A 72,089-nucleotide genomic window follows, 5' to 3' on the forward strand; every position below is an offset into this window, starting at 1 on the left:
TTGGTTAGTCGAGAACCACGTGGAAGTTATTTGTCATGAGAAGCAGGTTCGGGTCCCACTGTTGAACGGAGAAACCTTGGTGATTCAAGGGGAAAGAAGGGGAGTTGCGACGAAACTGATTTCGTGCCTAAAGGCGCGCAAGTGCCTAAGGAAAGGGTGCTACGCCTTCCTGGCGCATGTAGTAGAGAAGAAAGGAGATGAGCGAAGAATTGAAGACTTACCTGTAGTGCGCGAATTTCCAGGAGTTTTTTCCTGAAGATTTGCCCGGATTACCGCCGCCGCGACAAGTCGAGTTTCGTATTGATTTAGTCCCAGGAGCTGCGCCAGTAGCTCGAGCGCCTTATCGACTAGCTCCATCTGAGATGCAAGAGCTATCCAATCAGTTACAGGAACTATTGGATAAGGGTTTCATACGCCCAAGCTTTTCACCTTGGGGAGCTCCAGTACTGTTTGTTAAGAAGAAGGATGGTTCGTTCAGAATGTGTATTGACTACAGGGAGCTGAATAAGCTGACAGTCAAGAATCGGTACCCCTTACCGAGGATTGACGACTTATTTGACCAGTTGCAGGGATCCAGTTATTATTCGAAGATAGATCTACGGTCAGGATACCACCAACTTAGGGTCCATGAGGAAGATGTGCCGAAAACAGCCTTCCGAACTAGATACGGCCATTATGAGTTCTTAGTGATGCCTTTCGGGCTAACAAATGCGCCGGCTGTATTCATGGATCTGATGAACCGCGTGTGCAAACCATACTTGGACAAGTTTGTGATTGTATTTATAGATGATATTCTGATTTACTCTCGGACCAAGGCCGAGCATGAGCAACATCTGAGATTGATTTTGGAATTGTTGAGGAAAGAAAAGTTGTATGCGAAGTTTTCCAAGTGTGAGTTTTGGCTTAGAGAAGTTCACTTTCTCGGTCACGTTGTAAACGAGAAAGGAATACACGTTGATCCTTCCAAAGTCAAGGCCATCGAAAACTGGGAAGCGCCAAAAACCCCAACTGAGGTGAGGCAATTCCTAGGACTAGCTGGCTACTATCGACGCTTCATTGAGAACTTCTCCAAGATAGCTCTACCTCTGACCGCGCTAACTCAGAAAGACAAGAAGTTTGTTTGGGGCGAAAATCAGGAAGCGGCATTTCAAATGTTGAAACAGAAGTTATGTAGTGCGCCAATCCTGTCTCTGCCCAAGGGGACGGATGACATCGTCGTTTACTGCGACGCTTCACATCAGGGACTCGGATGTGTCCTTATGCAGCGAGACAAAGTCATAGCGTATGCCTCGCGCCAACTCAAGACCAATGAAAAGAACTACACAACGCATGATCTGGAACTTGGAGCGGTTGTCTTCGCGCTAAAGATTTGGCGCCATTACCTCTATGGTACAAAGTGTATAATCTTTACGGATCACAAGAGCCTTCAACATATATTTGATCAAAAGGATTTAAACATGAGGCAACGAAGATGGGTTGAATTGTTGAATGATTATGATTGTGAAATAAAGTATCACCCTGGAAAGGCGAATGTGGTAGCAGACGCGCTAAGCAGGAAGGAGCGAATAAAAACGCTACGAGTCAAGGCTCTAAGGTTGACCATTCGCGCAGATCTCTCTACCCGCATCCGAGACGCTCAGCAAGAAGCTTTGAAACCAGAGTTTGTTAAAAACGAATCCCTTGGGGGTATGATTAAGAGTTTGGAACTTAAAGAGAACGGCAATCTATATTTTGCTAACCGCATATGGGTCCCTCTCAAGGGAGGATTGCGCGAGCAAGTATTAAACGAGGCTCACAAGACGCGGTATTCCGTACATCCTGGCGCAGACAAGATGTACCAAGATGTTAAAGCGCTGTATTGGTGGCCCAATCTGAAGGGCGCCATCGCGATGTATGTCAGTAAGTGCCTGACGTGTTCGAAGGTAAAGGCTGAATACCAGAAGCCGTCGGGGTTACTTCAGCAGCCAGAAATTCCCATGTGGAAGTGGGAACAAATCTCTATGGACTTCATTACCAAACTGCCAAGGACACCTGGGGGTTACAACACGATCTGGGTTATTGTAGATCGGCTAACTAAGTCAGCGCACTTCCTGCCGATCAAGGAAACCGATAAGATGGAAAAGTTAGCCCGATTGTATATTCGAGAAGTAGTTTCAAAACATGGAGTCCCAGTGTCCATCATTTCTGATAGAGATAGTCGGTTCACCTCAAGATTTTGGAGATCGTTACAAGGGGCTTTAGGTACTCGTCTTGACATGAGTACGGCATATCATCCCCAAACGGCGAACAATCCAGACATTGGAAGATATGCTGCGCGCGTGCGCAATCGATTTCGGAGGAAGCTGGGATACTCATCTCCCATTGGTTGAATTTTCTTACAACAACAGTTATCACACAAGCCTCAAGGCTGCGCCGTTTGAAGCTTTGTATGGGCGCAAGTGTAGATCCCCACTGTGCTGGGCTGAAGTGGGTGACAAGCAAATGACTGGTCCAGAATTGATCCAGGAAACAACAGACAAGATTTTTCAGATACGGGATCGCCTTAAGACAGCGCGTGACAGACAGAAGAGCTACGCAGATGTGCGAAGGAAACCGTTGGAGTTTCATGTAGGGGATAAAGTACTTTTGAAAGTCTCTCCATGGAAAGGAGTCCCCCGTTTCGGCAAGCGGGGAAAGTTAAATCCGCGCTACATTGGACCATTTGAGATCCTGGAAAGGATCGGTCCGGTTGCTTATAAACTCCGTTTACCCGCCGAACTCAGTGGAGTTCATGATACGTTTCATGTGTCCAACCTCAAAAAGTGTTTATCTGACGAAACGTTGATTTTACCGTTGGAAGAGATTCACATCGACAAACAACTGCACTTCGTAGAAGAGCCTATAGCCGTAACCGATTGGAAAGAACAAAAGTTGCGCAGAAGTCGAATCAAGTTAGTAAAGGTTCAATGGAACTCAAGGCGTGGGCCTGAATTCACTTGGGAAAGAGAAGATCAAATGCGCCAGAATTACCCACACCTCTTTCAGAGCATGGCTTCTGCCAGCGACGTCTCCTAAATTTCGGGACGAAATTCTCTTAACAGGGGGAGAATGTGACACCCGGTAATTTCCCAATCCTATAAACTAAGTAATCAACCAAATAATTAGGTGATTGTAAATATTAAGCGCGCCATGTTAGAATCAGCGCGGGCATTTGTTATATGCGCCGTGCGCGAGCGCGCCATGTTAGTCAGCGCGGGCATGTTATGTCCGCCCTGCGCGAGCGCACCATGTTAAGAACCTGCGTGGGCATATGTTATATGCGCCATGCGCGAGTGTATTGGTTTTATGTATCCATAATGTTGTCTATTGGGTTGACCGTCTCGCATGATGCTAAGGCGGGTGCATCCCAAATCGTTTATGCGCGTGCGGAAAGGGAACTAACCTCCCCGCATGGCGGGAACATTGAGAGCTAGTTTGTCTGAAGCTCCAAGATGGAATTGACTTCAACATAACTGATCACTATGTTGAAATACCAAGACCACCTGGAGAATCTACAAATGAAACTCAATGTCCCTGACTGCGAGAAGGTTACGCACCTACCCGCAGCAAAGAAATGTCCTTCACGCAGAAAGCTATGCGCACAAAGTTATACGCGCAGAACACTTGGTTTATTCTCCAGATGTAAGGAGATTATTCCCGCCCAAAAGGAAACAGTAGCGTGTTTCAGAGATTTCTACTTTTTACTGTACACTGACAAAAGTACCTGAAAAAGCACACTGTAACATGAAAAGTCAACTGTCAGCCACCCTACTCCCACCAACCACAGACCTGCATGTCCTGTCCAAATCAAATCAAAATCTTTTATCCACTACTCCACTTTTAAATAAATAATAATAAATTCCATACTTTACCATCATTGCACCTAGATATGAAAAGATTTCAATCCCCTAAAGCAAGGGATTGTGTTCCCTTGAGTTTGCCTATAAATATGTAACCTAGATTATCACCCAAAACACACTTCAAACTTTTCTCTTAAAGTTGCACGCACTAATCATCGCCCAAGCATCCGTTTGATTTTCAATTCCGTTCCTGTTACTAGGTAAGCCGAGATTATAACCTTGAGATCTACTTTCCAACCCTTATATTCTCCTATTTCTTATATACTTCTTGTTATTTAATCGTATTCTAGACCTTCAATTCAAAGGCCAACACCAAGAAAACCCGAATCTCGATTAATCCCTTAACAAGAACCACAGGTGAGTCTCACAGCCCCTATTTTCACTGTTTTCAAACTGTTTTCGGGGCGAGGGACACGTACGTAAATAATGTTTTATCATGGTATACTTACAAGCTATGCAAGCGATTATGTGTTTAAATTATGTTTCATGATGAGCAATGCGAACGGTTATCTATGGTTTTCGATGTATGTGCGCTAGAATTCGAGTAAGTGATCACTTTACCATTGGAACTCTAATGGTAGGGACTGCTGGTTTGATCCACCCACTCGTAGGGGTCGCACCTCTTTGCATGGACGAGTGCCTAGTATGGTCATGGGGCAGTACTATGGGTTTGAGCCCGCTCGTAGGGGTCGCGCCTCTTTGCATGGACGAGCGCCTTGTTTTCCAGCACAACGTCCGCGCGTAACCCGCGGGACGGAATTATTGATTAGGTCGTAGGGGCAACGCCTCTTTGCATAGACGAGCACGGTTTTTCAGAAATGTCCACGCGTAACCCGCGGGACGGCATTACATTATTTAGCTCGTAGTGGCAGCGCCACTTTGCATGGACGAGCACGTTTTCTAGACACGTTCGCGCGTAACCCGCGGGACGGTATTACTTATTTCGCTCGTAGTGGCAGCGCCACTTACACAGACGAGCACGGTTCCCAGTAATGTTCGCGCGTAGCCCGCGGAACGATTTTTATCAGAAATATGTGTCAGATCTATGTTTTCATACGGATTATCAAGTATATGTTTAGACATGAAATCAGAAATGTGTTTCAATATGATTTTTATCAAGACTATGATGCAATGCGATTTATCAAGTTACTAAAACTTGTGAACTCACTCAGTTTATACTGATTCAAATGTTTTTACGTGTCTTTCAGGAGATAACTAGGTAGCGCATGGAGTCACACTTAGAGCACCTCACGCTGAACATCTAAAACTAGCTTTTTGGAAGATTTTAGTTCTATCCCTTCGATGCGCGTGGTTGTTCCCGCCGCGCAAGGGGATATGGCGTGGAAATCTTCAACAGTTTTTATACTTGGATGTTTTTATGTAATTTTTAAACAATGTAATGTATTTGTATTAAACATTTCATGCGCAATGAAAATCTTACTTTGAATGTTTGCAATGGCCCGTGCTTAATTATCAATCCCCACTCGCGCGCGCCCGGCTGTTTCCGCCGCTCAGGGCCGGGTGTGACAAATTGCGAGCACAGGGAAGAATTATCCCACCAAAAATCTTTTCCAAAATAACGTACTTCCCCGTTTTCTTCTTTCATTCTAATAGAGAGGAATCAAATCATAATCACTCATATGATAAACAAATTTGATAATTACAGCCCACACCCCTTTTCCTTTAATAATTCTAGTCATCTAACAATAATCTAATTTATCCCCGTAGATGTTACGACATTCGAACTTATAACAAATTAGGATTATTGACAAACCTCCAATGTCATTTGTATAAAGAGACAAATTAAAGCTCATCAAGCTACCAGTCTCCAATGCCCATTTTCTTTTATCAGCTAAGATACTGACTCCAATTAAACCCAAGGAATTTTTCAAGACTTCCCTTACCCCCTACTGAAACACCCTGGGCAAGTTTCATACAAGTCGTGGACATAATATATTCTTGGTTGATAATTAATGTCTTGTATCTTGTCTCTTAAACCATTAACACATTTTGGGTTTAGTTGAGTACAGGGCAGAAGAAAACTTTACAATTAAGCGTGCTTAGGTGAGTGTATTTTATTAGGATGGTGACCTATTGAAAAATTCCCTGGACAACAAAATATCCATTGTAGGTAAAACGAACAATCTTGGTGGTTACCTTTACAAATTTCATTCTAACCGCCACTAGTAAAGGAAAAAGGAGACATAATAAAGACTATCATGCTAGATATATTGAGGTTTCCCGTCGAGTTTAAGTTCTTTTATATTCATAGTTTCTTACTATCAATTTCTCTTCGTATGAGAATAGATATTTAAAAAAATACAAAAAAATAAATGTTATTGGGTGAAACAAGTTGGGGTCTACCATTCATCTTTTTAGCCCTCGTTATCATACCACCGCCTCCATCTTGGCCCCACCCCCATAAGGTTGGGGCGCCGACATTAAGGGGTGACCACGTCACCCTTGGTATGAGTTTGCAACCCTACAACTAGAGTTGTAAATGAACTGAACGAACACGAACAGACCTTGTTCATTTCGTTTACTAAGAAAATAATGTGTTCATGAACGATTCACAAACACTTACCGAACGACATTTTTTGTTCTTGTTCGTTCATTAAGAAAATGAATGTGTTCACGAACACAAATAATATCGACAGAGCCTAAAGATTGAGACCAATGTACTCATCAATGTGAATAATAAAAGCCTGTAAACGAATCGAACGAACATGGTCTTGTTCATTTATGTACGCTTGTTTAAAATCTAAACAAACATAACTGAACAAACGTAAATGAACATCAACGAACACAAATGCAAACACTTAAATGAACACAAATTAACAAATATAAAACTTTTAAGTAGATGACTCATCCATATAATATTTAATTATTTTATATTAATATATAAACAACCATAAATAAATGAACGTTCATGAAAATAAAAGAACGAACGAAACATGTGTTCATGTTCGTTTGTTTAATTAAATGAACACGAATTTTTTGTTCATGTTCGTTCGGCTACTAAATAAACGAACATAAACGAACTTTCCGTCGAACAGTTTATAAACAGTTCACCGGACATTCGGTTAAGTTATAGACCTACCACAACAAGGTGTAAATTAGTAAGATCAAGTAAAACATAATAATCTTATGCTAGTGAAAGCATCCCCAAATAAAACGTACCCCAGTTGCTTGCTTCAATGATTATAATATCAAACCAAAAATGTTACTTACATTGTTCATGTGTCGGTCGGGTAGCTTGAGACCATACTCCTATTATTTTGATGAAACGTGACAAACTCGTTTGTCCTCGTACGGTAGTTGTTGGAACATAATTACACAAGCCAAGCCAAGCCAAGCCAAGCCGATATGAACTTAAACCGGCTCACCCAGCAACCGGAAACAGCCGGTGAAAGCAAGTAGAAAACAATGTTACCGTACAACATGTCTTATTCACTTGCAGGTCATTCCAATGGTAGTAACCCATTTACTTACTTCATCACTCTATACCCACATACTCTGTTTCTGCTCTGTTTAATTTTAATTTCACCATCAAAAACCCAAAACCCTTGATTCATCCATCAACTCAAATACCCAGCAAATTACTTACATTTTGTAACACAAATCCATTAATTTCACCCAATTTTTTATCTTTATTCCCCAAAACCCTATTCAACTCTGTTTTCACATTCTGACTATTGTTACAGGTAACTTTGATTAGATTGGCTTCAATGCATTCAAATTTATGCTTGATTAGTAATTTCTTAATTGATTTGATCATTTTTATTAATTTTTTTTTCAATAATAGATTGAATATTATTAAGCTCTAGTTTTAATTTTTATGATCAGAGGGACAGAATTTTAGGGCTCAAAATGCCATGCAATTACTTTTTCTATGATTTTGTTAAATGGGTACAGTTTTTTTTTATTATTATTATTGTTATTTTATTACAAAATATTGGTTAGTGATGAAATAGGGGTTCATTAATTGCTACCAAAGAGAGTCTGTGAGTTTTATGGGGATTTAATGAGAACTATGTATGGGTCATAATAATATTGCATTCAACATTCTCTTAAACTGAAACTTGTCAGATTTTTCAAGATTCAAAATTTTTTAGCATAAACAAGTAAAGAATACAACAAATCTTTCTCTCTCTCTCTCACACACACTGGCTTTATTTCAAAAATATGTTTCTTTATTAAGTACTATTTATTAAGAAGATGGTACAACACCCTAAAGCATGCTTGTATCACTCCCCCTAAACTAGAGTGTTGACTGTTTCAGATATTATTATTATTATTATTATTATTAATATTAATTCTTTATTGTAAATTAATCATTTTTTTTATAAAATATGTTGGGGAAAAAAAGTTAAAAACACATAGTTGGTGGTACCTTTTGTCCAGAGTCTGATCACTCTTGCAGGGTTTAGTATTCTTTTTACAATTTTAATTGATATATTTTTTTAAAGGTAAGTATGAATGTTTGAAAAATCAATCACCCTCCATACCCATATGGAATTAGGTTAAAAGATTAAATGTTTTTGACAAAGTTCATGATATTAGAGTACTTTAATTTGTTTTATATACAAATCTGATGGTGTGAAAATTTGATCTTGATGTTTAAATTTATACATTTTACTTATGTTATTTTCAGTTATGGGTAAAGTTTCAGATTCTTGATCAATGTGGTGTGGATAAAATAGCAGATTTTGTATTAAAAATATTATCTTTATTGGATTTTTGAAGATTTTTGATAAGCTGTTAAGAAGAATGCTGGAAACTGAGCTATATTCTTCTAGAATCTTCTCACACTTCCGTGAAGATTGCGGTGGTGACGAAGAGCTTTCGCTTCTTCCGAGGCATACGAAAGTTATTGTGACCGGAAATAATCGAACAAAGTCGGTTTTGGTTGGTCTTCAAGGCATTGTGAAGAAAGCTGTTGGTCTTGGTGGCTGGCATTGGCTGGTATTTTCGTTTACTTGTTAATATTATTATTATCATTATTTTAGTTCAGTTTTGACATACCTATGTTGGTTTGAAATTTGAATCTTTTAACAATATAAAATTTTAAGCACACACCATAATAATATTCTCTCTACATAAATAATATTAATATTATTATTATTGTTATTACTATTATTGTCTTCATTATTATTATTATTATTATTATTATTATTATTATTATTACTACTACTACTACTACTACTTGAACTCTGATTTCCTTTGTATTGCTTCATACATATGTATTTTAGAGCTGAGGGTCTTTCTGGAAGCCACCTCTCTATCCATGTGGATAAAGGTACGGTGTGCCTACATCCCACCCTCCCCAGACCCTACTTATAGCTATGCTATTGGTGGGACTTCACTGGGTATGATTGATTGATTTATTGATAACAATATAAAATTTTAAATATAAAAATGAACAAGAAAAAGAAAAACTTAGCAAGTTAGCATACTGAAATGATTTAAGAATAATATTATGTTTTTGAATTCTGTGTCTTGTTAACCCATTTTTTTACCATCCACCATCTCGATTAGCACGCTTACAACTTGATAGTCACCAGCCAGCCTGTTTGAGATGTTTAGATTGAACATGACCCGTTTACCACATTTTCTTACTACCCACCTAGCCGATTAATAAGTTTATAACTTGAATATCACATGCCAGCCCGTTTAACGTCTTTAGATAAATGGGTCAAACAGGTCGTGTTCGAGTTACATGATTTAAGTGTGTGCTGGTTAGGGACTTAGGGTTGATGTTTTTTGACACGAATAAAAATTCGCGTTGTTCGGGTCCAACAACTCAACACGCCAACCAGACTCAGTTGACACCCCTAATAAAACATGGTTATTGTTTTCAGGTTTTGAAGAATGGAGTGGAAGTGAAGCTACAAAGAAATGCTTTGAGTGTTCTTGAGCCCCCAACGGGCCAAGAAGACGATGGCGATTTTGAGCTTGCTGATAATTCTAGCTGTGGTTCAGATGATGGTGAAAAAGACAATATCTTTTGTAAGTTTTATACACAAATATTCCCCAAAAAGTCCTTGCATGAAGATAAATTTGCAAGTTTTAATTTTTTTTTATTTAATTTGTTGTGGCAGCTGCTGCTATGGAGTTTAGCAAACCAAGCAAGCCGAGGGTTCGGTACACAAGACCGTGGAGCCCACCCCGTTCAATGAAGCCTGTTAATTGTAGCGGTTGCAAAGAAAATCAATCCAATAACCATTTATGTCATTCGGTAAGTAGAAAAGAAAGCACTCTTTTTCTTGACATTAAACAAAATCATGATAAATGGGTCAAACAGGTCGTGTTCGAGTTACATGATTTAAGTGTGTGCTGGTTAGGGACTTAGGGTTGATGTTTTTTGACACGAATAAAAATTCGCGTTGTTCGGGTCCAACAACTCAACACGCCAACCAGACTCAGTTGACACCCCTAATAAAACATGGTTATTGTTTTCAGGTTTTGAAGAATGGAGTGGAAGTGAAGCTACAAAGAAATGCTTTGAGTGTTCTTGAGCCCCCAACGGGCCAAGAAGACGATGGCGATTTTGAGCTTGATGATAATTCTAGCTGTGGTTCAGATGATGGTGAAAAAGACAATATCTTTTGTAAGTTTTATACACAAATATTCCCCAAAAAGTCCTTGCATGAAGATAAATTTGCAAGTTTTAATTTTTTTTTATTTAATTTGTTGTGGCAGCTGCTGCTATGGAGTTTAGCAAACCAAGCAAGCCGAGGGTTCGGTACACAAGACCGTGGAGCCCACCCCGTTCAATGAAGCCTGTTAATCGTAGCGGTTGCAAAGAAAATCAATCCAATAACCATTTATGTCATTCGGTAAGTAGAAAAGAAAGCACTCTTTTTCTTGACATTAAACAAAATCATGATTTTCCTTTCAACTTTTATAGATTAAGGTGTATATATATTTTTAACTTCATTGTATGGTTGGTTATTTGAATTTTTTAGGTCAAAGTATCTGTATATGACTTTGACCTAAAAAGTCAAATACAAGAGTAGGAAGCATGAACACAGGGCGGAATTTGAAAATTAAACTACGTTAATTACGGGTTTTATGCATATGGTAAAAGTCAGTTGTCATATTGGAAATTACATCTGTTTTTCTCTAAATTTATCGTTCTTTCATGTGTTTGACCAGAAAGTCAACTTCGCAAAGCTTGGAAGCAACACGCTGGGGCGATATTATAGCACCTTCAACCTTGTAAGTCACACCCCACCTCCCCCCCCCCCACCCCCACACACACACACCAAAAAAAAACACACTCTCTTCTGATTACCTCATTTTGAAACTTATTTTATTAATCTCTTTAGGGAAATATTCATTCAAATCCTACAAAGGAACAGCTGGTTAATGCCATCCAAAAGCATTTTGCTTCACAGGTATCACAACACTCATACAAGAAAAATACACAATTTAAGGTTTATGGTGATATGAAACTGATTTGTGTCTTTTTCATATGACAGAAAGTGAGTGAAGTAGAAGTGATAATGGAGTTCATTCACGCTGCAAAAAGACAAAAATCTGAAAGAACGAAGAAGGATCAAAGTTGAGGGGATCTGATATAAGAACTGTGCAATCTAATCGTACGCTAACCGATTTAGCTCTTACTTAGGAACCAAATAACCCGAGAGATACGAAAGCATATTTGTCAATTGAGTTGGTACTCACTGCTTCATCTTTAACCATGTAATGTTCTTCGCGTCGGTTTATGAAGTCTAAATTCCTCTATAGCATATCCATGTTGATTGTGTTAAATTTATATTTAGGACTTTTATCATGTCTTTATAACTTTGGATGTGGTGCGACATACATAATTTTCAGTTAAGCGTTAACTAAAAGATAGATACTTCGTATTTTAACAAACATAAGCAACGGAAGTATGAGCTAGAATTGAGAGTTTTAGAGTTAACAATGAAATCGTAAATAGAACTCTGAGCGATAAAAGGCTGATAAAGTTTTGATTAGAATAAAGTTGGATTTTAAATTTGAAGTCTCTCACATTGGACAAGCTAAGGTTAGACATGTTAGAAAGAGAGTAAAAACTCATTGATGAATTTAAAGTTTTAGAGTTATCAAAAACATGACTACACTAGACCTACTGAAAACACCAGACCATGCTACCTTTGTGATTTTCTCTAGAAACAATACATCTCTTAAGAACAATCAGTGTCTCAAAAACTGCAAAATACATTAATAATTTTCCACAATGTGCTCAAAACCGGTTGATAGTTACGATTTGAATAATGTCTATAATGATCTTTACAATAATAATATTAAATTGTAGTAAAAAGGAAAAAGAAGGAAAACAACATCTTGGAAAATTAAATCACAAAGTCAAACTTTTACCACATTATTCTAGTCAAACTTTACCAACTCTCACGGAAATAATAACCGAGAAAACCGCAACATAAATACGATACAAATCACGCCCCGAGAAGAGTCTCAAGTGCTTCAAAGAATAACGGGGCCATTTCTGGGCTCGGAGATTTGATTGCACACTTGACGCCAGGAACACCAATGACTGCTGTAAGTTCAATCAAGAACGGGATTCCTTTCGGGATTTTAGCTGATAAATATAAGACCTCCTGATTCCCATTCCTACGTTTGGCAATAAAGAACATGTTGGAAGAACCCAACTGTTCGATAGTTGCCTCCACGTCGTTTATCACAATACCAGCAATATCCTTTGACACCTCGTTTGAATCCGGTAACGACTTCCATGTCTGCAATAAAATTCATCAATATTTCATACTTCTGAATTTGTTCAATGCATGTGAACGGGGTGTAAACAACTAAAAGCTCCAACCAGCGAGCTTAAATGAGCTCGAGTCTGCCAACAAGCCCATTTAATAAACGAGTCTGAACCAGTGCTTCATATATATATATATATAGAAAAGGGTTGAAATAAAAATACATAGTTTTGTAGGAAGAGTAGAAATAACACAAAATTTAGAGTTAAGAAACTATGTAGCATAAATCCTTAATCCTAGGAAACTATTTGGTAGTTTAAAAATTACCAATCTCAACCATTAGATCATAAATCCAATGGTCTAGATTGATTCTTACTCTTCCTAGAAAACTATTTCTTTTTTATTATAACCCACCCCTATATATATATATATATATTAACTTGCATTTGTTATACTCCCTCCGTCCCTCTACAAGTGTCATGTTTTGAAAAACACAAAATTTAAGAAAGTCTGAATGATTGCATTTGTGCAAGGGCAAACTTGGAAATTAGCTAATAATTTTGAAAGTGGACATTTGTAATGGGACCAACTAAAAAGGAAATGTGGGAACTTTCAAAGGGACGGAGGGAGTAATAAATAATACTACATACTAATATATTTATATAAGGGTGTGCTGTGTGCATGAAACCGAAATGAACGAACCCAGACGAAAACCAACGATTTGGTTTTCTGTTTTTGTAAAAATCAAATTTCTGGTTCGGTTTTGGCTTTGCGTGTAATAAAAACCAAAAGAACTGAACCGCATTTATGGGTTTTCATTTTTAATTTTGAATAAGTAATTTATAAGAACTTCATAAATAATGTAACCCAAATATTTTAGCCCAAATGTATACTAACACTTTATCATTAATTAACAAAAAAATTTACACCCAAATTCATTATTTTGGGCCAATGTCTGTTGACCAAAAAAATTCAAGCCAAAATGCTAAAACCAAAACCAAACTGAAACCGAACCAAAACCAAACTGAAACCGATAATACATAAGCCAAACAGTATCCAAAAACTCAAAACCCCCAAATTTTCTGTTTTAGTTCAAACCCAAACTGACCTATGCGCACCCCTAATTATATATAGAAGAAATATATAAAACAACTGTATAATACAAACTATATTAAGGGCATGTTTGGGATTGCTTCTTGAAATAGCTTATGGCTTTTTGGAGATACAAAAGTCCAAAATGCCCCTCCAAAAGCACCTAAAAGCATCAAGCTTGGTGCTTTTAGGTGCTTTTGGAGGGGCATTTTGGACATTTTGCCTCTCCAAAAAGCCATAAGCTATTTCAAGAAGCAATCCCAAACACCCCCTAAATATATATAGAAATCATATTATAAAATATATATAATAATACAGTTATGAACATATAAAAATAATTATATACGTATATAAAATAATTTTATAATTAACAAATAACAAATAACACATGAGCCAAGCCGAGCTTGAGCTTGAAAAATTCATTAGGCGAGCTTGGAGCTTTGAATATAAGCTCGAAACGAAACTGAGCTCGAGCTCAATCTCGGCTCAGCTCGGCTCAAATCATTGACAATCCGGGCCGGACCTACTGCCGCCGCAAGGGGGTCGGCCGACCCCTGTGTAAAAATAAATTTTAGTTGTATATATATGTTAAATTCTGATCGACGCTTGTGGAATTTGGACACCGACCCCTATAAGATACTGAAAAATAAGGAAAAGCATAGCTGGAGCAAGATGAGAAAAGAAAAGTATGATTGTCGGATGTTTTTCCGGCCAAAATTATCATCGGAAAAAAGAGAAAGGGTAAATGAAGAAGAAAAGAATATGATTATTATTTTTATATAAAGTGACATATGTATGGTTGAAAGTAGAAGTGTACAACCACTTTCTATCTATCTATAAGAGTAGCAGTCAAAATTTTCAAACCCTAGACATGAAATATTGTTTATATTATAGTGTTTTAAATTTTTAATTATTATATAAAAATATCACTCAAAATTTATGTAACTATGTTCTTTACTGTATTTGATTATTATATATATATAGGATGAGTATCATTACAGAACTGCTAAATTATTTAAGAACTTGAAGAAACCCTTGAAAACTAACGTTTTTTTATAAAAAATTTTGTATGTTAACGTTCTTTGAGAGTAGTTTTATCATTTTCTATATCTATATCTACGATTACAATTTTGAAAATTAGTTTTTATACATATCTATGTTTTTTTTTACACATGTAAATTTGTTTGTACATAAATTTTACATATATGTAAACTTGTGATTAATATATGTAATCAAATTTTTTTATATAAAATATGATAAAACTACTCTTAAATAATGTTAATATATAAAAAAAATTAAAAAATTGTTTGGTTTTTAAGGGTTCCTAAGAGTTCTTAACTTTTTTAGAGTTCTTAAATGATACCAACCCTATATGTGTATACATATATATATATATTTGTAAGAAAATTTCCTGGGTCCGTCACTGTTTACAATCCTGCATGTGAAATAGAAAAGAGTTCATTTTACCTCAAGGAAGGTAGAGCGTTCCATTCGTCCATCCTCGGTGAACAAAACGAGTAATGATAATCTATCACTAAAGTACCAAACCGGCTGTTGATTGTTCTTCACCGCAACCTGCAACATTGAGTTAGGTGGACCAGGTGCTATATTCTGGAACAGAACCATAGGAAGAAGTGTTCGTGCCGATGTTCCCGGTTGAATTTGTGGGACCTAACAACAAAACATAAATTTTACTTAAAACCAGAATAGCAAAATGTGGATATCGCAACCTAATGATAAATTATAGGTACCTGAAGGGGTCCACCAGCAGCAAGACCAAATGTGTTTTTGTTGAATTGGATCATAAACCCATCCAGTGGGATGTTTGTGTTGTTCTCAAACATTAAACTGTAGAATATTTGACCATCCCTCTGTACCAGCTGGGCACTAATTTCTAGACCTTGACCGTTTGCTGCTGGTAGCAATATGGGTAGAGGCGGTCTGTGATGGTAGCCAAATTGTTAAGTGAATTTTTATCATAATTTAGGTAATGGGTGAGTTGGTCGGGTTGGATTGACCGTTGAGCAACAAGCACCTTCTGATTTCTTGTTAGAAAAAAAAAAAGAACTCTTGCAAACAATCAGGATTACAAAAACAAGATTATTAATCCAAAGTACAGTTTGAACCACTCAAACCAGTTTGGCCCATTCTACTGTTAGCTGAACTTTTTTTATGAAATCAATTGACCAGTTTGTAGGCTTGGAAACGAACAGAACGTTGGGTGAACCATTCAGCGGGAAATTGTTTATGTTCGTTTACTTAATAAACGAACGACGTGAACACATGTATTCGCTTATACCCGTCTATTTACCTTCATTAATGTTCGTTCATTTAGACTTGATTAAGTTTGTTCATTTACTTTTGTAAATATATAAACTCAATTTGTTTGGGCCCATTACAATTTAGTCTAGTTTTAGTAACTTTTTAGGTTCAACACATTGTTTTTCACGTTACTTTTAATTGTTATAACTGACTGATGATAGTTCATCTATGTTTAGTTTGTTCGTTTACATTCGTGAACCATTCGTCTATATTGTTAGCAAACGAAGATAAACAAAAACACACTAAAAACCCCCGTTCGTTTAATTGTTCATGTTTGATCATTTGTTCGATTAAAGTTAAAAGTTAAACGAATGAACACAAGCATGCTCAATTGCTTGGTTCGGTTCATTTACAGGCATACCCTTTTGAGATAAAACAGAACACAAATAGACCCATTATTAATCAAACAGGTCTTTTTTGGTATTTTATGTTAGTAAATTAGTCAATAACACGTACCCTGCATCCGTTGCAGGTTGATCTACTGGAACAATAGCATTATCATCACCACCATCAAGACCCATAAGATCAAGTAAATCTGGCACAGGAGCAGGGGCGGCAGTTGGCTGCTTAGCGGCAGAAGTAGGCGGTGGAGGGGCAACACCATCAGACACCAGTGTAGATGATGTTTCAGGATACCCACCTTCAACACCATCAGGGAACTCTTCTTCTTCTGTTCTTTGAACTGTCCTCACACGTGTTATAAATGTTTCAGGTGGTTTGTGATACACAGAAGACAATGTAGCAATATTTGCAAGAAGCTCATCAAGAAGAGATGAATCATATTGATTTGAATCATCACTTATCACCGGTTTCTCAGCTAAAACAACATCCTTAGCAGCCTAATATATGTATTACAAGTCATTAGTATAAAAGGATTTACAAATTAAAAGAAACAACGATTTTAAGAAATGCATCATAATTAAGAACCTCGGGATCAGTTGAAAGAAGACGCCAGTATATGTAAGCACGATCGCATAAATCCGGATTGTCGGTTTCGACGGTGGCATTATTCAAAACAACCTAAGACAAAGTTATAACTTGAAATCAGATTTACCAAACAGATAAACAGAAGTTTGACATTTAAAAGCCTAACTGATACTAGAACTGTAAAGTGTAAGCGAACAAAATGTTCGGTGAACTGTTAGGTGGGAAGTTCGTTTATATAATAAATGAATGAACATGGGTATAATTTTTTGTACACTTAGTTGAATGAACCGGCATTAACACATGTCTAGTTCATTCATTATCTTCATGAGCGTTCATTTATACTCAGTTTACGTTTAAGTTCGTTTGTTAACGTTCAGTAATATATTCATTTGATTTTTCAGCCCATTACAATTGAGTCTAGTTTTATGAAACTAAAATATCACACTTTCACTTTTATTGGTGTTCGGTCAGTTATATTCGTTCGTTTATGTTTGTAAACCGTTCGTCTATACTATTGACGAACGAACATAAACACGTTCATTTTCTTAGCGAACAAACACGAACAAGAAACCTCCGTACGTTTAATTGTTCTTGTTCAATCGTTTTACAGTTAAAGTTAAACACCGATTGGTGTTCGTCCAGTTTGCTTACAGGCCCGATTGATATCATAAACTTCTAAGCGTAATCTATAAAAAAAACATTACCTGAATCATTTGCTGTGGTCCTTCAGTTGGCTTTTTAAGAAAAAGTTTGATCGTGGCGGTCAACAACTGTAACTGGACTTGTGCAGGTTCTTCAGGGAAACTCTCTAGAAAGCTTTCAAGAAGTTCATCAGCATTATCAATTCTTTCAGCATATTCACCAATGATCCAAATCATTGATGCCTGTTACAAAATAATAAACAAATATATACCGGTAAGGTTGTAAATTTGTAATACATATTAATATTATAACTCGAGAACTTCATAATATTAATACCTTGGCTTCTGGCTCATCCAAAGTGTCCAAACTCTCACAAAGTGTGGCAATGATAGATTCATAACAGAAACGAAAGTATTCAATAAACATTATGATTAAAAAGTTGATTAACAAATGAGAAATGAAAACTTACGTGTTGGGATATCTTCTAAAAATATCCTTGATAACTATAATAGCTTCTTGAACGACATAATTAACTTTAATTTTTATCAACTCTAGAAGAACACTAATGCAACGTTCAGCAGCTCGTTCTAACTTGATAGCACAACGCCCCATAGCACGCACAGCTTTTCTCACAAAATCAACGTCTACTTCGGTAGCATATTCTTTGAACTCCAATAATACCTGCATAATCAGATTCACTGAAAAAAATTAGACATGACCCGTTTACCTACATGGTATGAGTCGGTTTATATTTTATCTCTAAGTGGTCACACATTCTACCTCCATGTCCGAACGGAAAAACCTCTTAAATAAAAAATATATTTATCAAAACAATATAACTTTTGTGATCATGCTTGTAAACGAACCAAACATTCGGTGAAGTGTTCAGAGGGAAGTTCGTTAATTTAATAAACAAATGAACATGAACAACTTTTTTAAAACGAACGAACATGAACACATGTCTCATTCATTCATTTATGTTCATGAACATTCGCTTACATTCGTCCATTTTGCTCGTTTACTTATGTTCGTCGGTTTATGTTTATTTAAATCGCTTATATATTCATTTAAAACATCTAGGCCCATTACAATTTAGTTACATTTTTAGAGTTTAAACCCAACAAATTGATGTTCATGTTTACTTTTAATTGGTGTCTAATCGGTTATGTTCATCCATCTGTGTCCAATTATGTTTGTTTGTTTGTATGTATTCGTTTACATATGTTAACCGTTTGGTTATACCATTAACAAATAAACATGAACACACACATTTTCTTAATGAACGAACATGAACATGAAAACCCAGTTCATTTAGTTGTCCGTGTTCAATCGTTTGTTCTTTTAAAAGTTAAACGAACAAACACAAACATGCCGCGTTCGTGTTTGTTCGGTTCGTTTACAAGCCTAAGTATCTGACTCGTTTTTAACTTCGATCTGACCAATAACAAAAGTGTCCATTTTGACATGTTACCTTACTCATCTGACCAGGTCCAAGGTACTGCCTCTTTTAACATATATGCTCAAGACATAATTATTTGAATAACTAGAATTACCTGGTCAATATTTCTATCATAAGCAAGCTTTATCATGATCTCTAACTTTTCCATCTTCACATAAATCGGATCATTGTACTTGCAGAAGAACACCTACAAAGTAGGTGTAATTTAGATGGTCTATTTTAAATCCTATGAATGGTGGTCAAAAGAAGAAAATGTTAAATCATGATACCTTAATTTCATGAGCAAGGATTGTGGGGCGCCGTTGTACAATAAGGTTGATGTTCCTTAATGCAACATACTGAATCTCAGGTTCTGCAGAAAGTAGTGTTACAAGAGGAGGAGCCATTTTCTTGCAAAGGTTCCGAATGACATCTGCACTAGTGATGAGTTCCAATTGTTGAAGGATCATCTGTTAAGGTAATAATGTTACAATTTAAAGCAAGAAAAGTCAGAACATGAATATAAGACATCCATAGTGCTCATATGTTTAGGCCTGTAAACGAATCGAACTGAACCAAGAGGGACCTTGGTCATGCTCGTTTGTTTAAGCATTTATCGGACAAAGTACGTTCACGGTTCACGAACACATAACTAAACATAATTTCTTGTTCGCGTCCGTTCATTTAAAAAAAGTATTGCTTGTGCGTGTTAGCTAAATTAATAAACACACAAACGAACATATATTAATTTAAAAAATAAAATCAACACTCTGAAACTCAAGAACTAGACATATTCATCTAAATATATATAAAGTCAAGTGCTTGACAAAATTATCGAAAATACCTGACAAACTAAACTAAATATTAATATACAGAAAATCTAAAAGCGTTTACTGACCAAACAAAAAAAAACAACATAAATGAACATAAACAAACAAACATAAACAAAAGTAAATGAACAAACACATTACAGAATATTCACTAACACAATTGAACGAATGAGACATCTGTTCATGTTCGTTCATTAAAAAATGATATAATTCCTCGTTTATGTTCGTTTGTTTATTTAACGAGCGTAAACTAACTTTTCACCGAAGTACCGAACGGTTTATGAACAGTTCAATGAACGTCCGGGTCGTTAAAGCTCCACATATGCTCAAATTTAATGCATTTTCTGATACACAAAAGTTAAAAAAGAAAGAAAAAAACGGACAAAAGAGTGTTCGCAGGTCAACCAAATCCGTTTCGACCAGTACTAAAAACGACCCGTTAACCCAAACCATTTTAACAAGACAGGTCACCCTCTTAACTACCTATAACAACTACATGAGATAAAAATCAAACAAATTAACCTTAACAGCTGAAAGAACAACAGCAGAATTTGCATGTTGTAATCTTGGAGTGACTCTCTCAACAATATTTTCAGCTTCACGAGCATCAGCTGCCGTGTACTTAGAAAGAGCATCTAATATGAAGACTTGACCCCACCTGTTGTCATTTTGAAAGGGGAAAATACATTTAAAAACACAAAATAACATACAGAAAATATGACAACATATAATTTCAAGAATCACACTCACTCAGTGCATTCATTTAGAGCAGTAAGAAGTTTTGTAAGCGTAACGCTGGTGATCTCAAAGATGGGTTTACTGCTGTTATCTTGAATTTCTGCAAGAGCTGCAACAGCATTTGCTACAACCATGGGGTTATTGTCAGATATCAAATCCTTAAGGCCATCCAGAAAGCCCCTGTCTTCAACTAACTCGGCATTAATGTCATACAGTTTAGCAACACATATAGCTGCCGTCTTTGGACATAAGGATCATCATCCTGATAATAAAGAGCATAAAGATGTCCATAGAGGGAAGTAGAATGTTAAATCTTAAAATACTGTGATTAATTGTAATTAAATATTTCAAAAGCAGATATATCATATATGTTACCTTAAGGCACCTCTCCAGGGGATCGCAAAGATATTCTGTAATTTTATCAACTCGGATGCATCCCATTGTTCGAACAGCTAGCGCGCGAATCAAAGGATTTGGGTCCTGTGTATCCTGTAATATTCATTCACAATGTTATAAAAAATACACTACGAAAATTTGAAGTACTTTTATAATACATAAGAAAATGATTTGAGTACGTATTCCTGACATGCTTAAGATATTCAAAGAAAAGTAAAATATAACACACTATAGAAAATATTTCATTTATTAGCAGATGGTTCCATGACAACAACTTTAAAACTTTTCATCTAATAGAAGTTCTTCACTAATAGCACTATCAAGTATCACTTTTCATCTTATAGAGGGTGAGGACTGAATCTACATTGCCTCTCAAAATTTAAGATCCATCACTATCATTGGATGATACAGATGTTCACCAATCACACCAGTTAGATGATAAGCTTGAAAGTATACAAGAATAAATTCTTCATTTAGTAACAGATCACCAAAATAAGAATAGTGGAAAGGATTCCAAAATCTACGTTTCAGCGATCATAAAGTGATCAACAGTATATATTGAATGATCCATTGACCCCCCTCATTCTCCATTCACATAAAACAGGTCAGGATATAGGTTACAAACATACAAATAATCAAACTAAGCAACTGGGTCTTGAGGCAAAATCATAGTTTGGTACTTTGGTTACTTAATTAATTTACTTAACAGATTATACAGGAGCACGCATTAAGTTAAACCGAGAATTTTTGTACTTCTTGCCTTCACAAATGTATTGACTGCCAGTATAGCCAGATCAGGTTGACTTTTAGCATAATTGATGAGATACAAGTACACGAGCTTTTTGAGCTCCAAATTTTCTGTCTGCATACAGTTCAGGACATCTGTGAATAGTGAAGAGACATCCTTCCCCACAGTCATGGCAGCAATCACCTTTTTGACAGCATCTTTTCTCTTATCCTGGACGTCAAATAAAAAGCACATCAAGCAATATGATAACTAACAGTCAATTACTCAGAAAAAAACACATCTTTTCTCCAAACAGTAAAAGATTCCAAAGAACCAACGACTTCGGTTTTGAAATGCAAAACTAGCCGTTCAGATTATAAATAACTTCCTAGTCCATCTTAGCGTACATATTATGTGCCTTACATCAGATTAAAAAGAGAAAATCTTCCTGAAACAGAAAACTATAGAACTTGCCAAATGCAAAGGTGTGCTCACAGTAACTAGACGGTTCAATATTTGAAGCTGTTATGCAGTAGCACGCTCATTCAAGTAAATACAGTACTTAACTAACTGACAAAGTTATGCAAACGGAATAACATTTTGTTGTTTCCAAATTCCAACGTGTTTAATGCATATAAACGATTTTTTTACTACATCTGCAAGCGATATATCCCCGTCTAATTCTGGTCAATGAATAAATGAAACTTTAACAAATAACTAACAGATTTCCTTTCTTTGAGTTATTCTTTTTCCCCGTAAATAAACAACAAAACTGATTTTTCCAATGTAACGGTTTTCTAGTGCATCTTCACATATATATTATGCGCGTTAACTCTAAAATCTGCCAAAAACAGATATAACTAAGAAACTTACAGTAATCATCAGTTGGTTCAGTATATGCAGTAGTACACTCATAACTCATACAATGTTTCAAACTTGTAATAAGATGCAGCAGCAGCAGCAGCAACTACTAAGTACTAACTAACAGCAACTAAATGCATAGAATGAGAAACTTGATATAGGAATCAGAATTAGGTCAAATAAAGACGACCTAATTGAGTAATTGCATATCACAGTTACAGATCTGACAACACATCGGGCATAATAACGAAATTACTAATCAAATTAAAACAAAAGAAGGAAATTGAAGCAATTAAAGGTGATTGAATCATCAGATCAAGAAGTAAGAAGCAATCATACCTTGTACTGTGAGTTGACTTCTTCTTTAAGCTCAGGTATTTCACCTTTTTTAGTAGTGGAGAAGTACTTTGAATCGTGGCCGCTCATATTATCCGGTGATCGGAGTCAACGACGGAGACTCGACGGATGATGGATCTTACGGAGGAGCTTGGACGAGGAAACAAAGAGAATGTGTGAAAGAAAGAAAGACTGAAATGGAGATTTGAAAAGTTGGACTGGATCCGACCCGATTACCAGATTTGAAATTGAAAGTACAACGCAAGTGGTAAGGAAAAAAAACATAAATATCTTTTTTGGGTTGGTTATTTGATTGATGAATATTTTTTGTAATTTTAAATTGGTTAGGAATACTTTTTAAACTTACATAATCGGAATTTGGTTTAATGGGGTTTTCTTTTTAATTGTGTTATTAGGTGGGTTGGATCTGGAACATTAAAATCAATATGGATGGTTGATATTTCGTCTCAGAAATACTCATCTAAGTATTTACTGCATCATTGAATAAATAACTTAAGTGAATCTTCGATAAAAATAAGTCAAATATTATAAAACACGTAATTAAAATGCACAAGTGGAATTTTGTTACGACTTTTGGTTGTAGCATGTAGAAAGATAAAAAACGGCTCACATTAATATGGACGTGTAAATATACATGAAATGACAATATTTGTGATTCTTTTTAAGTTCGTTAATAAATAATGAAACACGTTTCATTTATACGTAACTGAATTGTATTATCATTTTATACAATTATCTATTATTAGTTATTATTATTAATATAAGTAAAATTGAAGTTTGGTGTCGCTAGGCCCCTATTGGCCCAAGTGGTGGCCCATCGTTGAACTCTTTTTTTGTTTTTGTGTTTTTGAGTTCTGGTATTGTCAAAACGTAACTGACTGAACGACAGTTTTATTTTTTATTTTATTGTTTTAACCTATCGAATTCGTGTAGACTCACCGTCTCAAAACTTTGGACCGACAACGCTCGGATTTAACCAACGCCACCTCAATTTGTGTATATGTTTTTTGCTTTAGTTCCGGATCGTGACGAATGTAATCGAACGAGTTTTATTTATTTTCGGCACCGTAAATGAACATGAAGTAAACCTATTGAAACCCGTAGACTCACCGCCTCAATGACAGGAAACGACAACGCTTGGGTTGTACCAACGTTGCTTATGCAGTAACGAATATAACCGACACTAGACTAATTCACGTCGACTCGCAGTCATAACGCTCGAGTTTTACTAACAGCTGGGTTTTGCCAACCAAATAAATATGTTAACTGTTTTTATAATACGTTATATGAGTGCAACTACTTTTTTTGGTTCTTTTATTTTAAACATGTTAATTTAACGAATCTTTTTTTAGGTTTATTTGTAGCGAATATCCACCCAATCTGCGTTGACTCTCCACTGCCACACCCGGGCATTACGTACTGACCGATTTCGCCACACGAAGTGTGGGTAGTTTACTCGTTAAAAGTAAACAAGGAGTTACCTAGTATTTACTCTTAATGGAATAAGAGTTCTAGAATATGACCACAAGTATGGCTATATTAATATACTCCACATGAATATACGGCCCGTCGTCCAACGATCCATCGTGTAGCCACCATGCATTATATACACAAAACCTTAACTAAAATATTGTCTTTGTCATCATGATCTTTAAGTTTGATATTAATTATTTTATCTTTATATTAATACCTAGTTTACAAACTCGTGTCTTACACGGGTTGAACAATAAAAATGGTATAACTCATAAATTTTAATAATACTTATGTATGAAATTACGTATTACCTATAACAATGAAAAGTGAAAAGTTAAAAAGTGTTATAATTCCTCAAATTTCCAATTACTTTTTTTTAATAACTTGAACTAATATTTTTAACATTATACCGAAGCGGCTTAGCGTTGCATTTACCTTCATGTGCAGAATTTGCCAATAAAAAAATTCATGTGCCTTGCCATTCAAGACGTTGTCGAATCTGATGGTTTATTTGTGCTGGTTTATCTGCAAATTTTTAGAAGCAAACGATAGATTAGTTGCAGTAATAAAGGTATATTATTATTTGAAGCGAATGATAATTGGTTTTAGGTTTTTGATGACCAAAGTGTTCGGTTATGGTTTCGGTTTTAGGCAACAACTAAAACAAAGAGACCCATGCCCACCCTTTTGATAAGAATTATATAGACCTCTTTAGAAACCTAACATTTAATTTATTAAGAATGTTGGTCTTTATAGGGTAAGTCACTAAACCCTTTTATCATTAAAACCTTACACAAAACATTATAAACACATTAACCCTATCTTTCTATCACATTCTGAAGAACACATTAACCCTATCATACTATCGCATTTGACAAAACACATACATTGTTACATATAATTAGATAAATAAGAAAAATATTGTGTATGTCACACCCCAACCTAAGGCGAAAATGTCGGGGCGTGAGCTGATTTCACAGCTCACAAGGTTACTATCATGAAGTTATAAAGCGACAATATCTAATTAATTTATTTATTATCAAACAACATTCATATACAACAAAAATAAAGAAAATTACAAATACAAAACCAACTATTCTTGTATATGTTTTATCCTAAAGTCATCTCTATGTGAGCTTCAGTTCGATAAGCAATCTAAATCTATAACCTGCAAATGCGTACAAAATATATGTTTGTCAACAACACATGTTGAGTGAGTAGATCATCAGTTTTGACACAAACAAAAATTGTAATAATATATAATGATATAAGTGAATAAAAATAGGCAAAACTGTTATCTGTGAGTATAACCAATTAAACCATAGCACATACATAAACAATCAACCATAAAGAAAGGGTGAAACCGTTGCCATGCGAATGGGCACTGGTTACCAAAAATGAGATGTCGGTGAAACCATTGCCAATGCGATCGGGCTCCGGCCACTACGACAGTCGTATGATCATACTATAATGAGATTATGTTGGACCTCTCCGAATGCGATTCAAGTAAGCAAGTAAGCAAATAGCAAGTAACAGGCAATCATTCAATTGATACACAACACGAAGATCATAGTTTGCGTTTGAGAAATAATAAAATAAATAATATGATAAATGGTACGCAAGTGTCCCCAAAACATTTGAAAACAAGTAAAATAGGGGAGTGATTACTCACCTGATAAAGTAGAACAAGCGATAATGAAATGGTGATAGAAGGCAAGTTAAATGAGTCCGAGTTTCTCGGGATGTGATGACAAGTGTTCCTAGTTATTAATGAAAATACGATTAATTATGAAGATATAACATAATTTAATAACTTAAGATTTCGATGGAGTTGAGTTGGTTTTGGGATTGTAATGTTTTTGATTTGTATGATTGATTTATATAGTTAGAATCATTAGTCTTATAAATTATATATTCCCTAATAATTACCATGATATAATATTAAATACTTAAATAATTTAATTAAAAGATATGCTTGAAATAATAAAATCTAAATTAAATAATTTAATTAAATATAAAGTGAGATATACCTTTAATTATTTGAATAAATAAGATACTAATATAAATAAATAGATAACCATAATAAATATAATATGTAGTAAGATGTAAATAAATATTTTGTATAAACCTTTTAAGAAAAATCTACTTAATACGTTTATATAATATATATTTAAAAATAATTAATATAAACATATTTATAAAGACGTTTAACAACGAGAAAACACTAATATTGGTGTTGGGTTTTAATAAAGTAATGCTAATTTAATATTATATATAAAAGAATATACTTATAATACACATATATATATAACGAAAGCTTTTATGAGGTTCGACAAGAGACACAAAATTCAAGATGTTGGTTTGAATATAAATAATGTTTGTTTGATAATTAATATTAATTATAATATCTTATAAATTATTTACACTTTAAAATAAATAATAAATTATAAAAATGGCCATATCCGGCCAATGCCGGATTCGAACCCGGAAAGGTGGCCGGCACAACCCATTAACACACAAGCACAACCATCTGGTCTGCAGCTTCTGATATTAAACGTTCACAATAAAGATTTAAATATAGAAACTATATTTTCCCCCAAATTGATAATAAACCCTAATTCTAAAATCGATCAATTCGTTGTATGTTGGTTTAAACCACCATAGGGTTATAGTTATACAACCAAAGACGATCTGAAAACAATTTGTGATTACCTGCAAAGACGATCAATCTATGGTGAATTAGATTCAAGAACGGACGGCTAGGGTTTGATCAAAAACGACCTCGACGGGCAGATGCAAAGCAATTAGACACGGCCCTTTGATCGCGATGTGTGTATGAATGTATATGCATGATTAATTTGGTTATTATTGTCTGTTAATGATATATTGTTCTATGCATCTAAGACGGTTTGAGAGTATATCAATTACGTAATCCATTTGATCCTCGTTTCCTAATCAATTGGGTCTGTTAGGCCGATTTTGGTAGAGAGATTAATATAAACAGATCAATTCCATAATTATTACGTGGATTGTGGCTCAAGACAACACAATGGGTCATCGGTTATGGTTTACGGATCAAATAACGGGTTAACGGGTTTGGCTGAAAGGATAAAAGGGTCACATTATTATAATATTATTAGATGTTTGAAATTTGGTCCCTGAACTTCGGGTGTGGACGCAAAAAGGGTTAAAACTAAAGGTTTGGGTGAAAAATTGTACATATTGGAAAGTTATATATATAAAATACTAAAATACGTAATTAATAATAAATATATTATTAGTTCGATATATGCGGTGTGTAATTTGATTAAATTATCCGAAATCGAAAAACGAGTCGAGTATTTAGGTGTTAATAAAGTAAACTAAAACCCGAGTTGTTACAGTGTACTCCACACAAACACAAAACAGAGAGGAAACAAAACAAATAATTTTTTTTTGTCAATCTGGTTATTTTGATGTTAGTATATTAAATTGAATTCCATAATATTCCTAACCTTTTTTCATTAATAAATATGGGGTATAAGAAGTTAAGAACCATGGACTAAATGTATTATGTACTTATTTATCCCCAAATGTGCAAGCCAGTGCCGGCTTTGAAAAGACGAAAAAATTTTTGGATCAAAGACGAACTTTTTTTGGGCCTTAAGTAAAAGAAACATTGTATTGGGTTTAAACAATTTAATTATAAATGGACTTATTTGATTATGATTTAAGTTATGTAAATAACTTTTGTATAAAAATAAGCTTAAAATTGTCTCAGAAACCCACAACCTTTTGGTTAGATGTCATACCCTTTACCATTAGACCAAGCTAGTGGTTATGTAATTGTGTTGAACATTGATTATACACATGTTTTTGATAAATATACATATAATTTTTTTTGAAAAAAAAAATTCGGGCCTAGCGGGGTGTCGGGCCTGTGGCCGTCGACTACCATGCCATGCCTCAAAAACGGCCCTAGTGCAAGCAGCCTGAATATAAGTAAACAAAATACAAAGGTTTAATAAAAAACAATATTACCCATCTACTTGAATTCTGCTTAATCTAATTGTGAAAATTCAGCATGAACAAATACATACAAACTATATCTATTGTACACCATTTGAGTAACGGGCACTAGTGAGACCATTTGAGTAATCGGCTTTTGATTTGTTTTTTCATTAACTTTATTCACAACTACTCCAGTACCGATAAAAAAAACATGTTTTTAAAACATTGCGGGTAAGCGGTTCTTGTACCTTATAAGAGATGACATATGTTTTAGTCGGTCATACTTATAGTATGAGTTGCCAATTCTCGGCCATATCTTTACTTTTAGGTTTTTTTTAAGTATACTTCGAGTTTTCTTCACTGAGAATCAACAAGTTTAGTTAAATAGTAAATGACTTATATTAATTTAATTTAATAATTTGTTATTATGTCTGTTTACGTACTAAAACAAACTTCTTTTCGTTTAATTAGAAAAAGAATTGTTATAGTATCCAGTTACGTAATACATAGTAATAGTTACCTTTTATTAGTTTATTCATGTAACACAAAGGAAAAGCTTGCCGTTATTAGTTTAGTGAAAAAACTAATTTATGATGAAATCAGCTCCTTAATCAATTGTTAAAGCTTAAAACCATGATCAATCATTCATTTAAAATGAACATAACATTTAAAAAGTTAGATAGAATCAAACACCAATGACCCAAACAAGTTTTTAACAATTTAAGTCCTTAACCACCACCTTTGTAGAGGTGCACAAACTTGGTCGTTTCCCAACTTGGTTTCAGTTATGATCAGCAAAATTTAATACCAATTTGTTTAGAGTCGGCTCTTAACTGAAAAGAATAAATTCGGTTTGGTTTCTAAATGGAACCGGTTTCACCATACCTATTTGAAAATCGGTTTCAGCACAATTTTTTTTCAACTTTACATCCTTATAACGACTAAACTTATATGCAAATTTTAAACTTAATTATAGATTAATTAACTTATCAACCACTTTTGTCTGTAAAATTAAGTTATATTTTAATGAATTACATAGATAATAAATAATTAATTTTGTTACTCTCTATTAATCATGACCATCCCATCTTTTACTCTAAAAACAAATCATACACATCAAACTAGCACATACATCCCAAAATAGAATACGAAGATCTTTAATATCTTTTTGCTTTACACCTCAACCAAAGACAAAACATAGTATAAAACTATAAATACATCATGGTCCACGCCAAGTAAACATTTAATCCATCATGTTCAAATCTCTACTCTCTCATCTAATTCTCAACTACCCAATACCTATTTTTTTTGTCGATGCTAATTTCAAAACACGACGATGCTTTTGTTTTAGTAGTTGACTAGTTCAAGCTCGTGGTATACGTCTTAGTTCAGGATATTCCACCTAAACCATCTAATTAACCTACATTTGTTGGAGCATCAACAAACATGTGTAACAATTTAGAAACCATCTATGATGTCTAGGTGTATATGACACCCATGTTTGATTCTAGGGAGGAGCACTCCCTATGTATGGATTGCTTCCGACTTCCCGCCTCTAGTAGGGGAGACTTCCTTTGTTTAGTTTCTGTCGGCAAGTGTGTTTTGATAATCTTTTGGATTAAAAGGTGTGTGCGTGGGTGTAGTAAATGTAGGTATTCAGGGGTGGGCCGGGTATATAGGGTGCGGAATCAATCAATGATGCCGTCATTTTATATGTAACAATATTCTTGTTTTCGATTTTTGAGGTTTTTGTATGCCAAACCTATAAATTTTTAATGCCGGCCATGAGATATTTTGAACATTGACCATATGATAAAATTTAACGATCCTTATATCCAAAATAAAGTAATAATTGTTTAGCATATTATTGGTCAATTTAGGAGCCCAATTATGATAAGCTCATTGTCATAAGTCATAACCCCTTTCACTAATTAGAATCTTATTATTATAAAAAACAACAAGCCCAAAATCGTATTCACATGTTAGAAGCCCACTTCTTGTTAAACCTTTACCAAGAACCCATTTGAACACTTTATTCTTCTTTTAAACTTGTATAAGTATCATTTACTTATTTAACCTTCAATGGTTGTGAAGAAACACAGATCCAATCTCCTAGTATGGGTCCTGGATCTAATGCGTCTACAGGGTACTATATGATAATTACTAATACGATATGAGCATTACTTCCCAAAGTCCAATGACCGTAACCTGCAAAACAGACACCATGAGTCTCGTTACAGGAAGGACAAGAGGGGGGCGTCTTCCTGTAACCACCCTCCAACGTGAGAATCAGTAACGTTCGTAAAGGAGAAAGTACTGAAGTAAATAGACTAAGTGTAGTCAGAATGCAAGTGAGTGAATGAATATCTCATACCGTTTGGCAAGGTATTTATAGCCGAAGGATATAGGAAGGTGATTGGGCCAGCTGTCCTCTTCTAGAAGATCTTTGATAACCGTCTGGACGCGTGTTCTCTTATGATAGGTTGAGCTATACGTTCCATGTGCATGGGTATAACAACCTAGACATGCGTCGCCCTATGATAGGACGGATCGCGCCCTGGCCATGTGCACGGTTATAACAACCTGGCCAGGTGTCCTTTGCTCATTGGCTGGCAGGTCACGTATCCCTCAAGTAACGATCGCAGACATTCTTCTAGAGGGTAGTTAATTGGTGATAGTTGTCCTGTTGGCGTTGCCTTTCGGTCATTTAGGCGGACAAATGTCCTATCCTGCGGATGACTTCTGAGGGTGCCAGGATGCTTCCGCGTGTGATGTGAGGACGTCCTTCCTCTACCATGATATGCGGGTGATCCATATGTCCCGCGGGTGGCATATGAAGGGCTCCTCTGTGACCCGCTGGTGATTCTTAAGGGTATTTGGGTCTTTTTAGTACCCTACCTCTATAAGTCCCCCCCAGTACAGTGTTTCTTCCGCGTGAAGTTTTTTATGCGGGTGAAATTTTGGACTTAAACGTATTTGGGGTTTTTTTGATTTTGAGGTTAAGTAGAAAGTATCTTCTGTTAGTGTAGATAATCATGAAAAAGGACAAGTTGACCATTTGCAAGCACGTGAACAGGTGACAAAACGTATTTGACGGTTGTCACTGTACCCAACTGTACAACTTTTCTCTTTTTTGAATTTCCCGCGTAACGTGGCGTTTGTTGATTAGGCGACGGTTTTCTCTTTCCACTGTTCATATCCCATCGCATTAATTGCGATGGGTATAAGTAGTGAGCGAAATCTTCTAATTGAAACTTTTATCACCTTCGATTTTTGATTATCTTCTTTCCTTTTTTCTCTGATACTGCTCCTTTTTCCATATCTCTATCAAAGATTGTTGTAATGTCGAATGTACAAACCGAGGTTGACGAGATAGAAGTCTCATGGGATCGTTCTGAGTATGAGAAACTACTTGAAACGTACGGTATCCCACCGGAGTGGGAACCAGAATTTCCTTCTCCTGGTTCCATAGCTAGCTTGCCGCCTCCTGGCAAAATGGCTGTCTACTCTGATTGTTTTGAGTACGGGAACTTCCGTTTTCCCATTACAAAATTTCTCATGTGATTACTGACTGCTTATGGGATCCACTTATCCCAACTACATCCCCGTGCTATGATGCGAATTCGTCACTATGAATTCGTGTGTACAGCACGTGACATGGTGCCACATGTCGATCGATTTCCTGTTTTCTATCGGTTTACCAACCGCGAAGGTTGGTTTATGTGTCAAGGTTTTTCCGATAGGAGCCTTGGTTACGAAGTAGAGAAAGGATCCTCCGACTGGCGTAATAAATTCTTTTGGATCTCTGAGGACGTGGTACCTATTGATATGGTCCGTCGTCCGATTAACTCTGCGCTACCAAATGTCGTCTTGGATCCCCACGAGGGTCGTGATTGGTATCGTGACCTTATGGCGGAGCCAACGCCCATGCGGGTGTTACCTGAGGAATCCCTGGTGTGGGCGGGTATGAGTCGCTTATGGCCGTCAGAGTACATGAAACCTATCTTCGTCGATTTGAATGAACGTGAGTTATCTTTGTTGTCTCTCTTCTTTCTTGAATCTTTTTATAGCTGAATTTTATTTTTTTAGGTCGGGCTTCTATGCTTAACGTCCTTTTCGAAGGTAGGGGTTGTGTTCGCAAAAGCATCTAGGATGCAAGGGATCAACCTATTCTTGAAAAGACTAAGGACCGTTTCCTTTTTCCAACGAAGGTGCGGGCTGAACCGGTAGTGTCTGATGCCACCTTTCAAACATGTGCGTATGTTCTAAACCCTCCTCCGCTTAATGCTATTACTTCTGATAGAGCAGTCGCCATTTTATCGTCAAGCGACGACATTGGCGATTCTTCTGAATTCTCCACCTCCCAAGAGGAAGGGAATTCTGGTAACGATACCTCTGAATTTTCCTCTGTCTCTCATTTATTAGCAGAGTTAGAAAAGAAGAGGGGATTTTCAACCCTTCAATCAAGTGATGCGGGTGTAAGTACCGCGGAGGTTGGAGAGGGGTCGTCCAAGAAGAAGAGGAAGATTCATCGTCCGAAGAAGCCCCATTATAGTCTTGCTGAACGTATGGACACTGTAGAAGGTATTCATTTCGTCTCTTGTATTTTTACTGTTTTTGAAATGTGGGCTAAGTACAATTATTTGTTGTAGATCCTTCGATTGTTGGGGATGACATATATGAGAAATTGCCATCGCCAACCCCTAAAACTGATAAACCACCGTCTCCGCCGCCTGAGAAAACTCCGGAAGACAGACCGTCCACACCTCCGACCAATGTTAACACCGTAGAGCCTAACACCCAGCCTGGAAATGATAGTTCGTTTGACTATCTTTTTCAGACTGGAGTTGCTATAAGTTATCAAGAGGATCGACCTGCCATGAATGCGGAGGGTTTTAGGACTGAGGAGTCCCCATTACGTTCTCCTCCCCAATTTTCCCCCTCTTCTTCGCCGTTACCTACAGATGTAGGAGGAGGTTTCCTGTTTGGGACGTCCGTGCATGAGGTAGGAGGAGGCTCAGTGCAAGGCGGACCTCAACGTCGTGAATCTTCTGGTCCTCGGTACTATGGGGATGCGAATTTGAGGGACACTTTTGATCTGTTCGTCCCGCCATGGGATATTATTAATGGGGCACGCTTTTCTGATCGTAATACATGTATGAACTTTGTTAAACATTGCGTGCCCCCTACTGAGATGACGTACTTGCGTGATCTTTCCCGTCATGACCTTCACGCGAACTTATCGTTTCACCTGGCTAATACCTTGGGTTATAGCCAGGAAATACTTCGTGAATGGCGCACCATGGGCGGGAAGCTTGGTGAATCTTCTCGAGCACTCGAAGCGGCAAGGAAAGAAGCTGAGACTCACCATTTGGCAGCTAAAACAGCCAAATGGAAACAAATAGATGCGGAAGCCGCCCTTAAGAGCGAACAAGATCGGAGTGCTGCTGCTGCCCGGAACTTCAAGGAAGCATGTGAGTAGCAGAACTCTCTTCTTGAGGCTATCCGAGCTAAGGCGTAGAAAGAGAGAGATGATTTGGCTTGGGCTCGGGAAGCCAACTCAGCCTTGGAAAACCAAGTGACCTTACAGGGTACTCGAATCCAAGAGCTTGAGGCGGAGCTAAAGTTGTAGAGGGAACAAGCCGAGCTCAAAGATAAAAGTGCCATCGAAATTCAGGTTGCTTATGATTCCCTTCTGCAGGCTCGTGAAGAAGCGGAAACCCGTGTTACCTCTGCTCTGAATGACAAGCAACAGGCTCTCACGGAGTCTCGGGAGTATCAAGCGAGGGCTGAACGTGCGGAGCAGGACCGCCAATGGTTCCTCACTCGGGGACTTGATTCTGTATGTTTACTTCAGATATTTGTCCATTACACATGTTTTATGTTGTGATGCTAAATAACTTGTGTTTGTATATTATTAGGTCATCCGCCATACTAAGAGTAGTCCAGAACTTATTGATAGTTTCGCTAATTTGATGACTGCCTCGTCTCACCTTGGGCAGATGGAAGGCTTCTAAGAAGGAATGACCTATGCTCAAAACAATGTTCCTCCGGAAAACCATCCGCTTCATGGTGTCAATGTCAAACAAGAGTATAAATCTCGGATTAAAGAACATGACAACATGGTTTTATGTTGCAAAGCCAGCTTCCGGAATTTGCCGCGGACAATGACGGTGTGGAAAAGCTGAAGAGTTACTTGGGTGAAGAATCGGAGGATGACTCGTCTGAGGATTCCTCTTCAAAGGCTCCGGAAGGCGTGACCACTTCAAACCCATAGACTAGGTGTAGGGGTCAAGTGTCTTGTAATTATTTATTTTTGTAACAATCTTTTTGTGAATTCAATGAAAGGAAAGTTTTCCTTTTTTGAAATTATTCAACTGTTTTTTAGGAAAATATCTTTGAAAGATATTTTTTAAAATTTGAAAATTTTTATTGCGAGTTGGATAGTCCTGATGACGTGACAGAGAGAGGAATTTTAAGGGATAACTGACAAGACATGTATGACAACCTGTTTCCACTTGTATTAATTTTTGCATCTGACGTGTCAGCTATCTGGTAGTCCATAGTTTCTCTCTCCTCTGGCATCCCATCAATCGCATTGATTGCGATGAGTATAAATATGCCATCCATGACTTTCTTTGTACTCTTATCGCTCTAGAATTTTTATTTCTTCGTCCTTCAAGCCTTGAACTTTCTGAGGATTCTTTCTTTCTTCTTTCTGATCATACATACCCATCTTAATTAAATGGCTGGAGAGAAAAAGGGGACTCCTACTATCAACGAAGTCACCGTAAACCTTAAAAAGAAAGATTACGAAGACGTTGTCAATGTATACGGCCTAACGGGATGGGAACCGGAGCGTCCGACGAGTGGATCGATTGCGACTAATCCGCCACTGAAAAAGATGGCTGTGTACGTAGACCATTTCACGATGGGGAATTTCCGGATTCCCGTGACGAAGTTTGTCCAGTCCATCTTGACAACTTACGCGATGCATCTTTCACAAATCCATCCCTTCGGGATGTTGAGGATTCGACATTTCGAATTCTGTTGCCAAGCCCGCAACCTCGAACCATCTCCTGGCATGTTTGCCGTTTTCTACAAAATGACCTTCCGCGATGGATGGTGTAGTTTTGCATCCGTCGAGAAGAAGGCCATCGGTACGGAATGGATCCTCAGCCTTCATGGCTGGAAGCCAAAATTTTTATGGATCCGAGAGGATGTTATTCCTTTCGATATGACAAAACGTATGGCGGAGGACGCTCCGCCTGTGGTTCCGGTCGCTGCCCACGAGGGTCTTCTGTGGTTTAAGACTCTGACTGCCACGCCGACTCCTATGCGCCCTATTCATGAGGGGGCGATGGTGAGTGTTAAAATGAGCCGCTTGTGGCCGTTTCCTGGTCTGGAACCATAATACGAGAGGACCGATAAGAGTAAGTTTTGTATTACTGTCGTCTTTTCCTTAATGAGTATCTAACTTCTGACTTGTGTTACTTGTTTTGTATAGGTGAAGGTTCTGCCTTCGATACTCTATTGGATCGTGAAGGGGGGTTGATGGTGCGTCGCCCGGTTGATCCGAAGGATGGGCCCTTTCTGGAACGTACTAGCACCAATTTTCTTTTTTCCACCGTGTTTCCTCCGGAACCTGTAGTGTCTGTGGCGATGTATGCCAAAGGTGAGAAGTTTGTTGAAGAAGCTATTCAGAAAGGTTAGGGCATTTTATAACCCCGACCTGTGACTGCTATTACTTATAGCGGAGTGATCGTACTCTTTTCGTCTAGCGAAGAGTCGTCACTCTGCGAGGAAGGTTTCTCAATTGATGCTACTAATGCCATGCAATAAACTGTAGGTTTGACCCATCAGAGAGCCGCGGCCAGTCAGGCGACGGGTCATGACGATGTTGCGGACATCACTGCTGAGGGTAATCTTCCGATCACAGATGACACCGTCGGTAAGGGTGTGCATCATGCTGATGATGCGGGCGCTTCTAAGGCGGCTGGTAAGTGCACCACCAAAGAATCCGAAAAAGCAAAAAACTACCGCATCTCTAAGAGCACGTCTGGATCAACTTGATTCAGAAGATGCGTCTTTAGGTGAGTTTAATGTTTCCACCCTTCTTTTTTTTTTTTTTACTTTGCAAGTCGACTTCCCATCTAATCTTTGAGTGACATGTTTTCAGTAAGCCTGAATGATTTTTCTGAAGACATTTCAGGTCTAAAGAGTTCAACTTTACCTCCCTCTCTGCCTCCCCAGACCGCCACAGAGCCGATCCTTGTGGCAGATGATTCTCCCTTGAAGGCAAGGGAGGTTGATCCTACTGATCATGTTGGTAGGTCACCTTCCTATCATGTTCATCGTTTTAGGGATCAAGGAGGAGTGAGTATGTTTGGCCCTGGGCCCCAAACCTCTTCGCCTCCTCGTGAGGAAGACCACGCCCCACACAACCCACACTGGACCCTTCGCCGAAACTCAACATTTCGCGACGTGGACATGTGTCTGAGTATCTGAGGGAGAGTCTTCCTCCCGCTGAAAAGGAGCGTCATCGCCATCGTATTCGCCAGGAATTGCTGAACTCAAACTCCTATCATTTGGCGAATACGATTTCTACCAACCAGGAGATAGTCTGGGATTGGTTGGCAATGAATGAAGAGTGGGATGAACTGGCAGCTGCCGCGTCTAGTGCGAAGGAGGAAGGGTTCAAAGCCATTAATGAGGCTAAGGAGAGCCGTAAAGCAATGGAAGCAGAGAAGACCGCCCGTTCTATTGCCGAGGAAGCCAGAGTTGCTCTTCAAAAGCAATTGGATGAACAATCCAATTTATTAAAAACTCTTCAGGCTGAGTCGGCAGCCAAAGACAAACGTTTGTCCGACCTTGGAACGAAAAGCCGAAATTAGGCTTTGGAATGTGCCAGCCACAAGATGGAGCTTGTTCGGGCGAATGCGGACAAAAAATGGCTGTTGGCGGAGGCAATTCTCATGGTATGTATCTTGTTTTGTTGTACAATTTAAGTATATTTCAACTTCTTATTCTTTACTCTTCGCACAGGTCATTGCTAATGTCCGGACGAGCGACGAACTCGGGAATTGTATTGTTGTTCTCCTGAAAGCGTCTAAGCAGGCCGGCTGCCAACTGGGTTTTCAGGAAGGTTACAAGTTTGGCTCAACTTTCAGGCTTCCTGATGAGTATATTCTAGTCGGCCAAGATACTGCTGCCATTCTCATCCAGAGTCAAAGGATTTCGATTCTTTGAAATTTCCTTTAGCAGAGCAGATATCTGAGCTTGCTAATCATGAGGACAGACTTAAAGACCTTCTTGACCTTGGCGAAGAAGATGAAGAAGATGCAGATAATGCGGGGGGCAAGGACGCGGTCGCGGAGGATGTTGTATCATAAATTTTTCCTTTGATTTGTAATTACACTTGTTTTCTTGTAATCTATTTTGCGTGAATAAAGAAGCTGTCTTGTTGTATCCGGTACACTTTGTTTTATTTTTCATAATATAAGTGTTTTTGTAGGATCTTCTTTGTATGCCAATAAAAGATTACAGAAAAATACATGTCATAATTAACTGAAATAAAAATTTTCATAGATGAGGCATAAGCCAAATTACAGAAAGTAAAATCATAAAGGTTCTACGTAGGCACGTAGGCCAAAAAAGGAAAACATACTACATATAACACTTCTTTAGTTGGGCCCCATTCCAAGTTCTGGAATTTCAGTCCCATCCAATTTCTCCAACTTGTAAGCACCTTTTGATAAGACTTTCTGAATTCTGTAAGGTCCTTCCCAAGTTGGGGCCAACTTGCTCTGAGGCTCTTGCCCGGAGACTTCATTGTTGCGGAAGACGTAATCTCCCGCATCGAACTCACATCGTTGTACCCGCGAGTTGTAATATTTTTGTAACTGTCGTTTGTAATTGTGCTCACGGATCGATGCGAGTTCTCTCCTTTCCTCAAGGAGGTCAAGGTTCATCCGGAGTTCATGATCATTGTCATCGATCAAAAGGACTCTAGCAGATGGAATACCAATCTCGACCGAAATCATGGCCTCAGTGCCATATGTTAAACTAAAGGGGGTTTCAGAATTACTAGAATTCTTTTGGGTGCGGAAGGCCCATAGCACATGGGGCAATTCATCAACCCAACCCGTCCGTTTAGTTCCTAATCTTGCTTTGATTCCTTCCTTGATTATCCGATTGGTCCTCTCAACCTGACCATTTGCTTGCGGGTGGGCTACGGACGTGAAAATTTGAAAATCTGCAATTCTTTCAACCATTCCTGTAGCCCACTGTCCGCGAACTGAGTTCCGTTATCACTAACGAGTTCCAGAGGAAGGCCAAACTGACATATGATGAATTCCCACAGGAATTTCTTAACACTTGCCGCTGTAATGGAAGCGACTGGTTTGGTTTCCACCCACTTCGTGAAGTAGTCTATGGCTACTATCAAGAATTTGACGCGTCTCTAGGCTTTTGGGAAAGGTCCCATTATATCGATAGCCCATTTTTGAAACGGCCAGGCTGAAGTGACTGGGACGAGCTCGTTCTTTGTTCGTAACGTATTAGGAGCATGACGTTGGCAAGAATCACACTTCTTGATTTCATGCACAGCGTCTAGATGCATTCCTGGCCAATAATATCTGGCATTCATCAGTTTTGCTACGACCATACGCGGGCCGACGTGAAGACCACAGATGCCTTCATGAACTTCTCTGATTAAGTAGTTCGCGTCCTCAGCATCCACACATCGGAGTAGTGGTCCGAGGAAGGAACGTCGGTATAACACACCGTCATGTATCTGATAGTTCAAGGCTTTATGCTTTATCTTCAAGGTCGCGGCTTTTTCTTATGGGAGGGCTCCTGATGACAAATATGCTACGATAGGTGTCATCCATGAATCCTCTCCAGTTTGAATTACCAAAACTTGATTTTGCGGAACAGATGGTCAGTCCAGTATCTCAATGCGGATGTCTTTGGCAAAGTGTTCGAAGTTTGTCGAAGCCAGTTTGCTAAGAGCGTCCGCCGATTTGTTTTCACTTCTTTTTATGTGGATCACTTTGCATGAAGAGAACTGAAGCATTAGGTCATTGCTTGTGATACATAAGAAGCCATTGTTTCATTCTTTGCTTCATATGTACCGTTAATCTGCCCCGCAATCAACATGGAGTCCACACGGGCTTCCAAATGCTTAACCCCAAGCTTTTTGGCTATCCGTAAGCCTACCAAGAAAGTTTCATATTCTGCCTCATTGTTAGTACTTTTAAAATCTAACTTTATAGCGTATGTAAACTCATGGCCTTCGGGATTGATTAGCCTAAGGCCTGCACTAGATCCCTCACTACTTGAAGCCCCGTCCGTGAACAAAGACCAAATATGTCCCAATTCCGGAGGCACTTGGGGTTGTTGCTCAATTAAACAATCCTTCTCTTTGTGTTGCGGGACTTCAGTGACGAAGTCTGCCAACACCTGCCCTTTGATTGCTGGTCTGGGTTTGTATTCTATCGCATGTTCACCCAGCTAAATGGCCCATTTTGCCAATCGCCCAGACAATTCCGGTTTACTGAGGACATTCTTGAGCTTGTATCCGGTTAGAACATTGATGGGGTGCCATTGGAAGTACCTGCGGAGGCGTTGGGCAGCATAGATTAGTGCCAAAACAAGTTTTTCGAGCATGGAATATCTTGTTTCCGGGTCTGATAACGTTCTGCTGACATAGTAAATCGGTGTTTGATCGTGCTTTCGATCTGTCAAAAGGACAGCCCCGATGGCAATGTCCGAAGCCGAAAGGTATAGCGTTAAAGGTTCTCCCGCATAGGGTGCTGTTAACGTGGGCAATTCCATCAAACATTTTTTAACCTCCAAGAAAGCTTATTCCGCTTCCGCAGTCCATTTGAATTGTGCTTTCTTGATGCAATTTCTTAGTGTTGAGATGAAGGATGAGATTTGGCTGCATGGTTTGCCAAGAAACGATTCAAAGCAACCAATCGACCGTTGAGTGTCTGAACTTCCTTGAGGGAAGAGGGAGAAGGCATGCGGGCTACATCTTGAACTTTATCTGGGTTAGCTTTGAAGCCTGCACCCGTGACAATTACTCCGAGGAATTTTCCTTCCTCCATCCCGAATGAACACTTAGCTGGATTCAGCTTCATGTTGATACTCTTCAAGGTTTCGAATGTCCCTTCAATATCTCTCAACATCTGGTCTTCCTCAACACTTTTAATCACGAGATCGTCCATATAGACCTCCAGGTTTCTACCAATTTGATCTTTAAACGCTATATCCATTAATCGCTGATATGTGGCTCCTGCATTCTTCAGTCCGAAAGGCATCATTTTGTAGCAAAAAGTGCCTTGATCGGTACGAAATGTTGTTTTGTCTTCATCGCCCGCTGTCATGCGGATCTGATGATAGCCTTTGTAGGCGTCCAGGAAGCATTTAAATTTGAATGGTGCCACAACATCAACCTTGAGGTCTATTTCTGGAAGAGGATAGCAGTCCTTGGGGCACGCCTTGTTTAGATCCTTAAAATCTATACACATCCGCCATGTCCCGTTGCTTTTGGGGACGATAACTGGATTAGCGACCCATGTCTGATAACGAATTGGACGAATAATCCCAGCCTGTAAGAGGTCCTGAACTTGCTCATTCATCGCTTTTGTTTGCTCCGGACCCATCTTACGTTGCTTTTGAATAATTGGTGTAAACAACGGGTTTACCCTCAATTTGTGTTCCGCAATGTTCTGCGGGACACCAGTCATGTCCGCGGGTTGCCATGCGAAAACATTAATGTTTTTTGATAATAACTGTTTCAGGAAAGTCCTTGCTATCTTAGAGACAGCAGGTCCAATTGTTATAGTTTGATCAGGAAACTTTTTGTTCAAAACCCATTTTTCTGATTCAGTCCTCAGAGATTGTTTTGGGATCTTGTTGGGTTTTGAACTTTCAGTTGCAAAACAATGTCTATTAGCATGAATTATTGCTATGTCGGTGCTAGTTGGGACCCCAACCGCGTCGTGAGCCGTAGACGGATGAGCATTGAAGTCACCAATTGCTTCTCGTCCTAGGATGATTTCATGTTTCGATGTTGCTGGCAAAACCAAAAACTCGACTTCCTCGGTCCTTGAATGGGTTCCGTCGCTCAGAGTGACTGGGAAAGAAATCACCCCTCGCGGGTGCATTATCTCTCCCCCAAATCCAGATACTAGAGCGTGAATTGGCTTTAACCTTTCTTTATCATCTTCGTCAAGTTGCTCAAAGCATTGTTCGTACATGATATCCGATGTAATACCAGTATCGAAGAAGACATATTGGGAGCGGTAATGCCCAAAGAGGGCAGTGATAATCAAGGGATTCTTGTTATTTGGGCCTCCCTTGACTCGGGGGAAGATTACTGGCTCATTCTTCCACACCTCGTCATCCGATTCTATCCTCTTTTCCCCTGTATTGTGCCCACCTTATATCATATGGGCGTTCAAATCTTTGACTTGCTTCTTACTCGGGCCCTAGATGTCCCGAGCGGGAGCCTTACCATTTTCGGGTTTCCCATTTTTCACCAGGTGTCCGAGTTTTCCAGATTTCACCGCCGCCTCAATTTTGTTTTTAAATGCTTTGCATTCGTTCGTGTTATGACCAATGTCGTCATGGAACGAACAATGCTTCTTGGCATCAAGGAATGACTTTCTTGAGAGTGGTTGTGACTTTCTGAAGTTCACATTTTCTGTAGTAAGAATTTCGGCGGGAGTCTTTAAGAGAGGAGTCCAACTATTGGGGCCCCGGTTCGAGGGTCCTGTTTTGTTCTTGTTTCCAATGAGGGATCTTGCATCAAATGGCTTTGATACTTCCGCGCTTGGCTGCAGTCTTGACCAGATGGGCCCTTTCGCTTGCCTATTGGGTCGCGGAGTCTGAAACTCGACTTTAAATTTTTGCTTCGGATTGCCATTCCTTAAAGTTTTTTCGGTGTTGGCATACAACTTTGTCGCGGTCATAAGATTGTCCCATTATTTTGGCATTCCATCCCTACCAGTAAGTGTGCGGACTAGATCGTCGCATTTGACATTCTTGCGGAAGGCACCGCGAAGCATGTCCTTGTTGATCCCACCGATGTTCAGACTTTCGTCGTTGAACCTGGTGATAAAATCTTCTATGGACTCGTTATCACGGCGGACAACGTCCAAGATTTCTGACTGGTCGCGTGTATGTTTCTTCTGTTGGCTGAACTGTTGAGAGAATTTTTTTACCAGATCATCCCAACTAGAAATTTGACCGTCAGGTAACTTTTCAAACCATTCTCTCCCTGCCCCTGTTAGTGTCAATGCGAACATATGACACCAATAGGGAAGCGTCCACCCACTAACACCACCTACCGCCACAAAGTTCTGTAAATGGCCGCTTGGATCAGTCATACCATTATACTTACCTACCGACGTAGGTATTTTAGCGTTAACGGGAAATGGTGCTGTAGCAATACTTGCTATGAACTTTGATTTTTCGGCGAAGGCCGCCGGGCGGTATGGTTTGGTGATGTCTTTCTCATCATCGCTATGATATTCTGTGTGGCGGGTTACATCCCCCGGACGACTGCTTCTTGCCCGCGAGCTCATCCTACTGTCACCGGTATACAGACTGTAATCCCCTGGTTTTTAAGTTGAATCGTAACTATCAAATTCTTCTAAGTAAGATGGCATCCGCATGTCGATGCGGGGACGAGGGCGCAACCTGGGTAATTCGCCCAAGTCTTGCTCCGTCTGTTGACTGTAACGGCTCTGACTTCCTCTCACTATTGGTGGAGGTGAAAGAGATCTCCGAGGAGACTCCTCGTAAGTCAGAACGCGAGCATGGAATCGTGTGTTACGTTTTCTGCGCTCATATTCAGCTGCCAAACTTTGTTGTTGCGCATGGAACCATTCCTCTGGCGACAATGTTTCTCCAGATCTGGGGTTGCGTTAGTGAGACCTCGCCATGTCAGAATCATCTGAATCGTCTTCCAGGTCCAACACTGACCTAGTTCGACGATTTTCCCCCATAATCCGTCCAAGATCATCCAAATTAGATCCTTCTGGTGCCGTAACACGTCCCGTATCTGTAAGAGTAGGGCCGGTTGGTGCTGGAAGAATTTCTGGGATAAAACCTCCAGGTGTTACGTCAACATTTCGTGATCCTGGGCTGTAACTCGTTCCAAAGTACGACCACTTTTAGTCGTGATCCATGCAAAAACACTTGAAGCGAAACCGTGAAGTGCTTCTGTGTTAGTTACACGTGAATCAAGTGCAGGAGTTCTCGTCGGCCCTTCAGGAAGTGTACTCATATCAAACGAACCAAAAAACCAACGAAAACTTGTGTTGTTCTAACACCAAAACGGATGGCGCCAATGAAGAAACACAGATCCAATCCCCTAGTATGGGTCCTGGATCTAATGCGTCTACAGGGTACTATATGATAATTACTAATACGATGTGAGCATTACTTCCTAAAGTCCAATGAACGGAACCTGCAAAACAGACACCGTGAGTCTCGTTACAGGAAGGACAAGAGGGGGGGTCTTCCTGTAACCACCCTCCGACGTGAGAATCAGTAACGTTCGTAAAGGAGAAAGTACTGAAGTAAATAGACTAAGTGTAGTCAGAATGCAAGTGAGTGAATGAATACCTCATACCGTTTGACAAGGTATTTATAGCCGAAGGATATAAGAAGGTGATTGGGCCAGCTGTCCTCTTCTAGAAGATCTTTGATAACCGTCTGGACGCGTGTCCTCTTATGATAGGTTGAGCTATACGTTCCATGTGCATGGGTATAACAACCTGGACACGCGTCGCCCTATAATAGGACGGATCGCGCCCTGGCCATGTGCACGGTTATAACAACCTGGCCAGGTGTCCTTTGCTCATTGGCTGGCAGGTCACGTATCCCTCAAGTAACGATCGCAGACATTCTTCTAGAGGGTAGTTAATTGGTGATAGCTGTCCTGTTGGCGTTGCCTTTCGGTCATTTAGGCGGACAGATGTCCTATCCTGCGGATGACTTCTGAGGATGCCAGGATGCTTCCGCGTGTGGTGTGAGGACGTCCTTCCTCTACCATGATATGCGGGTGATCCATATGTCCCGCGGGTGGCATATGAAGGGCTCCTCTGTGACCCGCGGGTGATTCTTAAGAGTATTTGGGTCTTTTTAATACCCTACCTCTATAGTTGATGTAGTAGTTAACACACAGAAAACAGTTATTTAAGAATGTTCCAATCGAAAATGTAATGGATCAAACAAGACACAACTTTAGAATGTAACTTTTATTATACATTGTACAGTGACGATGTAATTTCTTTTTACGTAGTTTTTAATGGTATATTCTATTTGCGATCAGAAAATTCAAACCCAAATTAAGAGACATCCAAGTATATATATAAAAAAAACAAACCTATTGGGAAAAAAAATATGTATACCAACAATGGTTGGCACACAATCACCTCTATAACAATGGTGAATGCTAGAATCTGATCGAATCGATGACATACATTTTTTTTTCATTCTCATATCGTACAATATATCACAACACCACCTAAAGATGCACCTGGTCTGCAATAACACCCTCAGTACGTTCTTATTTTCTAGAATAACTTGTCATCGACTACATATGTGTCGTCTGCTTGTGCTTTGTAACGTTGACATCTAGTCATCTGATCCTATTTTTACAGGTTGTCCGGTGTCCTCCATGGTGTGGGATGCTTTGAGCTCGTGCAGCAAGGTCCATCCACTTAATGCTTTCACGGTTAGAGACATTTTAGAGTTATACATGAATGTGGGGTTAGGGGTTCAGGAGAAAGAAGTGTTCCATGGAATCGTGGTAATTGCTTGTTGGATTATTAGGAATGCCAGAAGCAACAAGTTTTCTGAAGGCAAGGAGGTGAAGATTCAAGATAATTAGAGATATAGGGTATGTTTGGCAAAACTAGCTGGAAGCTGGTGGCTTGAAACTGATAACTGGTAACTGTAGCTTTTTAAATATATTTAAATGTTTGACAAAGTAGCTGAAGCTTTTCATAAAATGTTGAAAAGTTTTTCTTAAAAGTTTCGTTGTTAGTTTCCCTCCGGGTTGTAGAGGGGGCCATGGGCTTTAGCCTTTATTTATAAAAGTTCATAACTCATAAAAAGAAAGAAATTAAATAAGGCTAACGTTTTATAAATTTCAGATCTTAACAAATTTTTCTTTCCGTTTTAGATATGATAGAGACCAAATTAAAATTTGATTTTGTAAGTGATAATAGTTAAGTTTGAAAAACAAAAGAACTCTAATAAAAGAATGAAAGGGACCATTTTGTCATTATTATTTTAGGCTGGTCAGACTAAATTCAACAAACGCCAAGGAGAAATAGAAATAAACTTTGTCTTTGTGTTGGTTAATGGCTGCTTTTATAGTCCATAGTAGCAATAATAGCAGTTATTCTTTCACAAAATTTTTCTTATTTTAACCATTTTAAATCATTTTTTATCATCCTAAAATCTACTTTATTATTTTCTCTCACCTTTCTTACATATGTTGGTTATGTACTTATGTTGAATTTAAAATAATATGTTATATATACACATACTTTACCAAACTCTAAAATCTACAATTTTCTATGATCTTCATGTGTTCAGTGGTGAAGTTTGGGCGAGTTCGTCCGGAGAGGGGGAGACTCAAAATATATTATAAAAATCATAAACTTGGAGGGCCGGCTTCAAATTTTCGGTATAAACAGGTAAATTTACACTACATATACAAAATTTCGGACGAAAAAAGGGTCAATTTACACTACCGCGTCAAAAAACAGGGAAGAGGCCGGGGGTGGAAGCTTCGCCCTTGCATGTGTTTACCTTGGCTGTATAAAGCTCATTTGTACCACATTTTTGTATTTCACTTTTCTTCTCTTACTAAACTTCTACTTTTCTTCCTTCTTTCCTTAATTAAAACAGTTAGTTAAAATATACACTCATGTATATTATTTACCATATAAAACTTACCTCACATGTTATCTTTTTATTTTATTGTTTCAAATGTGCTTACAGTAGTCATTTGTATTACATTTTTTGTTCTACCCAGACTTTACTAAACTTTATATTTTTCTTCCCTTAAACTATTAGTAAAAATACAAAGTAATCCTTTTCTTTAGTTTGAATTTAACAAACCTTATATTTTTATACTTTTAATTTTTATAAAGCTCATGCTTTATAAATTTATTTAGGTATTATATTAATATTATTATTATTATTGTATGCTATTTTACCCTTTCGACTTATTACTTTTTCTATGTTTTACATTCTTAATCGTTTCGATTTAGTTATTCTTTTCTATGTTTTATGTGCCGTGCAATTTTTGCGAATTAATGTGCGTGTATGATTCAACGTTTTTATCACAACACATATCATTATCGTTTTTATGATTTTCGATTTAAAACACATGTCGATATCTTTTATAACATAGATATATGTGTCAGTATTATCGGTACCAGTACCAGTATTTGTTCTAATGGTTTTCGTGTATATATACTTTATAAGTTTATTTAACTTATGTTTACGAGTTAATACATATGTATGGTTTAACGTTTTTTTTAATCAGTTTAACAACCCTGTCACAAAACATGTGTGTAAATTTCATTAAAATATAAATGGGAGTTTCAAAATGAGTTTTTTCCTAAATTAGTGTTGGTGGAAAAACTATTTACCATTTTAGAGTTCCTTAAAAAGTATTTACCAATCTAGTGTTTTTTATTTGTTTTGTATTCACCTTTTGCTTTTAAACCAACATTTTAGAGTCTTTTTTATTTTTCTATTTAGTTATTCTATTATCTATTTTTTAATCATATTTTTTAGATAATTGTATCCAATCAAAATAGTATCTACTTTTATTATATATATTTTTATCAGTCAACCTTTTTTATTTTTACAAACAGGTTGCAGACCGTATTATTTTATTTTATTTTTTTATTAACCATTGTAAAATTGAAAATATAAGGATCATTCTAAATAAGTTCTAATATGAAATAAGAAGCATTACAAAAATAATCAAATAGAACAACTTGACCAACTACAAGTCATAAAATATCAAATATGATCGAAAATATGATATTCAAATAAAGTCGAGTCGCTACCTAATAAATATCCAACAAGGACAAAAAATAAAGAATGCCAAACAAAATCAAGTTACTACCAGTCTCAACAATTATAAATAAAGCGACTTAAATTCGATTAATATCGATTGGGTTCGTTACACTACCGACATTAAAGCCAAAAAAATAATTATTTAAAACAAAAATCGATAAAGTGTTCTATTGATTAAGTTTTTTACGACACTGGAACTCAAATGATAGTAAAACCCAAGTGTTGGGAGGACTATTCAACGTGAATTCGTTCAATACCTGTTAGGCTTGTTACGGTACAGAAACTAAATCCAAAAAATAAATTTGTAAAATTAACATATTTAAAATATAACAATAAAAATCAGTAAAATAAAAGTGTTGGTAAAACCTGATCATTACCGCGGCTATTCCCTGCAAATTCAGTTAATATCTATTATCTAAAAAGTATATTTGTAAAAATATTAAGTAAAAAAAAAGAAATCAAGAGAAATTATTATAACGAATTAATTAAAAGGTTAAACAAAGATTGAGTGCAATGAAAAAAAAAGAAGATAATGAATTATTGATAAACAAGATACACGTAATATGTAAAAACATAATTAATTATCGGATAAAAATAATATAAAAAAGTAGATAATGAATTATTGGATAAAATAAATAAGTAATATCTAAAAAAGAATAGAAATTAGATAAAATATTAACTAAATAAAAATCTTACTATTCTAATAAATAACTACTACTACATGCCACTTGTCACACTCTCATCCATTCTCATACCTTTTAACCTATTTTATTAAATATGGATACTTCACACTTTATTTGTTATTCAAACCTCTTATCTTTTATCCAATCAAACCCTAGATCCCAAAAATCTTTCCATCGCCCCTCTCCATGGCCTCCACCACCACCCCAAGTGCCGGCAACGAAATAGACCCTCTCCACGGCCACCGCCACCACCACTACTATTGCCCCTCTCCACTATATCTACTATATATATATATATATATATATATATATATATATATATATATATATATATATATATATGTACACACGACGCAGCGGTGGACCTCAAAACCCCTAAATCTCTTTCTCTCATCTTCACCAGGTAATAATAATATTATTACTAGCTCTTTTGATTGAATTTTGATATTAGATTGATTGAAGGTTTAGGTTTAATATGTTCAATTTGAGATTTGTGTATTAATTAGCTGTTGTGTATTTGATATTATTATTATTATGATGTAAACGATCAAATTAAAATAAACTATTATTATTATTATTATTATTTAATTGTTTAAACTTATTATTATTATAATATATCTTGATTTGATTATTATCAGCATTTTAATCCATCTAAATATACCGTGTAAACCTACGTCTCACTTTCAAGATAACTTTATAATGATGGTTGTTCACAAGATTATTATTATTATTATTATTATTATTATTATTATTATTATTATTATGATTATTATTGATTGTTGATAATTTGTTATATGTTAGTTTAGAATGGATGTAGGTGATGATCTCTATGCAAATATGGAGTGAGATGTTAGTATTAAACTGTTGAATTTACTATTGAATTGAATAATTTGGTTGTATGATGTTTTGCATTGTTGTTGAAAGTGAGTTTATGTAGAAGTTTTTCAGGAATTGAAATTGATTGGAAGCTGAATTATGAATTTTATTGATTCAGGTTGTTGAAGATGGAAAGAAGAATTGATCCTGTTGCACCACTTAATTATGTTGAGCTCCAGATTATCCAAGCCATAACAGGTTTTCCTTTTCTTAACGTATTTGACTGAGACTCTACTTGACAAATATATCTGTTCACTTGGTTTTCAATCCTCTAAAATTCAGTTTAAAATATAATTCTTCATTGAATATAAATTTATGCACTTTTACATTTAGAAGTCAACCTAATTGTTTATCAAATTCATATTTTTTACAAGATTACAACTTTTCATCCCAATTTTTCCTATTAGTTGTAATAATCACTAAACTATATATCAGAAGTAACTATTATGATACAGTACAAATTTACATTGCATATAAAGTTTTTAACCTTGATATTTAGAAGTCAAATTCATCGTTTATCAAATTCAGATTTTGTTACAAGATTACAACTTTTGACCCAAAGTTTTTCTGTTATTTGTAATAATCACTAACTTATATATCAAAAGAAATTATTATGATACACTGCTACAATACAATTCTGCATTGCATAGAAAGATTTAAAACATTTAGAAGTCAAACTCGATGTTTATAAAATTCAGAATTCGTTACGAGATTACGAAATTTAACCTAAATGCATTTCTTTTATCTGTAATAATCACAAACCTCTATATACTTACCAGATTTTTCTTAAAATCTTTAAAAACAAATATCAATTATATAAAGAAAAACAAACCAACCATTTGATTTCAAAAGTCAAACAATGAACTTTTAGTGTTAACATTAATATCAATTTTAATAGTATTATTGAACATCATGTCATGTACATATACATCATATCATATTTATACATACCATTAGCTATTCTTATGTCATATAAAACTGTTTTATGATTTGTACTTTTATATTAATGTTGAATATAAAGTTTCGGTTAATATTAATAATAATACAATTTTTAAAAATGTGTAATTATAAATCAATAACTTAATTAACTTAGAGTTTTATATGGAAGTTATCTATTATTTTTCAAATTAACATCTATAACTAACTTATAATTTTATATGAAAGAAATCTAATAATTTGAGTAACTTATGGACCTGGTCAACTATTTATATTAAATTTGGTGTTTAACATAAAATTAATAATAATACAATTTTTAATTTTAAAATGGATTCTGGGATCACCTATATGCATACGATTTAAAATGGATTCTGGAATTACTATTATTATTATTATTGCGTATTGATTATTTATTATATGGATTTTGATAATATGCATAATAATATGCATAATAATTCCGATGGAATAAACTTTGATGTGATAATATGCATACACGATTTTTAAACATGAATGATAAGTTTGGTGTTTAACATAAAATTAATAATAATACGATTTTTTAAAATGTTTAATTATAAAACAATAACTTAAAATAACAATACGAATTTTTAAAACTTATTAATAATAATACGATTTTTTAACATGTTTAATTATTAACATAAGATTATTAATTATCTGTATTATTATTGCGTATTGATTATTTATTATAGAGGTTTGTGATAATATGCCTAATAATTCTGATGAAATAAAATTTGATGTGATAATATGCATACACGATTTTAAAACATGAATGATAAGTTTGGTGTAATTTATACAATTCACCAGTTTTGATTTTTTAAATTTTTTTTAAATAATTATTGACTAATTTAATCACAATATACATACGGTAACTTAGACCTTGAAGAAATTGTACCTGGTCATTTGGTTATACAAAATTTGTACCTGGTTGATATCTATAATTAATTTTAATCTGCTCAACTTATTTTTCGGGTTTGTGTTATTATAAATAATCCGCTCAACTTATTTTTCCGATAAATTTGATTTTATTTTTATATTTTAAATTTAATCAAAATTTATTAATTGTTTTAGATAAGTATTGAAACTTCTTCTAATATCCCCTACTTTTAAGGGAATAAATTTAATTTCAAAACTTTTCTTATCTACTATTTTCAAGTCCTATTTATAACACACAACAATCTTCGTAGGATCCACTACTACCTCACACAGAACTCAATTGCAGAACAAATATGGCAAACAACAGGTTAGCATGTTTGCATTCTATCTAATATTTTCAAGTTTTTCATATGATTGTTAATTGTAATAAATTAAAAAAACTTGAATTATTTCAATACAGATCGGCCGGTGACAAGAAAATCATCATGCCGAATCAACTTCCCTCATCAAATGACTGTATGGATGACTCAATCATCCAAGTGCGTGTGATCCGACTTTGGGATAATCATATTTTTGATAAACCCCAGCAAATAATCTCAAAGGATATGATCTTAATTGATGAAGATGTATGTTATGTTATAAGTTTACATATATATATATATCTATATATGTGTGTGTGTTAGTTTCATTATATTTTCATTTATATTGCCTTTATAAATTGATTTTAATTCATTTTATATGCCAGAAAAACATGATCCATGGGAGCATACTACCAAAATTTTTATACAAGTTTGACAGATATATATTTGAAAATGCATGTTACATTATAAAAAATGTTTTTGTTGGTAACTAAAGTCCTACATACAAGTATGTGGATAATGACAAAAAAGTCAATCTATATATGAAGTCAACTGTTACACCATGTGAAGGATTTTGGTGGTGATTTACAAAGATTCAAGTTCTCTATATGAAGTCAAGTGTCACACCATGTGAAGATTTTGGTGGTGATTTACACAGATTCAAGTTTAAAAGCATTGATGCACTTATTGACATGGTTACTAAACCGAACACTATTGTTCGTAAGTATTATGTTACATCAGAAAAATATATACAGATTTCAAATACGACAATTTCCCCTTGCAGTATGTTTCGCGATGACGATAAACAAAAGCCAAGGTCAATAATTATCAAGAAGCATTATCAAGGACAACTATAGTTGGTTTGTACTTAAAAGAACCTGTATTCTCACATGGACAACAATACGTCGTCTTGTCAAGAGTTACAAGCAGGTGTGGCCTAAAGATTCTGATTCTTGATAAACAAGGTAATCTGACCAATACAACAACAAATGTTGTATACAAGGAAATTTTTTCTTATTTATAAAATACATGGGTAATGTTTTATTTTTTAATTCTTGTAATTTTAATGTAATTTGTAATTGTATTAACAATATATAACATTTGTGTTATTGATTGTATTTTGCTTAATGTTTAAATTTTAAAATTTTCATTAACTGCCCGTGTAATACACGGGTCTCAAACTAGTAATAAATAAAAGAGTCTAAAATGTTGGTTTAAAAGCAAAAGGTGAATACAAAACAAATTAAAAACACTAGATTGGTAGATATTTTTTAGTGAACACCAAAATGGTAAATAGTTTTTCTATAAACACTAGTTTAGGTAAAAACTCTAAATTTGGTTAAAATTTAAAGATAACACGTCAACTTGACATGGAGACCACTGAAACCCAAGATAATGGGAGCAACAACAATCCGAGATAGTGGGGACTTTTGTTTTGAGAATCCAAACAAATTTATTTATATAGTTATGTTGAAATGTTTAAAAAGGTCATTTGATTTTCGTCAAGGTAATAATTATGTCATGCAATTATTATAATTGTAGAAGACTAGCAATGTTATCCGCGCGTTGCAACGGTTTATGATTATAATCATTATTTTTATCTAGTGATACTTAGGTATTACATTTAAATCAAGTAGCATGGTATAGCGGTTTATCACATGTATGTCAATATTTTTTCTCTTTCTTTTATATGTTAAAGAAGTTCAATTAATACATGAATATACTTAAAGGAGTTTTTTACCAAAATGGGGATTGGGAGAAAGTAATTATCAAAATGGATGATTTCTAAATTATTTATCAAAATGGGTTGGATTGACTAAAGGACCCACCCTTCTTTTATTAAAAATAAAAATTAACTTCACAAACCATGGTCATGTCTCTTCTTCCTATCTCAACTTATGAAATCATCCATTGTTACCGGTGAGCTTGATTTTTCCGACGAAGTGATCGCCCACAACCACTAAATCTTACCATTATCCTACTGATCTTTCTTCGTTGTGCAACCTTATGAGGCTACTACACTACTAGAAATGAAATTTTACATTGATTCCGACACTCTTTTATGGTCATAACCAAACCCACGGTTTTCCGGCGACTATATCTCCGGTGACCAACTATCTTCTGAACTAATGCGCCAAACACAACCAACCGACCGTACTTGGCCAGTTTCCACCGTAGCAACCCCAAGGCACCAAACCACCACCAATCGAGTTCACCATCGCCGGAAATAAACCTGCAACTTCAGACCAAAATAATGTCTATCTCATTATCTCACCCTCCGACCACCCCTGTGTCTTATGTAGAGGCAGCGGTGCAAATCGTTTAGAAATCACCTATTTTGGTAAATAGTTTAGAAATCACCTATTTTGATAATTAAATTTTCCACCTCCCCTATTTTGATAAAAAACTCTACTTAAAGTGGGGTCTTGTTGCTTAAATGAATAAATAGAAAACAAAATATTAACAGTTGTTATAACTATCAAATAATAATGTGTGGTTGCTAATGCATATATGCCGAGTTTTCTTGATTTGAAACAGTTGTTAATCTTTTTGTATTATAGAACAGAGATAGTTCTTTTCTCTTCCAAAATGTATAAAGCCAGTGTCAGACAAATAGAAGGGCCCTACGTTTAATACATCAAATAATTAGTATAGGGAAAACGTTTAAATAATTTCCTCCGTCAAATTCCCCGATTAAGAGACGTATTACATACAGGCAAAGGCATTTAACATTCTTGTAATGTTCCGACGTCTAGTAACGTTTGGCCTAATGTTCGTCAACCGACATGCTTGTCGCCGGCGCTCTCTATATATGTTACATACCCGGCCATCATTTTGTGTTGTGTAGAGTGCCATCGCTATACACCAGATTTTCCCTTACGCAGTAAGCATTGGCGACGGCGGAGGCATCAAAGGTGGCGTCACTGAAGATTATACCGTGATCTGGGTGTTGTTTTCATCTCTCACCATGCATGGTAAAGATTGTGTAATAATAAAACATTGGAAGTGGGGTGAAGAAACACTAACCGAACCCCCGACAGATTACGGATAACCTGGGGGTTAGATGTTTCCCACGAGGGGTTAGACCCGGCAAAGATGGTTCTTCTGATAACCTGCAAAACAGACACAGTGAGCTTGTCACTGAGAGGGGGGGGGGGGGTTCCTCCTTGTGACCACCCTCCGGCGTGAGAATCAGACTAGATTGCTCTTTAAATATAAATGTATATTAAGAGATTGCTAGAGCAGATATCAGGTATAATATGATGATAATATGATAAGATATGATGATCATACCATTTGTGGTATTTATAGCCGAATGTAGGTTTCCAAGGAGGTGTGGCCTGCTGAATAGTATTCCTGTTCTACCAACTGTGGCCTACGCACGTGCCCTGCTGGTAGTTGGTGGGTAGGCAGCGGCTGATAGTGACCAGGCCTGCTGTGTACTATTCCTTTTCCACCAACTGTCGGCTATGCACGTGGTATGACAGGAGTTGGTGAGTAGGCAGCGGCTAATAGTGACATACAGTACAGGAGCATGCTGCTCGCCATACTGTTGTCAATAAGCTGTCGTATCTTTAGTCAGATCTTTTGCCCATACCTCGTCAGGTACAGTACAGAAGATCTTCCCGTATCGTACGGACTGGCTTATTTGGGCGGGAGTATTCCCCCTCCCGCCCTTGTGCGGGATTGTCCCCGGCTTTGCTCATTCCTTCAGGTGACACTGAGTGATTGAGAGCTAAGTGCCTTGTGCGTGTAGCCTTGCTGCGCGGGTGGCCTTCCCTGATGGCTTGTATCCGAAGCTGCGGGAACAGGCGGAGTCCTTCACCATTGGGAGGCATTTCCTGCGGGAACAGCTTGCGTACTGCGCGTAAGGACGTCACATCTCTGAGCATGGTTGGTTCTGTGGATCCAGTTGGTTTCTGCGCAGACGTCCCTCGTCAAGGTGAGTCTTGCGGGTCCAACTGGGCTCTGCTGGGACCTACCTCTTCAAGTCCCCCCAGTCCAATGTTCTTCTCATGAGTGTTTAATAAAGTGAGGTGAACTTTTGGACTTAAGCAAAGGGTTTTTGAAAAGGGTTTAGTTTTAAGGTTTTCCATGGGGATTCTTCCCGCGGAAGTCCTTGTCACTTGCAGAAATTCCCGACTTTCCTGCTTGATCTTTGGGTATGATGCGGGTAGGTCTGTAACCTCCTCGCAAGTCAGGAGCGTTGAGTCCCACTTGTGTGGATTCTCCATGAGGTTTTGGTAGTTTTGAACATAGTGATCAGTTATGTTAAAACCACCAATTCCATCATGGAGTTTCACACAACGTAGTTCTCGACGTTCCCGCTATGCGGGGATGTTATTTCCGTTTCCGCAAGCATTGCCCAGAAAATCCTTCTTGGTTTCAATTCCCAGCGGAGCGCTAGATATGTGAAGGGTTTTGCCTTAACACTGTACCTGCGCTCGTCTTACGGTTACTTTACTTCCAAGGTATTCCTGGCGTCAATTCCCTGCGGGTGCTAGGTATGTGAAGGGTTTTGCCTTAACACTGTACCCGCATCCGTCTTACGGTTACTTGGTTGCCAAAGTATTCTTGGCTTCAATTCCCTGCGGGTGCTAGGTATGTGAAGGGTTTTGCCTTAACATTGTACCCGCATCCGTCTTACGGTTACTTGGTTGCCAAAGTATTCTTGGCTTCAATTCCCTGCGGGTGCTAGGTATGTGAAGGGTTTTGCCTTAACACTGTACCCGCATCCGTCTTACGGTTACTTGGTTGCCAAGGTAAGGGGTATTTTCCCGCTTACTTTTGAATCTTTTTGAATTTTTTTTTTTTGAAATTCGAAGAGTTGGTGAAAGGATAAGAACAGTCCAAACCTCTGAAACGTCGTGCGACGGTTTCTTCTGACTGTGTCAGGACGTGCAGGAAGTTATGGCGACGTGACAGTACATGGTCATTCCAGACGCTTTTTCAGGCGCGTGGGCGCAATTTTTCGGGCGCGTGACCGCGAAATTAATGGTACGCGTCCTTTCAACAGCTGTTGCCAGCTTGCTTTTTGCCACGTGTCATAGTTTCATTGCACCTTTGATTTCTCTCTCTTCCGCATTAAATGCATCGCATTAATTGCGATTAGTATATAAAGGGGGAGAGGGTTCTTTGTAATCCACACTTTCACTCTTCTCTTCATCTTTAGAACGATTTCCGGCGAATACTCATCTTTCAGTCGAGCATTCTCTTGAAATCGTTTTCTTCTTTCTTTTGCAAGATGTCTCGTGATCTCGAATCTACTGCCGATGACAAGAGTACTGCTGGCGAGTGCCAGTGTGCTCTGCCTGTCGATCTGTACCAGTACGTCGTCAGGAAGTTCATGCTTGAGTCTTTCGAGCCTGAGTTTCCTGAACCCCATCAGACGGTGTACGATGCCCCCAGAGGCAAGATCGGGGTATATGCTGCATTCTTTGTTTATGGGAATCTTAGGTTCCCATTGACAAAGTTTGTTTACCGTGTCCTGGAGAGGCACGGTGTGCACCTGACCGAGGTGTACCCGATGGCGATTGCCAAGATTCGGCACTTTGAGTGGGTGTGCCGGATTCTGGGCATTGAGCCCTATGTTGACCGCCTGATGACCTTCTACACTTGGAGGTGCATCCAGGGGTGGTATACGTTGATAACCCGGATTAAGGGTTTAAAGATTTGCGCAACCGAGCGCAGTCTTCGCTCGTGGAAGCGGGAGTTCTTCTACATCTCCGCTCGCGCCATCCCCCTTGCCATGAAGTTCAAAAACGGGCAAGCACTTCCCAGCCTTCACGCCTCCAACTACGAGGAGGCGGAATGGTTTTCGAAGATATCCCGAGTCCAATCTCCGGTTTACCGGTTTGGGAAGTCCGGGATGGTGATGCTGGGGATGAGCCGGGTGTGGAAGGAGGCGGATGCGCAAAAGATCCCAATCGTCCTTGAATACGGTTCGAACTCTGTTCCTTACGGTATGCTTTGTTTCTTTTTGTTGATTCTGAATTTCTTCTAACTTCTTTCCTGTTTATTTCAGAGGGGAACGACTTGCGGTCGCTCCTGAACCCGCGGGAGGCTGACGGTCCCGCTCGGATGGGTACTCGCGCTTTAGACGAGAACGAGTTGCCCATCCTAGAACAAACGGCGGATCGGTTCGTGGAGGTCTACCCGCTAGGCCACGAGATCCTGAGCGCCAGGCGGCCAGGTAAGGCGCTATTCAACCCTCGACCCCTCAATGTTGAAACCTCTGCTGGAATTCCTCTAATCGTATGTTCTGATGAGGAATCCGCAGATGGTCCTCCGTTGGTGCGGAAGAAGAAGGCTGCCGGCGGGAAGGGGAAGGAGAAGGTGGCCTCCACTGCCGATCCGGTGCCTCGGTCTGATTCGGAGACCGAGAGCGAAGAGGTGACGGGGAATCTCGGTGGTGATAAGACCACCGCTCCCGAGGCTGCGACTGTCACCTCCGGAGAGCCCAAGAAGACGACGGTGAGCGGCGCAAAGAGGCCGGCTCCATCGGGTTCGTCCCCGCCTCTCCGAACCTTTAGGCTCAAGAAAACCCGTAAGTACAAACTTCCTTTATCTTTAACTTCATAGCTTAATATCATTAACACTTATCTTCTTTACGCAGGCGTGGATGTTGACGCATTCCAGGGTGGAGCGCAGAGGAGTACCTCTCCGCCAATGATGGTAGGCTTGGTCAGCCTACCTGAGGCGACGACCCAGGCGCCTACGCCTGCTTCCGCTGGTTCAGTTGCTCACTCCTTTGAGCCGACTGTTCCAGCTGTGATGATGTCACCGCCGGCTGTGAGTGCAATTTTTACTGCATCTTTCACCGAGCCGGCGGTTACTCTTGCTGCGGATTCCGCAGCCGCGACCGCGGCGGCCTTTACCATGCCTCCTCCGTCATCGGCAACGACGGCCGATCCCTCAGGTATGCATGGGGCGTATCGCCAATCTCTGCCACCTTCCCATCTGCCTGACCTCTTGGATGGATTTCCCTTGGGTTCAGGTGATGGGTTTGGCGGCTATCGGCCTGTTATTGACCCTACAGGTGCGTAGGGTTCTTTTGGCCTATTTTATATTTTCAATCATCTTTTCCTAACTGCTCTTTGTTTTTTTGCAGTGTCGGATTCCAATGAAGTGTATGTTCCACGATGGAACATTCGCTGAGGAACAACCCTTCGCACCCCTGTGGAGTGCGTGGAGTGGGCTCGTCACGCTGCTCCTAGTGGTGCGTTGGGGGAAGCCATGGCTAGCTACCTGGAGGGTAGGCTAACCAATGAGCTTCAGGTTCTCCTGGCCCGGATGCAGCCGCGCGTCGAGCTGCTTTGTCGTGAAAACGACAAGTTAAAAGCAGCTCGCCTTCAGGAAGTAGCTCAGGCGCGGGCTGTCCGGGAGGAGAATAGGAGGCTTTCCGCCGCGGCGGCGGAGAAGGAGAAGGCGTTCAAGGCCCTTGAAGTTGAGGTTCAGGCCCGTCTCGAGGCTCGCTCCAAGGCTGCCCAAGCTGTTAATGAACAGTTTCGGCTGGCTAAGGAGACTGCTAGGAACGCAACTGAAAGGGCCACCAAGGCTGAAGCTGTTGCTGAGCCTCTACGCCTGGAGAATGAAGAGCTTAAAGCCAAATTAGAGGCTCTCCAGCAGGCTCATGATGCCTTGGCGATGGAGGACGCTAAGAAGCTTCAAGAAATCCTGGACCAGAGGGGGGTGCTTGACCATACCGAGCGTAAGCTAAAGGGCGTCGAAGAGGCTGCGGCTAAAGATGTGTTGCTTGCCAACCTCAACAAGAGTGAAGCCGAACGCGCCCGTAACGAAGCTCAAGCTGCCCTCCAAGAAGCTCTGGCTGCCAAGGAATGGGTTCTTTTCGAGAAGCGTTGTCACAGGTATGTTTAGCTTCATGTCTTCACGCTTTTCTTTGTAAAAAGGTTTTGACACTTGTATATTTTCTTTTGTAGGTTGTGCATCGAGTCTTCACTGAGACGTCTTATGACGATGCTATGAGCGCAGCCCTCAACGATTCTCATGAGGATGGGGAAAAGGCCGGTTTCCTGCTTGGTCTAGGGTTCGTTGAGAAAGGCATCCCGCCTTCCAACTTCCCTTTGTTCGATGTAGATACTGAAGCTGTATACGACCAAGCAGTGAATCAGTATGCCGCCTTCCCGCATCCGGTGGTGGAGAAGGTAAACGAAGTTGCTGCTGCTGATGATGGGCTAGCTATCCTTAAAGCTTTCCTTGAACTGCCACGCTCTACTGATGGTGCTGGTCCAAGTGGAAGTGGCCCTGAAGCCTGATCCTGAAGATCCCTTCTCACTGCTAGGATAGATTTAGCTTGTATAGATTTATTTTCTTGTAGGCGGGTAGTTACCCGGCCATTCTTGTAATGAATCATTGTGAAATATAAATCTTTGTGCGGGTAAGACCGCTATTTTCTCTGGATTCCTTGCTTTATAAACGTTATATGACTTGCATACTTTAGTTCAATTAGCAATTTTCCAAGTGTTTAGAATAAGTTAACCTTTGAACGTGGTAGATAATAGGTTGAAGTTTTGCTTCCTCTTTCGTGATTGTGCGGGTAGGACCGTCACTTGCACTTAGTAGGATGACTAAACTTTACCATTTGACCTGCGTGTAGGTTTTCCTCATCTTTTTTGAAATTTCTAAGTGTTTAGGATAAGTTAACCTTTGAACGTGGTAGATAATAGGTTGAAGTTTTGCTTCCTCTTTCGTGATTGTGCGGGTAGGACCGTCACTTGCACTTAGTAGGATGGCTAAACTTTACCTATATCTGACCTGCGTGTAGGTTTTTCTCATCCTTTTGTTAGAAATTTTCTTTAAGTTAACCGTTCGACACGCGGTTGTCAATAGGTTAGTGTTTAGTTTCCTCTATCATGATTCATGCGGATAGACCGGCACTTTCATTTAATGGGATGACTGAACTTTTCCCCTTCAACTGACCTGCGTGAAAGTTTGCCGTTTTTTGGGTTTATGCGGGTTTTGCCGCCTTCCCCATGCAACGACTTTCTCATTTATATATGCGGTGAAAACCGGCATCAGTGTTGATAGTTCATAAAGTAAAAATCATCAGCATCGATGTTCTAAGGAGAATCATTTCCATTAGAAGTGGCTCTTGGCCTTTTCTTTACAAATTTGGAATTGATCTACATGCAAACTGTGTAAATGAGCTCCCTTCCATGTTGTTGGGATGGGAGTGCCATCGAGCCGATACGCACCTGGTTCGGGATCTCGTTCTTTACGCAGCATGTAGTCTCCACATTGAAGCTGGAATTTTATTCGTGTTTTCCCCCGCTGGGGTTCTACACGCATCAGCCTGCTCAGCGTTCATTGCGCCACGAGGTGCACGAGCGTCCCATCTCTGACAAATGCTTCGACCATGTCCTTTACGTCTATGCATTCTTCGGTGTTGTGGCCTTTTGTCCTGTGAAAGTCACAGTATTTGCTCCGATCAGCATTGTGACGATGTCGGATTATTGGAGGCTTTGGCCATGGGAGCTCCTCAGTGGCGAATATCTCGGTGACGCTTTTGGTGAGTGGCGTCCATCTGGAGTTCTGGTTCGACCGTACGTTATCCCTTCCGCCTAACCGATGTTGCAAGCCGGATGGGGTGTCAAAGTTTACCCTTGACTGCCAAATGCCTAGCTTTCGCTTTTTTTTTAATCGGACGGTAAGGACGTTGTCTTCCCTTGTTTTCTGGGTGTAGAGGTTTGTGCTCTGAGGGAGATCTCTACCCAGTTGCTTCTCCGTTTCCGCAAAGCGTTTTGCTGCTGTCATGATGGCATCCCATGTGGATGGCATGCCATCTTTACCCGTTAAGGTGCGGATGGGCTCTGGGTCGTTCGCGCACTGGATGAAAGCAGCGCGAACAAGATCTTCGCTAATGTTACCCAGACTTAGCTTCTTCGAGTTGAAGCGAGTGATGAAGTCTAGCAAAGATTCATCTTCCTCTCGAATGCATTTGAGGATTGTCCATTGCTCCTCGGTATACTTTCTTTGCTGGCTGAAGTGTTGGCTAAACTTCTGTTGGAAGTCTGCCCAGTCGTAGATGTGGTTGACCGGTAGACGATCGAACCACGCTCTAGCAGCCCCAACAAGCGTCATTTGGAACATGTAACACCACGTAGGTTCCGTCCAACTACTAACGGTTGCCCCCGCTATGAATCTGTTCAAATGATCATCTGGGTCAGATATACCATCATATGTGCCTATGCTGGACATTTGTTTGGCACTTTTTGGGGCGATTGCTTCCGCAATGTCCCTTGCAAATTTGGACGTTCCCGCATTTGCAACGTTTGGTCTGAATGTTTTGGAGAAGTCAAGTGGACTTCCACTTGTGTTTTTTGGTTTGAAGGCTTGTCCAAAATGCCTTCTCGGTTGGGAGTCCGTTTCCTTACGCTTCCCTTTTGCCCTATGGCGAGGGTTCGCGTCGGTGTCGGATTCCTCCGAGTCATCGTCCAAGTATTCTTCGAATTCGTCAGCCTGTTGGACAGAACGCAAGCGTTCGTCCGACTCAGCTTGGAATTCCATCTGACGTGCCTCCGCCCATGCCTTAACTTCATCGAGTGTTTGGCGGGGGAGTCTTGTTCGTTTCTCTAACTGGGTATCGGTGAACCCCAGTGAGCGATTATTTACTGCACTTGCCCCAGCTTGGGTAACTGGGGTAGTGTTCGTAAAATTTACTTCACTTGCCCCGGCTTGGGTAACCGGGGTAGTGTTCGTAAAGACTGTGTAGCCGGTATTCCCCCCAGTAGCTGGGGTTGTGGTTACCGGAGTTTCTTTAACCATCTTTCCAGAAGTTTGAAAAAACTGGAGAAAAATGAAGTTCTAGCTTTTATGCACGGATGGCGCCAATGAAGAAACACTAACCGAACCCCCGACAGATTACGGATAACCTGGGGGTTAGATGTTTCCCACGAGGGGTTAGACCCGGCAAAGATGGTTCTTCTGATAACCTGCAAAACAGACACCGTGAGCTTGTCACTGAGAAGGGGGGGGGGGGGTTCCTCCTTGTGACCACCCTCCGGCGTGAGAATCAGACTAGATTGCTCTTTAAATATAAATGTATATTAAGAGATTGCTAGAGCAGATATCAGGTATAATATGATGATAATATGATAAGATATGATGATCATACCATTTGTGGTATTTATAGCCGAAGGTAGGTTTCCAAGGAGGTGTGGCCTGCTGAATAGTATTCCTGTTCTACCAACTGTGGCCTACGCACGTGCCCTGCTGGTAGTTGGTGGGTAGGCAGCGGCTGATAGTGACCAGGCCTGCTGTGTACTATTCCTTTTCCACCAACTGTCGGCTATGCACGTGGTATGACAGGAGTTGGTGAGTAGGCAGCGGCTAATAGTGACATACAGTACAGAAGCATGCTGCTCGCCATACTGTTGTCAATAAGCTGTCATATCTTTAGTCAGATCTTTTGCCCATACCTCGTCAGGTACAGTACAGAAGATCTTCCCGTATCGTACGGACTGGCTTATTTGGGCGGGAGTATTCCCCCTCCCGCCCTTGTGCGGGATTGTCCCCGGCTTTGCTCATTCCTTCAGGTGACACTGAGTGATTGAGAGCTAAGTGCCTTGTGCGTGTAGCCTTGCTGCGCGGGTGGCCTTCCCTGATGGCTTGTATCCGAAGCTGCGGGAACAGGGGGAGTCCTTCACCATTGGGAGGCATTTCCTGCGGGAACAGCTTGCGTACTGCGCGTAAGGACGTCACATCTCTGAGCATGGTTGGTTCTGTGGATCCAGTTGGTTTCTGCGCAGACGTCCCTCTTCAAGGTGAGTCTTGCGGGTCCAACTGGGCTCTGCTGGGACCTACCTCTTCATGGGGTTATTGATGCATATGAAGATGTATATATAGGTTTGGATGACAGTTATTATGGTTACAGGGTGGTGGTTATCGGCGAAAGGACGCAACGGTTAATCAAACCGTTGTTTTTCCTTTTTTGTTAAATAAACGGTGTCTTCACTATTGTAATGGAAATGTATCTATTGAAATAAAACTGGTGGCACTTAAGTGACAACACGTCTTTCAAAAAATATATAAATTATACAAAGTAAAGAATTGAATTGGATAAGTGTAAAACAGACTAAAAGGAGAGCATCCAAACATGCACAAACTGACACGTTATCGTTACATCAAATTCTAAACTTTTTTTAAAAACTTAAACTTTCTTTCACAACAACAAACTTTCACCTAACTGTCCACATCATCACATACTTTTACAATTATTTAACAAAGCATTTTTTTAATTAATGAATAATCAAAACATTTTTTTTATCTTCTCGTTGCTAATTTTTGTTCTTCTAAAATTGTGTAGTTTGTGTGTATACAAATTGTTTTTAATAAATAAATGAAAAAAATCATTATGAAAAATGTACGTTTTTTAAAAACAAACTAAATCTTTTTTTATATATATTTATCATCATGGCCTAGTGGGTTCCAGCAACATTAAATTATAATTATTAATATATACAAATGGTTTTGTTTTGGTACATACCAAAGTAATAAGCAACTGCAGGTGTGTTCTTCGTCGAAAAAAAGCATTAAATTATTATTTGGGTTGCAGGTGTGTTCTTTTGAAATAACAAACATCGCAAATCTAAGAATCTGGTCAGATCTGATTATACAAAACCCGATCTATCCGTTTTTTACCTTCGCCGGAAAGCTGTATTGCTTCCGGAATTTCCCATCGGTAAATCGACCTTGAAGGTAACTAGGATCTGACTGTAAATCGACCTTCCGGAATTTTTTTTCAGGGATGATAAAATATAAAAAGAATATTAATTGCCACGTGGAGTCCGTCTCTAGTTTGTGTCTGCAAACTTACTTTCCACGCTGCAATCAAGAACCAACTCTACAACGGTAAAGTCCGCTAACCTTCTGTCCGCTCGTTTCCAGCTAGATTCGGACGGTGCCATATTGGCACGGTGCCATAATATAATATAAGAAAAAAGAAGAAGGAATCCGGTGAATAAATAAAAAAACATAAGATAGGGAGGCTAAAGATATAACATGTGTTTGGTAACAAATTCTAAATGTAATAAAGATAATGGCTCGGAATTTTATATTATCATAAGAGTTATATTAGACCACGTGTAGTGGTAACTAAATATACATGGGTTATGTGATATATGACGCCTAAATCAGTAATTACTAGTTTTATAAAAAGTGACGTAGTAGTAAAACTTAATTATTGTTTTATGTTTTATTTTCTAATTATTTTTTATAAAAATAACACAAATAATATTTCATAAAAAAGCAAATTACATAAAAATTAATAAACGTACATTAAAATGCAGTTAAAAAAACGTAAAACGGTACTTTTAAAAATACTTGAAACAACACTTTATTCAATAACAAAATAGATAAAAATATTATTCCTAATTCCATCGGCTATTGATTTTCGTTATGAGTTCATACGTATCGTTATCGCGACTGTTAATGTGTCTCACCATATTTTGCCATTTTGAGCACACTAAAACAAAATAGTTACAAACTCGTAGCAAAAAACTCGGCATTCGTTGTTCCACAGGGTCTAAGCTAGTCTTCGAAAACATAAACCCAAGCCTTTGCTAACACTACCTCTTCTTCATGGGTTCATTTTCGTGACCCTACCCTATTTATCGGTTGGGGATTTGGTTGCTCAATATAAAATGATGGTCGGAGAGAAATTGATAAAATAATTGTGTAAGTTTTGTAAAATTGTTGTTTTTAAATAAGGATATGGTTAAATAGTATTCGGAATTTTAGATCTTTGACTTCCTCCATACTGATACACGCTTCTTATGATTTGTATGTTCACTGGTCGTACTAGACATGCAAGATCTCTATTCTCAACTAGTCTTCCATATTCCTCTCAAAATTTAAACACCATATGGCACACCCTATATGTTCACACTCATTGTTCTTTCTTGGTCGGACCCATACCCCAAACAACCTTGTTCAACCGCCAACATATTTGCCTTGTTCAACTTGATACATAATAAACCATTTGGTTCATCCATTAGTGGCCCACACCGTAGAACTAAACCAACTTGACCGCCAGTTCTTAGTATAACCAGTCAGACTTGTTGATCTGACTGGTAAGATTGTACATAAGTCATAAGTAATTATAATGTTAGAATTTCATTAAAGAATTGTAATGGAACATGGAATTTTGAATGAACAATAAAACAATCTTTCTAGTTAGTAACCTACCAAAAGGGTACATGATATAATACCCGACATGTTTTTTTTTTCTACACTGCCGATACTTTCTGTTTTAAAATACTTGCCAACAGTTGAATTGATTGCCTGCTGCCTGTTTGGCTATCAGTTGTATAAAAAAAATATTGTTTATAAACTATAAATGAAAAAAAGAATCACTTTAAATTCAAAAATGGAAAACTATTTTAAACAAATCAATCATTGAATCATCTTGTAAAAAGTGTTTATTTTACTCTTTCAATAATGTTTCAGTCAAAAGTGCATGTTGGAATCATTATAAACTGGGTGCGAAAATGATAAATTAGAATAAGGATTCCTTGACAATCTTCCATCTTCCATAACCAACAATTCATCACTAGGAAATCATTTTTAATCAGATGTTGATAAACCTATTGAATTTGATCCTTATCATATAAATCAAAACAAGCTGATTGGTTTAAAATGTGTATATGATTTAATTTATCACGTATCCTTTTATATATAACACAAACCGAGCTACATCTGGATAATGGATAAGCGAGCAACAAGCTGCGCCGCTATCCCCTTTTGAATCGCAAAGCCTATTCTACTAAATATAAATCCTTGGTTCCTCGGGCTCTGCGAGTCACTGTGGACCACCTTCTGCACCCGCTCCAAGAAACGAACCGCCTCGGGAGCTAGGGATCCAAAAGTGTCGAAGGCAAATGGAATGAACACGTGCTGATTCTCCAAACACGCTGTCTCATACTTAGCAACCTTCCTAGATTCCGCTCTCAAAACCGCTTGTCCCGGTACGAAGCCACTGTCTCTCAGCCCCACCAACGGGGACACCCCAGTAAGGTCAACACACGCATGCTTACCCCCTGCCCAGCAAAACACAAAAACATCCGCATGACGCAAGGTAGATCTCCCCTCTCGCGTTCACAGTTACGCTTTCCCGGATTTACAATTTAAAACTTGAAACCTGATATGTAAACATTTGTTACTAGTGTTTTATTTTGTTTTAGAAATATACGGTCATGTATATGTGTTATATTCAAAACCATCTTTATTATTTTAAAAAAAAACTAGTATAAAAATACGGTTTTTGAGAAAAAAAGAAATATAAAATGATTGGTTCAAAACCGAACCCAATGGCCAGTTTGGTATGTCGTTTTCCAAAAACATAGTTAACAGTGTGGTTTGGAATGTTTGTCAAAATTTAGTTGAACCGAGTCGTAAACACTCTTAATTAGTATGCTCGTATAAGAAAATTCTGGTTGTGTCTAGAGCCATTTATTATTATTTTTCTTGCTATAATTTCTGGTTTTATATTATTTGTAAATAGAGAATATTTGGAGAAAATCATATTCAGAAAAAAAAAAGTTGAAATGAATGAGATTCGGTTTTCATAATCGTGATATTCTTTATGGATTTTAAGTGGTATTCTAGGTGTCAGTTAATTAGTCCTAATCATACTATCCAAGATTCAAAAATCAAAATTTATTAGGTAAGTGTTTAGTGATAACTATAACTATGTGAAGTCACATTTATCATTTCACATGTGAAATACTTGTAAAGAGTGGAGATATGAGTAAAAACTTCCATAATGCCTGCCAGATGGCAGGTTTGGTGGTATAATCAGTGAACTGAAATATTGCTCCTATATTTATACATGTCAAATCATTTAAGTTGAACATAATTAAAATCATGTAATCCAAATATAAACGTTTAACCTAGCAATCCACAACAATTAACAACTATAGTGTGTATGCACACACTTTGCATGTGTTTAATCCGAATCTTTTTATGGATTCCTCCAGTGTCTTTCATAGCTTCTCTTTCGTCTTTACAAATGTGAAAAATCTTGCTACATTAGTACTACTATGATGACGTCGACAAGGATGCCACCGAAATATCTTGCACTGAGTGTCGGGTTATCATATTTTATTGATTCATAGCCTCTCCCCCTATAGGGATGTCTTGGTTTTTGTTTGAGAAAAGGTATTCTATACTTTTATGAATAGTCATATAATATATTCGATTATTCTCAATGACAAAAAGACATTAATTAAGAATATAAAAGATTGGGTGTCGAGTTTGAGTGAATACACGTATGAATGTAGTCAAACCTATTTTAGTGAGAATGTATGTGTTTTATTGGGCATTTCTTTTTCAAAAGTGTAAGGGCCCTCTATGATGCCAATCGATTAAAATCGTTATAAGATAAACAAAATCGTTGACTATGAGGCCGATACACATACATTGGTGGATTAGCCATTATAAGAGAATAAAAGCTTAATTATATGCAACAAATCATCATAGTCACCAAGTAGAAGCATAATCATGTAATTAACCACAATCCGTCACTTCCTAGGAGGTAGGCATGGAATTTCTTTGACTCGTGCATTTTGTAACATTTAGTAAAAAGAAACGTGTGCTACTTTTTCTTATTAGAATTGTTTGCCTTATTTGGATTGGGGGTCCAACGTGGTCCGTTCATGTGGGAGGGATATATTCCTTCATGTTCACTTAATTTTGTTTGATGTGTCACAAAAGTAAGGCCGAATATTTGTAAGAAATAAAAATACCCTGTTATAATCTCAAGGATAAATGAAAACGATAGTCTTATTTTTGTAAGACAGGGTACATAAAAACATACTTGATTTATTTAAATATGTATTTTAAACGCGTTCTTTCAATTAAGAAGATTTTTGTTTTTCACCAACAAAATCCGAGTAACCACTACAAGAAAATGGATCTCCAAGCACTTTGATGGATCAACTAATTGAAAAACATATCATCATTAGCCTTGTCGTAGAGACTAGAGAGAGATGTCTCCTATGACCACTTTTGATGCGGAAACTAAGTACTTGTGTAAGAGAATAATTAAAGGAGACAAGTGAGTGTTGTAAGAGAGTACATACCTTAACTTCTCCATTTACATGCATACTACGGTGTTGTTTGTTTTTCAGAGGTAAAATGTCAGAAGACTGCGAAACCACATCTGCCAACATCTGTAGCAGAAGAGGTGGACCAAAACTCTGCAGTCTGCAACAAGAAGACTGTTTGTTTTTTAACATCTGCAGACTGCTAAAATAAGCTGAAATTTAAATAATTAAAGAAAAATAAGTAGTATAAACGATGATGGTTCGGGTGAAATATATGACTCAAAAATCTTCAAATACCATCATCTATAAATATCAAAAGAAACTAAAACTTGAAATTCATCAATGATTTAATAATCACTATAAAGAGGCTCAGACCTATCGAAACATTGGTGCAAAAGGTTCAAAGTGCCATGGCTGCAAGGGTACCTGCCATCCTGCATTTTTGCCACGCCAGGCACATATCCTGAGCTGATGTTAACTCGAACAACATTAGATCATCACAGCCACAAACCTGATTTCATATTTCAAACAACCATCCAAAAAACCCAAATCAAATGTCAATCGACATCGACAGAGGCGGCAACCGGCGTCAGAAACCGTGGATTTAAAAGCCATCACTTCCCCACACCGGAGTACAGCCACCACACCGAATCCGGTAACAATCAGAGGTCATAAACCCTAGATTTAACAACCGTAATTTCCCAACATCGGAGAGCTGCCACCACCACACGATCGCTGCCTAGGGTTCGTAAATCAAACCCGGTAACAATCGGCGATGATGGCGGCAATCGATAGAAAAACACAGCCATAAACAAAGATTATGGTGACAACAAATGAAAAGAATAAAATGAAGAGTGAAGAATTGCTGGTGGAGTCATCAGTAGCAACTTGGCTCATCACTTCTGGGAGAAGAGGTTAAAGAAGTAATAATACCAACACTTCTGGGAGAAGAGGGCGCGCAGACGTTTTTTAATGAAACGTCTTCGAAAAAACAAACACACTGCAGAGCCCAACGTCTGCGCGCCCTCTTCTCAGTGCAGACAAAAGAGGTGGAGAAGTCCTTCTGAGGAAAAACAAACAGCACCGTACATGTTGTTACTTTTCATTGTCAAAGAATAGGTTGTCTCAAATTATCAAATACACTATATTTATTTTAAATTGCTATTTATAACCTTTCAGGGTGTATGTATCTATTTACAAGCTCTCTTTTACTACTCCGTATTTCTTGTTATTGTCCACTCAGACTATTCTTGCACAAACGTCTCAACGCATACACTTAACACCTGGTTCAATTTCTTTAAGATCGTGTTAGAATATTTAACCGGTTATTTAAGACAACAATACCTTTGAAAGTTCGTTTCTAAGGTTTAGTAAGAGGCCATCTACGATCACAATTTTTATTAGGTGGATGCTCTGCTAAATCTATTAGTTCATAACTCGTTACCCTCTTCATTCCATGACAGGTTCTTTTGTTAACACAAAAATCTACATGTATATGACACAATTAATATGAAGTATAATGTATGAAATAATTAATCAAAAGCCAAAGTATAAAAGAATATTAATGACACAAAAGCAAATATTCCCAAGTTTTTATACTCATAATGTTACCTACACATTACATAAAGTAAACCAAAACACACTAACATTGTCTTTGAGCCTCTATAAGGTGTATTAACTTCTAACTTAGCCCCCTTTAAACACAACTATTTAAGTTTTGATAATCTATAATACATTTTTAATTTATTATTATGGCCATGTAATAACCATCTAATAAATTATCCCCATGGATTTTAAGGGAAATATATATTATTTTCAATTACGAAAATAGCTAAACTGATGAAACTGGGCAGTGGGCATGTAGGTATTGAAAATGTGCCCTCTTGTTATTCCTTCATGGTATTCTTCTTGCAACCCCTCCATCTACATACAAGAAAAAAAAATAGGTTAAATTGTAGTCACAACTCACAACTCACAAACCAAAAAACCTTTTGTACTGCTCTATTTTTAATAACTAGCTTTAAACACTGATTATATTTGAGTATTATCATTATTTAATAAAATTAGTTATTAATGGTTACATTAAATAATGTAGTTAATTAGATATACATTATTAAATAGTATATACTTTTTATTAGTGATTTCAAAAAACAATATTACCCTTAAAAAAGCTATCATTACTTAAAGTGAACGTATCAAGTGTTATGATATAATCTATATGAATAAAAGCTTGTAAAACTTTTAAAATTAAATAATTCTTAATATGTCGTTCTCAAATATATTATAATATAGCATAGATTTAGATAATATTCGTCAATATTGCATTTGTTATTACTAGAATGTAACATCTTGTACACATCCTTTTGTTTTATAAAAAAGTAATAACATAGGAAAAAAGATAGTTATGATAATAAGAAAAACCGGATCAGATAAATATATTCATTAGGTTATGTATGAAGATAAAATTAAAATAGAGAGAAATATGATAAAAAAAAGTTGACTATTTATTAATGATTTTTTATATTAATCAAATAACACGTACCCATAATTCATCTTCGTTCGCGTATCGTTGAAAAGTAAAAGCCTTAGGAGTCGCTTGGGGCTCATCGTTGCGTGCAAATCTCCCACGGATTCTTGGTCGGTTATCAGCAAGAGTTTTCCGACATGCATACTTTTACCAAGTATGAAAACGTTAGCATGCCCGTAATGTTTGAACTCCATAGACACTTATACGTGTTGCTTTAAAAGTAATATATAACCATATGATTTATATATCTTGTATATTGTTTTAAACGTGATCCATTGTAATGCGATTTAACTAATATATTACAAGAAACTTAATTACCTTAATTGTTTTATTGAAATTTCTTTGCGCCCTCTTTTCTTTGTATCTCAAGATTCTCTCTTTCCGTTCTTCTGGACTGTAACGACCCACTTTGAAATTTACTTCCTCCATGAGTGATCCTTCTGTCCCTAATGGACTTGATGACAATGTTTGCTTTGTTTCCAAGCTCTAAATAAGATTTAAGATTAAAAGGTCAATATATAATTTTGAAAATTTAACTATTCTACTTTCTAGTAGTAACGGACCTACATGCGTGGGATATTTGGGGGCAGCTACCCTCCATAAGATCGACCACCACCCTTCATAAGATTTTGGTTACCCCCCCCCCCCCCAACTCGTCCCCATGATAATAAATCTTGAGTTTCACTAGTGACAATGCTAAAAAGGTCAAATATTTATTTTGAAAATCTAAAGATTATTATTTTTATGGCCCTACCAAAATTTTTTCTATCTAATGTTGAAGTCATTAAATTTGTACATAGAAAGTATAATTCCTACAGATATTGAAGTTGAATATGAGTTGCTTTGATCAAGAAAAAGTAAACTTTGGACATGCATAAGGAGGACTAACATGTAAGCCACCAGTGCTGCACGTCTTCCTCGAATTGTCACACCAACCGTAGCTATGAGGCAAGAAGGAATTAATGTCCATGTAAGAATCATGTACGGGTAGTTGACTTTCCTCTGTTTTGATCTCAAGATGACACAAATCTTTAGAATTTACTGAATTGCCCGTTTGGTAAGCAGACAGACTTTGAAGCTGGCTGCATGGTGGGGAGGAGGAGAGGGTGGTCGTGGTGGTGGTGGCGGCTGCGGCAATATGGTCAATTTCATCAAGTGGGGTTTCATGAATATTATGAATCAAGGTGTTCAAATTGTAGTTGTATTCTTGGAAAGATTTGAGTATGTCAATGGAGGAAGAATCACTT

The 72,089-nt window shown here is 37.9% G+C and overlaps 2 protein-coding genes, 1 long non-coding RNA gene and 1 pseudogene across 4 annotated transcripts; 1 reads left to right on the forward strand and 3 right to left on the reverse strand.

Annotated features, from left to right (window-relative positions):
* The first annotated feature begins 8,241 nt into the window (after positions 1-8,241).
* LOC143571171 (uncharacterized) lies at positions 8,242-11,705 on the forward strand. Its single transcript, XM_077056665.1, has 8 exons — positions 8,242-8,843; positions 9,740-9,887; positions 9,980-10,116; positions 10,209-10,488; positions 10,581-10,717; positions 11,037-11,099; positions 11,210-11,278; positions 11,363-11,705. The coding sequence occupies exons 1-8, from the start codon at positions 8,649-8,651 to the stop codon at positions 11,447-11,449; spliced, it is 1,116 nt and encodes a 371-aa protein (XP_076912780.1). The 5' UTR covers positions 8,242-8,648; the 3' UTR covers positions 11,450-11,705.
* A 408-nt stretch (positions 11,706-12,113) lies between these two features.
* LOC143571168 (beta-adaptin-like protein C) lies at positions 12,114-23,067 on the reverse strand (annotated as a pseudogene). Its single transcript, XR_013142051.1, has 14 exons — positions 22,902-23,067; positions 21,735-21,932; positions 20,954-21,067; positions 20,591-20,840; positions 20,363-20,498; positions 19,301-19,480; positions 19,126-19,218; positions 17,909-18,253; positions 17,635-17,814; positions 16,931-17,023; positions 16,460-16,842; positions 15,433-15,622; positions 15,149-15,352; positions 12,114-12,622 (listed from the first exon to the last, which is right to left on the reverse strand). The product of XR_013142051.1 is annotated as a beta-adaptin-like protein C (transcript).
* A 14,998-nt stretch (positions 23,068-38,065) lies between these two features.
* On the reverse strand, positions 38,066-38,425 carry LOC143571172 (uncharacterized). Its single transcript, XM_077056666.1, has one exon. The coding sequence runs from the start codon at positions 38,423-38,425 to the stop codon at positions 38,066-38,068; it is 360 nt and encodes a 119-aa protein (XP_076912781.1).
* A 31,627-nt stretch (positions 38,426-70,052) lies between these two features.
* LOC143571161 (uncharacterized) lies at positions 70,053-71,322 on the reverse strand. Its single transcript, XR_013142049.1, has 3 exons — positions 71,161-71,322; positions 70,858-70,986; positions 70,053-70,238 (listed from the first exon to the last, which is right to left on the reverse strand). It is a non-coding gene; the product is annotated as an uncharacterized LOC143571161 (long non-coding RNA).
* Between the last annotated feature and the right edge of the window lie 767 nt (positions 71,323-72,089).

The sequence above is a fragment of the Bidens hawaiensis genome, unplaced genomic scaffold (genome assembly GCF_021521415.1).
Source record: "Bidens hawaiensis isolate Kalapana, Puna unplaced genomic scaffold, B.hawaiensis_p1.1 tig00025205_1, whole genome shotgun sequence".
In the NCBI taxonomy this organism is placed as follows: Eukaryota; Viridiplantae; Streptophyta; class Magnoliopsida; order Asterales; family Asteraceae; genus Bidens; species Bidens hawaiensis.

Bases quoted from the DNA above. Each gene is read 5' to 3' on its own strand.
- LOC143571172 (XM_077056666.1), bottom strand. From the start codon at position 38,425: ATGATTTCGGTCGAGATTGGTATTCCATCTGCTAGAGTCCTTTTGATC.
- LOC143571171 (XM_077056665.1), top strand. From the start codon at position 8,649: ATGCTGGAAACTGAGCTATATTCTTCTAGAATCTTCTCACACTTCCGT. The intron at 8,844-9,739 runs GTATTTTCGTTT...TATTGTTTTCAG, and splicing joins TTGGTGGCTGGCATTGGCTG to GTTTTGAAGAATGGAGTGGA. The intron at 9,888-9,979 runs GTAAGTTTTATA...TTGTTGTGGCAG, and splicing joins TGAAAAAGACAATATCTTTT to CTGCTGCTATGGAGTTTAGC.